The following is a 69,342-nucleotide window of genomic DNA, read 5'->3' as shown; positions in this document are numbered from 1 at the left end:
GGGGGCAGTGTGTGTGTCTGGGGGGGCAGTGTGTGTGTCTGGGGGGGCAGTGTGTGTGTCTGGGGGGAAGAGTGTGTGTCTGGGGGGGCAGTGTGTGTGTCTGGGGGGGCAGTGTGTGTGTCTGGGGGGGGCAGTGTGTGTGTCTGGGGGGTGTGTGTGTGTCTGGGGGGGCAGAGTGTGTGTCTGGGGGGGCAGTGTGTGTGTCTGGGGGGCAGTGTGTGCATCTGGGGGGGGCAGTGTGTGTGTCTGGGGGGCAGTGTGTGTGTTTGGGGGGCAGTGTGTGTGTCTGGGGGGCGGTGTGTGCGTCTCGGGCGGGGAAGGTGTGTGTCTGGGGCGGAAGAGTGTGTGTCTGGGGGGGGCAGTGTGTGTGTCTGGGGGGCAGTGTGTGTGTCGGGGGGGCAGTGTGTGTGACTGGGGGGGGCAGTGTGTGTGTCGGGGGGGCAGTGTGTGTGTCTGGGGGGGCAGTGTGTGTGTCTCGGGCGGGGAGTGTGTGTGTCTGGGGCAGGGAGCGTGTGTGTCTGGGGGTGAGTGTGTGTGTCTGGGGGGCAGTGTGTGTGTCTGGGGGGGCAGTGTGTGTGTCTGGGGTGCGGAGTGGGTGTGTCTGGGGGGCATTGTGTGTGTCTGGGGGGGAGTGTGTGTGTCGGGGGGCAGTGTGTGTGTCTGAGGGGGCAGTGTGTGTGTCTGGGGGGCAGTGTTTGTGTCTGGGGGGGCAGTGTGTGTGTCTGGGGGGGCAGTGTGTGTGTCTGGGGGGGCAGTGTGTGTGTCTGGCGGGGAGTGTGTGTGTCTGGGGGGAGTGTGTGTGTCTGGGGGGGGAGTGTGTGTGTCTGGGGGGGAGTGTGTGTGTCTGCGGGGGCAGTGTGTGTGTCTGGGGGGGCAGTGTGTGTGTCTGGGGGGCAGTGTGTGTGTCTGGGGGGGCAGTGTGTGTGTCTGGGGTGGGGAGTGTGTGTGTCTGGGGGGGGAGTGTGTGTGTCGGGGGGCAGTGTGTGTGACTGCGGGGGGGAGTGTATGTGTCTGGGGGAGAGTGTGTGTGTCTGGGGGGCAGTGTGTGTGTCTGGGGGGGCAGTGTGTGTGTCTGGGGGAGAGTGTGTGTGTCTGGGGGGGGAGTGTGTGTCTGGGGGGGGTGTCTGGGGGGGCAGTGTGTGTGTCTGGGGCGGGGAGTGTGTGTGTCGGGTGACAGTGTGTGTGTCTGGGGGGGAGTGTGTGTGTCGGGGGATCAGTGTGTGTGGCTGGCGGGCAGTGTGTGTGTCTGGGGGGCAGTGTGTGTGTCTGGGGGGGCAGTGTGTGTGTCTGGGTGGGCAGTGTGGGTGTCTGGGGGGGCAGTGTGTGTGTCTGGTGGGCGAAGTGTGTGTGTCTGGGGGGGCAAAGTGTGTGTGTATGGGGGGCAGTGTGTGTGTCTGGGGGGAAGTGTGTGTGTCTGGGGGGGCAGTGTGTGTGTCTGGGGGGGAGTGTGTGTGTCTGGGGGGGCAGTGTGTGTGACTGGGGGGGCAGTGTGTGTGTCTGGGGGGGAGTGTGTGTGTCTGGGGGGGCAGTGTGTGTGTCTGGGGGAGCAGTGTGTGTGTCTGGGGGGGCAGAGTGTGTGTATGGGGGGTGCAGTGTGTGTGTCTGGGGGGGAGTGTGTGTGTCTGGGGGGGGGCAGTGTGTGTGTCTGCGGGGCAGTGTGTGTTTCTGGGGGGGCAGTGTGTGTGTCTGGGGGGGCAGAGTGTGTGTCTGGGGGGCAGTGTGTGCATCTGGGGGGGGCAGTGTGTGTGTCTGGGGGGCAGTGTGTGTGTATGGGGGGCAGTGTGTGTGTCTGGGGGGCGGTGTGTGTGTCTCGGGCGTGGAGGGTGTGTGTCTGGGGGGAAGAGTGTGTGTCTGGGGGGGCAGTGTGTGTGTCTGGGGGGGGCAGTGTGTGTGTCTGAGGGGGCAGTGTGTGTGTCTGGGGGGTGGGGAGTGTGTGTCTGGGGGGGCAGTGTGTGTGTCTGGGGGGGGCAGTGTGTGTGTCTGAGGGGGCAGTGTGTGTGTCTGGGGGGGGCAGTGTGTGTGTCTGGTGGGGCAGTGTGTGTGTCTGGGGGGCGAAGTGTGTGTGTCTGGGGCGGGGTGCGTGTGTGTCGGGGGGGCAGTGTGTGCGTCTGGGGGGGCAGTGTGTGTGTCTGGGGGGGCAGTGTGTGTGTCTGGGGGGGCAGTGTGTGTGTCTTGGGGGGCAGTGTGTGTGTCTGGGTGGGAGTGTGTGTGTCTGGGGGGGCAGTGTGTGTGTCTGGGGGGCGGTGTGTGTGTCTCGGGCGTGGATTGTGTGAGTCTGGGGGGAAGAGTGTGTGTCTGGGGGGCAGTGTGTGTGTCGGGGGGGCAGTGTGTGTGTCTGGGGGGGCAGTGTGTGTGCCTGGGGGGCAGTGCGTGTGTCTGGGGGGGAGTGTGTGTGTCGGTGGGCAGTGTGTGTGTCTGGGGGGGCAGTGTGTGTGTCTGGGGGGCAGTGTATGTGTCTGGGGGGGAGTGTGTATGTCTGGGGGAGAGTGTGTTTGTCTGGGGGGCAGTGTGTGTGTCTGGAGGGGCAGTGTGTGTGTCAGGGGGAGAGTGTGTGTGTCTGGGGCGGGGAGTGTGTGTGTCTGGGGGGGCAGTGTGTGTGTCTGGGGGAGAGTGTGTGTGTCTGGGGCGGGGAGTGTGTGTGTCTGGGGCGGGGAGTGTGTGTGTCTGGGGGGGCAGTGTGTGTGTCTGGGGGGCAGTGTGTGTGTCTGGGGGGTGCAGTGTGTGTGTCTGGGGGGGACTGTGTGTGTCTGGGGTGGGGAGTGTGTGTGTCTGGGGGGGCAGTGTGTGTGTCTGGGGGGGCAGTGTGTGTGTCTGGGGGGCAGTGTGTGTGTCTGGGGGGAGTGCGTATGTCTGGGGGGCAGTGTGTGTGTCTGGGGGGGAGTGGGTGTGTCTGGGGTGGGGAGTGCGTGTGTCTGGGGGGCAGTGTGTGTGTCTGGGGGGGCAGTGTGTGTGTCTGGGGGGAAGTGTGTGTGTCTGGGGGGGCAGTGTGTGTGTCTGGGGGGCAGTGTGTGTGTCTGGGGGGGAGTGTGTGTGTCGGGGAGGCAGTGTGTGTGTCTGCGGGGGAGTGTGTGTGTCTGGGGGACAGTGTGTGTGTCTGGGGGGCATTGTGTGTGTCTGGGGGGGCAGTGTGTGTGTCTGGGGGGGCAGTGTGTGTGTCTGGGGGGCAGTGTGTGTGTCTGGGGGGGCAGTGTGTGTGTCTGGGGGGGCAGTGTGTGTGTCTGGGGGAGCAGTGTGTGTGTCTGGGGGGGCGAAGTGTGTGTGTCTGGGGGCGCAGTGTGTGTGTCTGGGGGGCAGTGTGTGTGTCTGGGGGGAGTGTGTGTGTCTGGGGGGGCAGTGTGTGTGTCTGGGGGGGGGGCAGTGTGTGTGTCTGGGGGGTGTGTGTGTGTCTGGGGGGGCAGAGTGTGTGTCTGGGGGGGAGTGTGTGTGTCTGGGGGGGGGGGCAGTGTGTGTGTCTGGGGGGTGTGTGTGTGTCTGGGGGGGCAGTGTGTGTGTCTGGGGGGGAGTGTGTGTGTCTGGGGGGGCAGTGTGTGTGTCTGGGGGGGGCAGTGTGTGTGTCTGGGGGGTGTGTGTGTGTTTGGGGGGGCAGAGTGTGTGTCTGGGGCGGGGAGTGTGTGTGTCTGGGGCGGGGAGTGTGTGTGTCTGGGGCGGGGAGTGTGTGTGTCTGGGGGGGAGTGTGTGTGTCTGGGGGGGAGTGTGTGTGTCTGGGGGGAGTGTGTGTGTCTGGGTGGGCGAAGTGTGTGTGTCTGTGGCGGGAAGTGTGTGTGTCTGGGGGGGGAGTGTGTGTGTCTGGGGGAGAGTGTGTGTGTCTGGGGCGGGGAGTGTGTGTGTCTGGGGGGGAGTGTGTGTGTCTGGGGGGGAGTGTGTGTGTCTGGGGGGGAGTGTGTGTGTCTGGGGGGGAGAGTGTGTCTGGGGGGGCGAAGTGTGTGTGTCTGGGGGGGCAGTGTGTGTGTCTGGGGGGGCAGTGTGTGTGTCGGGGGGGGAGTGTGTGTGTCTGGGGGGGAGTGTGTGTGTCTGGGGGGGCAGTGTGTGTGTCTGGGGCGCGGAGTGTGTGTGTCGGGGGGGGGAGTGTGTGTGTCTGGGGGGGAGTGTGTGTTTCTGGGGGGGCAGTGTGTGTGTCTGGGGGGGCAGTGTGTGTGTCTGGGGGGGCAGTGTGTGTGTCTGGGGGGAAGAGTGTGTGTCTGGGGGGGCAGTGTGTGTGTCTGGGGGGGCAGTGTGTGTGTCTGGGGGGGGGGCAGTGTGTGTGTCTGGGGGGTGTGTGTGTGTCTGGGGGGGCAGAGTGTGTGTCTGGGGGGGCAGTGTGTGTGTCTGGGGCGGGGAGTGTGTGTGTCGGGGGGGGGAGTGTGTGTGTCTGGGGGGGAGTGTGTGTGTCTGGGGGGGCAGTGTGTGTGTCTGGGGGGGCAGTGTGTGTGTCTGGGGGGGCAGTGTGTGTGTCTGGGGGGAAGAGTGTGTGTCTGGGGGGGCAGTGTGTGTGTCTGGGGGGGCAGTGTGTGTGTCTGGGGGGGGGCAGTGTGTGTGTCTGGGGGGTGTGTGTGTGTCTGGGGGGGCAGAGTGTGTGTCTGGGGGGGCAGTGTGTGTGTCTGGGGGGCAGTGTGTGCATCTGGGGGGGGCAGTGTGTGTGTCTGGGGGGCAGTGTGTGTGTTTGGGGGGCAGTGTGTGTGTCTGGGGGGCGGTGTGTGCGTCTCGGGCGGGGAAGGTGTGTGTCTGGGGGGGAAGAGTGTGTGTCTGGGGGGGCAGTGTGTGTGTCTGGGGGGCAGTGTGTGTGTCGGGGGGGCAGTGTGTGTGACTGGGGGGGGCAGTGTGTGTGTCGGGGGGGCAGTGTGTGTGTCTGGGGGGGCAGTGTGTGTGTCTCGGGCGGGGAGTGTGTGTGTCTGGGGCAGGGAGCGTGTGTGTCTGGGGGTGAGTGTGTGTGTCTGGGGGGCAGTGTGTGTGTCTGGGGGGGCAGTGTGTGTGTCTGGGGTGCGGAGTGGGTGTGTCTGGGGGGCATTGTGTGTGTCTGGGGGGGAGTGTGTGTGTCGGGGGGCAGTGTGTGTGTCTGAGGGGGCAGTGTGTGTGTCTGGGGGGCAGTGTTTGTGTCTGGGGGGGCAGTGTGTGTGTCTGGGGGGGCAGTGTGTGTGTCTGGGGGGGCAGTGTGTGTGTCTGGCGGGGAGTGTGTGTGTCTGGGGGGGAGTGTGTGTGTCTGGGGGGGGAGTGTGTGTGTCTGGGGGGGAGTGTGTGTGTCTGCGGGGGCAGTGTGTGTGTCTGGGGGGGCAGTGTGTGTGTCTGGGGGGCAGTGTGTGTGTCTGGGGGGGCAGTGTGTGTGTCTGGGGTGGGGAGTGTGTGTGTCTGGGGGGGGAGTGTGTGTGTCGGGGGGCAGTGTGTGTGACTGCGGGGGGGAGTGTATGTGTCTGGGGGAGAGTGTGTGTGTCTGGGGGGCAGTGTGTGTGTCTGGGGGGGCAGTGTGTGTGTCTGGGGGAGAGTGTGTGTGTCTGGGGGGGGAGTGTGTGTCTGGGGGGGGTGTCTGGGGGGGCAGTGTGTGTGTCTGGGGCGGGGAGTGTGTGTGTCGGGTGACAGTGTGTGTGTCTGGGGGGGAGTGTGTGTGTCGGGGGATCAGTGTGTGTGTCTGGCGGGCAGTGTGTGTGTCTGGGGGGCAGTGTGTGTGTCTGGGGGGGCAGTGTGTGTGTCTGGGTGGGCAGTGTGGGTGTCTGGGGGGGCAGTGTGTGTGTCTGGTGGGCGAAGTGTGTGTGTCTGGGGGGGCAAAGTGTGTGTGTATGGGGGGCAGTGTGTGTGTCTGGGGGGAAGTATGTGTGTCTGGGGGGGCAGTGTGTGTGTCTGGGGGGGAGTGTGTGTGTCTGGGGGGGCAGTGTGTGTGACTGGGGGGGCAGTGTGTGTGTCTGGGGGGGAGTGTGTGTGTCTGGGGGGGCAGTGTGTGTGTCTGGGGGAGCAGTGTGTGTGTCTGGGGGGGCAGAGTGTGTGTATGGGGGGTGCTGTGTGTGTGTCTGCGGGGGAGTGTGTGTGTCTGGGGGGGGCAGTGTGTGTGTCTGCGGGGCAGTGTGTGTTTCTGGGGGGGCAGTGTGTGTGTCTGGGGGGGCAGAGTGTGTGTCTGGGGGGCAGTGTGTGCATCTGGGGGGGGCAGTGTGTGTGTCTGGGGGCAGTGTGTGTGTATGGGGGGCAGTGTGTGTGTCTGGGGGGCGGTGTGTGTGTCTCGGGCGTGGAGGGTGTGTGTCTGGGGGGAAGAGTGTGTGTCTGGGGGGGCAGTGTGTGTGTCTGGGGGGGGCAGTGTGTGTGTCTGAGGGGGCAGTGTGTGTGTCTGGGGGGTGGGGAGTGTGTGTCTGGGGGGGCAGTGTGTGTGTCTGGGGGGGCAGTGTGTGTGTCTGAGGGGGCAGTGTGTGTGTCTGGGGGGGGCAGTGTGTGTGTCTGGTGGGGCAGTGTGTGTGTCTGGGGGGCGAAGTGTGTGTGTCTGGGGCGGGGTGCGTGTGTGTCGGGGGGGCAGTGTGTGTGTCTGGGGGCAGTGTGTGTGTCTGGGGGGGCAGTGTGTGTGTCTGGGGGGGCAGTGTGTGTGTCTGGGGGGGCAGTGTGTGTGTCTGGGTGGGAGTGTGTGTGTCTGGGGGGGCAGTGTGTGTGTCTGGGGGGCGGTGTGTGTGTCTCGGGCATGGATTGTGTGAGTCTGGGGGGAAGAGTGTGTGTCTGGGGGGCAGTGTGTGTGTCGGGGGGGCAGTGTGTGTGTCTGGGGGGGCAGTGTGTGTGCCTGGGGGGCAATGCGTGTGTCTGGGGGGGAGTGTGTGTGTCGGTGGGCAGTGTGTGTGTCTGGGGGGGCAGTGTGTGTGTCTGGGGGGCAGTGTATGTGTCTGGGGGGGAGTGTGTGTGTCTGGGGGAGAGTGTGTTTGTCTGGGGGGCAGTGTGTGTGACTGGGGGGGAGTGTGTGTGTCTGGGGGGCAGTGTATGTGTCTGGGGGGGAGTGTGTATGTCTGGGGGAGAGTGTGTTTGTCTGGGGGGCAGTGTGTGTGTCTGGGGGGGCAGTGTGTGTGTCAGGGGGAGAGTGTGTGTGTCTGGGGCGGGGAGTGTGTGTGTCTGGGGGGGCAGTGTGTGTGTCTGGGGGAGAGTGTGTGTGTCTGGGGCGGGGAGTGTGTGTGTCTGGGGCGGGGAGTGTGTGTGTCTGGGGGGGCAGTGTGTGTGTCTGGGGGGCAGTGTGTGTGTCTGGGGGGTGCAGTGTGTGTGTCTGGGGGGGACTGTGTGTGTCTGGGGTGGGGAGTGTGTGTGTCTGGGGGGGCAGTGTGTGTGTCTGGGGGGGCAGTGTGTGTGTCTGGGGGGCAGTGTGTGTGTCTGGGGGGAGTGCGTATGTCTGGGGGGCAGTGTGTGTGTCTGGGGGGGAGTGGGTGTGTCTGGGGTGGGGAGTGCGTGTGTCTGGGGGGCAGTGTGTGTGTCTGGGGGGGCAGTGTGTGTGTCTGGGGGGCAGTGTGTGTGTCTGGGGGGGCAGTGTGTGTGTCTGAGGGGGCAGTGTGTGTGTCTGGGGGGGCAGTGTGTGTGTCTGGGGGGGCAGTGTGTGTGTCTGGGGTGGGGAGTGTGTGTGTCTGGGGTGGGGAGTGTGTGTGTCTGGAGGGGGAGTGTGTGTCTCGGGGGGGCAGTGTGTGTGTCTGGGGGGGCAGTGTGTGTGTCTGGGGGGGCAGTGTGTGTGTCTGGGGGGAGTGCGTATGTCTGGGGGGCAGTGTGTGTGTCTGGGGGGGAGTGGGTGTGTCTGGGGTGGGGAGTGCGTGTGTCTGGGGGGCAGTGTGTGTGTCTGGGGGGGGCAGTGTGTGTGTCTGGGGAGAGAGTGTATGTCTGGGGGGTTGTCTGGGGGGGCAGTGTTTGTGTCTGGGGGGCAGTGTGTGTGTCTGGGGGGGGGAGTGTGTGTCTGGGGGGGGTGTCTGGGGGGGCAGTGTGTGTGTCTGGGGCGGGGAGTGTGTGTGTCGGGGGTGGCAGTGTGTGTGTCTGGTGGGCGAAGTGTGTGTGTCTGGGGGGGCAGTGTGTGTGTCTGGGGGGGCAGTGTGTGTCTGGGGGGGAGTGTGTGTGTCTGGGGGGGAATGTGTGTCTGGGGGGGCAGTGTGAGTGTCTGGGGGGGCAGTCTGTGTGTCTGAGGGGGCAGTGTGTGTGTCTGGGGGAGAGTGTGTGTGTCTGGGGGGCAGTGTGTGTGTCTGGGGGGGGCAGTGTGTGTGTCTGAGGGGGCAGTGTGTGTGTCTGGGGGGGCAGTGTGTGTGTCTGGGGGGGCAGTGTGTGTGTCTGGGGGGCAGTGTGTGTGTCTGGCGGGGCAGTGTGTGTGTCTGGGGGGAGTTTGCGTGTGTCTGGGGGGCCGTGTGTGTGTCTGGGGGGGAGTGTGTGTGTCTGGGGGGCAGTGGGTGTGTCTGGGGGAGAGTGTGTGTGTCTGGGGGGGAGTGTGCGTGTCTGGGGGGCAGTGGGTGTGTCTGGGGGGCAGTGTGTGTGTCTGGGGGGCAGTGGGTGTGTCTGGGGGAGAGTGTGTGTGTCTGGGGGGGAGTGTGTGTGTCTGGGGGGGCAGTGGGTGTGTCTGGGGGACAGTGTGTGTGTCTGGGGGGCAGTGTGTGTGTCTGGGGGAGAGTGTGTCTGGGGGGGAGTGTGTGTGTCTGGGGGGCATTATGTGTGTCTGGGGGGGCAGTGTGTGTGTCTGGGGGGCAGTGTGTGTGTCTGGGGGGGCAGTGTGTGTGTCTGAGGGGGCAGTGTGTGTGTCTGGGGGGGGCAGTGTGTGTGTCTGGGGGGGCAGTGTGTGTGTCTGGGGGGCAGTGTGTGTGTCTGGGGGGGCAGTGTGTGTGTCTGGGGGGCAGTGGGTGTGTCTGGGGGAGAGTGTGTGTGTCTGGGGCGGAGTGTGTGTGTCTGGGGGGGCAGTGGGTGTGTCTGGGGGGCAGTGTGTGTGTCTGGGGGGCAGTGTGTGTGTCTGGAGGAGAGTGTGTGTGTCTGGGGGGGAGTGTGTGTGTCTGGGGGGGGAGTGTGTGTCTGGGGGGGCAGTGTGTGTGTCAGGGGGGCAGTGGGTGTGTCTGGGGGAGAGTGTGTGTGTCTGGGGGGCAGTGTGTGTGTCTGGGGGGGCAGTGTGTGTGTCTGGCGGGGCAGTGTGTGTGTCTGGGGGAGAGTGTGTGTGTCTGGGGGGGAGTGTGTGTGTCTGGGGGGCAGTGTGTATGTCTGGGCGGGGGAGTGTGTGCCTGGGGGGGGCTCTGGGGGGGCAGTGTGTGTGTCTGGGGCGGGGAGTGTGTGTGTCGGGAGACAGTGTGTGTGTCTGGGGGGTTCTGGGGGGCAGTGTGTGTGTCTGGGGGGGAGTGTGTGTGTCGGGGGATCAGTGTGTGTGTCTGGCGGGCAGTGTGTGTGTCTGGGGGGCAGTGTGTGTGTCAGGGGGGGCAGTGTGTGTGTCTGGGGCGGCAGTGTGTGTGTCTGGGGGGCAGTGTGTGTGTATGGGGGGGCAGTGTGTGTGTCTGGGGGTCAGTATGTGTCTGGGGGGGAATGTGTGTGTCTGGGGGGGAGTTTGTGTGTGTCTGGGGGGGCAGTGTGTGTGTCTGGGGGAGAGTGTGTGTGTCGGGGGGTCAGTGTGAGTGTCTGGGGGGATGTCTGGGGGGCAGTTAGTGTGTCTGGGGGGGGAGTATTTGTCTGGGGTGCAGTGTGTGTGTCTGGGGGGGGGAAGTGTGTGTCTGGGGGGGCAGTGTGTGTGTCTGGGGCGGGGAGTGTGTGGGTCGGGGGGCAGTGTGAGTGTCTAGGGGGGGTCTGGGGGGCAGTGTGTTTGTCGGGGGGGAGTGTGTGTGTCAGCGGGTGTCTGGGGGGGCAGTGTGTGTGACGGGCGGGGGGGAGTGTTTGTCTGGGGGGGCAGTGTGTGTATCTGGGGGGCAGTGTGTGTGTCTGGAGGGCAGTGTGTGTGTCTGGGGGGCAGTGTGTGTGTCTGGGGGGCAGTGTGTGTGTCTGGAGGGCAGTGTGTGTGTCTGGAGGGGCAGTGTGTGTGTCAGGGGGGGGGGGTGTCTGGGGAGGCGAAGTGTGTGTGTCTGGGGGGGGCAGTGTGTGTGTCTGGGGGGGCGAAGTGTGTGAGTCTGGGGCGGGGAGTGTGTGTGTCGGGGGGGCAGTGTGTGTCTGGGGGGGGTCAGGGGGGCAGTGTGTGTGTCTGGGGGAGAGTGTGTGTGTCTGGGGGGCAGTGTGTGTGTCTGGGGCGGGGAGTGTGTGTGTGTCTGGGGGGGGGAAGTGTGTGTCTGGGGGGGCAGTGTGTGTGTCTGGGGCGGGGAATGTGTGGGTCGGGGGGCAGTGTGAGTGTCTAGGGGGAGTGTGTGTGTCGGGGGGTCTGTGTGTGTGTCTGGGGGGGCGAAGTGTGTGTGTCTGGGGGGGCAGTGTGTGTGTCTGGGGGGCGAAGTGTGTGTGTCGGGGGGGGGCAGTGTGTGTGTCTGGGGGGGCAGTGTGTGTGTCTGGGGGGGAAGTGTGTGTGTCTGGGGGAGAGTGTGTGTGTCTGGGGGGGCTGTGTGTGTGTCTGGGGGGGGAAGAGTGTGTGTCTGGGGGGGGGGCAGTGTGTGTGTCTGGGGGGGAGTGTGCGTGTCTGGGGGGCAGTGTGTGTGTCTGGGGGGCAGTGTGTGTGTCTGGGGGGCAGAGTTTGTGTCTGGGGGGCGAAGTGTGTGTGTCTGGGGGGGCTGTGTGTGTGTCTGGGGGGGCGAAGTGTGTGTGTCTGGGGGGGCGAAGTGTGTTTGTCTGGGGGGTGAAGTGTGTGTGTCTGGGGGGGCTGTGTGTGTGTCTGGGGGGGCAGTATGTGTGTCTGGGGGTGAAGTGTGTGTGTCTGGGGGGGCTGTGTGTGTGTCTGGGGGGCAGTGTGTGTGCCTCGGGCGGGAAGTGTGTGTGTCTGGGGGGGGCAGTGTGTGTGTCTGGGGGAGAGTGTGTGCGTGGAGGGTGTAGTGCGTGGGTGGGTTGTGTGTGTATGTGTGGAGGTAGTGTGTGTGTCTTGGGCGGTACTGTGTGTGTGGGGGGGCGTTGTAGTGTGTGTGGGGGGGCAAGTATGTTTGTGTGGGAGGGAGTGTGTGGGGTGGAGTGTGTGTGGGGGGAGTAATGTGTTTGTGGGGGGGTAGTGTGGGTGTGGGTGAAGTGTTTGTGTGGGGGGGTGGGGGTGGAGGGGTAGTGTGTGTGTGTTGGGGGGAGTGAGTGTGTGTGTGTTGGGGGAGTGTGTGTGGGGGGAGTGTGTGTGTGTGGGGGGGGAGTGTGTGTGTGGAGGGACTGTGTGTGTGGGGGGAGTGTGTGTGTGGGAGAGAGTGTGTTTGTGTGTGTGGAGGGACTGTGTGTGTGGGGTGTGTGTGTGTGTGTGTGTGGAGGGACTGTGTTTGTGGGGGGGGAGTGTGTGTGTGTGGGGGGAGAATGTGTGTGTGGGGGAGAGTCTGTGTCTGGGACAGGTTGATGTGTGAGGGGGGTAGTGTGTTTGCGTGTGGGATGGGTAGTGTGTGTGGGAGGGGAGTCTGTTTGTGTGTGGGGGGCTACTGTATGTGTGGGAGGGTAGTCTGCGTGTGTGAGTGGGGGGTATAGTGTGTGTGGGGGGGAGTGTGAGTGTCTGGGGCGGGTAGTGTGTGTGTCGGGTTGTGTGTCTGGGGGGGCAGTGTGTGTGTCTGGGGCGGGGAGTGTGTGTGTCTGGGGCGGGGAGTGTGTGTGTCTGGTGGTGGGGACTGTGTGTGTCGGGGGGTCTGGGGGGGCAGTGTGTGTGTCTGCGGCGGGGAGTGTGTGTGTGAGGGGGGGCAGTGTGTGTGTCTGGGGGGCGAAGTGTGTGTGTCTGGGGGGGAGTGTGTGTGTCTGGGGGGGCAGTGTGTGTGTCTGGGGGGCGAAGTGTGTGTGTCTGGGGGGGAGTGTGTGTGTCGGGGGGGGGCAGTGTGTGTGTCTGGGGGGGCAGAGTGTGTGTCTGGGGGGCAGTGTGTGCATCTGGGGGGCGCAGTGTGTGTGTCTGGGGGGCAGTGTGTGTGTTTGGGGGGCAGTGTGTGTGTCTGGGGGGCAGTGTGTGTGTCTGGGGGGCGGTGCGTGTGTCTGGGGGGCAGTGTGTGTGTTTGGGGGGCAGTGTGTGTGTCTGGGGGGCAGTGTGTGTGTTTGGGGGGCAGTGTGTGTGTCTGGGGGGCGGTGCGTGTGTCTGGGGGGGCGAAGTGTGTGTGTCTGCGGCGGGGAGTGTGTGTGTCTGGGGGGCAGTGTGTGCATCTGGGGGAGCAGTGTGTGTGTCTGGGGGGCGAAGTGTGTGTGTCTGCGGCGGGGAGTGTGTGTGTGGGGGGGCAGTGTGTGTGTCTGGGGGGGCAGTGTGTGTGTCTGGGGGGGCGGTGTGTGTGTCTGGGGGGGCAGTGTGTGTGTCTGGGGGGGCAGTGTGTGTGTCTGGGGGGCGAAGTGTGTGTGTCTGGGGGGCAGTGTGTGTGTCTGGGGGGGCAGTGTGTGTGTCTGGGGTGCGGAGTGGGTGTGTCTGGGGGGCATTGTGTGTGTCTGGGGGGGAGTGTGTGTGTCGGGGGGCAGTGTGTGTGTCTGGGGGGGCAGTGTGTGTGTCTCGGGGGCAGTGTGTGTGTCTGGGGGAGAGTGTGTGTGTCTGGGGGGCAGTGTGTGTGTCTGGGGGGGCAATGTGTGTGTCTGGGGGAGAGTGTGTGTGTCTGGGGGGGCAGTGTGTGTGTCTGGGGGGGAGTGTGTGTGTCTGGGGTGGGGAGTGTGTGTGTCTGGGGGGGCAGTGTGTGTGTCTGGCGGGGAGTGTGTGTGTCTGGGGGGGCAGTGTGTGTGTCTGGGGGGGCAGTGAGTGTGTCTGGGGTGGGGAGTGTGTGTGTCTGGGGGGCAGTGTGTGTGTCTGGGGGGGAGTGTGTGTGTCTGGGGGGGAGTGTGTGTGTCTGGGGGGGCAGTGTGTGTGTCTGGGGGGAGTGTGTGTGTCTGGGGGGGCAGTGTGTGTGTCTGGGGGGGAGTGTGTGTGTCTGGGGTGGGGAGTGTGTGTGTCTGGGGGGGCAGTGTGTGTGTCTGGCGGGGAGTGTGTGTGTCTGGGGGGGAGTGTGTGTGTCTGGGGGGGGAGTGTGTGTGTCTGGGGGGGAGTGTGTGTGTCTGCGGGGGCAGTGTGTGTGTCTGGGGGTAGTGCGTGTGTCTGGGGGGCAGTGTGTGTGTCTGGGGGGGCAGTGTGTGTGTCTGGGGGGGAGTGTGTGTGTCTGGGGGGGCAGTGTGTGTGTCTGGGGGGGGAGTGTGTGTGTCTGGGGGGTGAGTGTGTGTCTGGGGGGGCAGTGTGTGTGTTTGGGGGGGGAGTGTGTGTGTCTGGGGTGGGGAGTGTGTGTGTCTGGGGGGGGAGTGTGTGTGTCGGGGGGGCAGTGTGTGTGACTGGGGGGACAGTGTGTGTGTCTGGGGGGGGGAGTGTGTGTGTCTGGGGTGGGGAGTGTGTGTGTCTGGGGGGGGAGTGTGTGTGTCGGGGGGGCAGTGTGTGTGACTGGGGGGGGAGTGTGTGTGTCTGGGGGAGAGTGTGTGTGTCTGGGGGGGGGAGTGTGTGTCTGGGGGGGTGTCTGGGGGGGCAGTGTGTGTGTCTGGGGCAGCGAGTGTGTGTGTCGGGGGACAGTGTGTGTGTCTGGGAGGGTCTGGGGGCAGTGTGTGTGTCTGGGGGGGAGTGTGTGTGTCGGGGGATCAGTGTGTGTGTCTGGCGGGCAGTGTGTGTGTCTGGGGGGGAGTGTTTGTCTGGGGGGTGGAGTGTTTGTCTGGGGGGCAGTGTGTGTGTCTGGGGGGCAGTGTGTGTGTCTGGGGGGGCTGTGTGTGTGTCTGGGGGGGCAGTGTGTGTGTCTGGGGGGCAGTGTGTGTGTCTGGGGGGGGCAGTGTGTGTGTCTGGGGGGCAGTGTGTGTGTCTGGTGGGCGAAGTGTGTGTGTCTGGGGGGGCGAAGTGGGTGTGTATGGGGGGCAGTGTGTGTGTCTGGGGGGGCAGTGTGTGTCTGGGGGTGAGTGTGTGTGTCTGGGGGGGTGAGTGTGTGCCTGAGGGGGGAATGTGTGTCTGGGGGGCAGTCTGTGTGTCTGGGGGGCAGTGTGTGTGTCTGGGGGAGAGTGTGTGTGTCTGGGGGGCAGTGTGTGTGTCTGGGGGGGGCAGTGTGTGTGTCTGGGGCGGGGAGTGTGTGTGTCGGGGGGGCAGTGTGTGTGTCTGGGGGGGCAGTGTGTGTGTCTGGGGGGGAGTGTGTGTGTCTGGGGGGGCAGTGTGTGTGTCTGGGGGAGCAGTGTGTGTGTCTGGGGGGGCAGAGTGTGTGTCTGGGGGGCAGTGTGTGTGTATGGGGGGCAGTGTGTGTGTCTGGGGGGTGGTGTGTGTGTATGGGGGGCAGTGTGTGTGTCTGGGGGGAAGAGTGTGTGTCTGGGGGGGCAGTGTGTGTGTCTGGGGGGCGAAGTGTGTGTGTCTGGTGGGGCAGTGTGTGTGTCTGGGGGGCAGTGTGTGTGTCTGGGGGGGCAGTGTGTGTGTCTGGGGGGGCAGTGTGTGTGTCTGGGGGGCAGTGTGTGTGTCTGGGGCGGGGGGCAGTGTGTGTGTCTGAGGGGGCAGTGTGTGTGTCTGGGGGGGGCAGTGTGTGTGTCTGGAGGGGCAGTGTGTGTGTCTGGTGGGGCAGTGTGTGTGTCTGGGGGGGCAGTGTGTGTGTCTGGGGCGGGGAGTGTGTGTGTCGGGGGGGCAGTGTGTCTGTCTGGGGGGGCAGTGTGTGTGTCTGGGGGGGAGTGTGTGTGTCTGGGGGGGCAGTGTGTGTGTCTGGGGGAGCAGTGTGTGTGTCTGGGGGGGCAGAGTGTGTGTCTGGGGGGCAGTGTGTGCATCTGGGGGGGGCAGTGTGTGTGTCTGGGGGGCAGTGTGTGTGTCTCGGGCGGGGAGTGTGTGTGTCGGGGGGGCAGTGTGTGTGTCTGGGGGGGCAGTGTGTGTGTCTCGGGCGGGGAGTGTGTGTGGCTGGGAGTGTGTGTGTCTGGGGGGCAGTGTGTGTGTCTGGGCGGCAGTGGGTGTGTCTGGGGGAGAGTGTGTGTGTCTGGGGGGCAGTGTGTGTGTCTGGGGCGGGGAGTGTGTGTGTGTCTGGGGGGGGGAAGTGTGTGTCTGGGGGGGCAGTGTGTGTTTCTGGGGCGGGGAGTGTGTGTGTGGGGGGGAGTGTGTGTTTGTGTGGTTGGAGTGTGTGTGTGTGGGGGGAGTGTATGTGTGGGGGGGGGAGTGTGTGTGTGGGGGGGAGTGTGTGTGTGGGGGCAGTGTGTGTGTGGGGGGAGTGTGTGTGTGTGGGGGGAGTGTGTGTGTGGGGGGAGTGTATGTGTGTGGGGGGAGTGTGTGTGTGTGGGGAGAGTGTGTGTGGGGGAGTGTGTGTGTGTGGGGGGAATATATATGTGTGGGGGGGGAGTGTGTGTGTGTGGGGGGAGTATGTTTGTGTGGGGGGGAGTGTGTGTGTGCGGGGGGGAGTGTGTGTGGGGGGGAGTGTGTGTGGGGGGAGTGTTTGTGTGGGGGGGGAGTGTTTGTGTGGGGGGTGAGTGTTTGTGTGGGGGGTGAGTGTTTGTGTGGGGGGAGTGTGTGTGGGGGGAGTGTGTGTGCGGGGGATAGTGTGTGTGGGGGGGAGTGTGTGTGTGTGTGAGGGGAGTGTGTGTGCGTGTGGGAGGAGCGTGTGTGTGGGGGGAGTGTGTGTGTGTGGGGGGGGGAGTGTGTGTGGGGGGAGTGTGTGTGCGGGGGATAGTGTGTGTGGGGCGGAGTGTGTGTGTGTGAGGTGTGTGTGTGTGTGGGGGGAGTGTGTGCGTGGGGGGAGTGTGTGTGTGTTTGGGGGGTAGTGTGTGTGGGGGGAGTGTGTGTGGGGGGTAGTGTGTGTGTGGGGGGTAGTGTGTGTGTGGGGGGTAGTGTTTGTGGGGGGAGTGTGTGTGGGGGGAGTGTGTGTGTGTGTGTGGGGGGGTAGTGTGTGTGGGGGGAGTGTGTGTGTGTGGGGGGGTTGTGTGTGTGTGGGGGGGTTGTGTGTGTGGGGGGGGTAGTGTGTGTGTGGGGGGGTAGTGTGTGTGTGGGGGGAGTGGGGGGGGGGGAGTGTGTGTGTGTGTGGGGGGAGTGTGTGTGGGGGGGTAGTGTGTGTGTGGGGGTTATTGTGTGTGGTCGGAGTGTGTGTGGGGGGAGTGTGTGTGTGTGTGGGGGGAGTGTGTGTGGGGTTAGTGTGTGTGGGGGAGTGTGTGTGGGGGGAGTGTGTGTGTGTGTGGGAGGGGGAGTGTGTGTGTGTGGGGGAGTGTGTGTGTGGGGGGGTAGTGTGTGTGGGGGGGAGTAGTGTGTGTGGGGGGAGTGTGTGGGGGGGGAGTGTGTGTGGGGGGAGTGTGTGTGGGGGGAGTGTGTGTGTGGCGGGGAGTGTGTGTGTGTGGGGGGAGTGTGTGGGGGGAGTGTGTGGGGGGGAGTGTGTGTGGGGGGAGTGTGTGTGTGTGGGGGGGGTAGTGTGTGGGTGGGGGGGAGTGTGTGTGGGGGTGGAGTGTGTGTGGGGGGGAGTGTTTGTGGGGGGGAGTGTTTGTGGGGGTGGGAGTGTGGGGGGGCAGAGTATGTGTGGGGGGAGTGTGTGTGGGGGGAGTGTGTGTGGGGGGGAGTGTGTGTGGGGGGAGTGTGTGTGGGGAGGAGTGTGTGTGGGGGGGAGTGTGTGTGGGGGGAGTGTGTGTGGGGGGAGTGTGTGTGGGGGGGAGTGTGTGTGGGGGGGAGTGTTTGTGGGGGGGGGAGTGTTTGTGGGGGGGAGTGTGGGGGAGCAGAGTGTGTGTGGGGGGAGTGTGTGTGGGGGGAGTGTGTGTGGGGGGAGTGTGTGTGGGGGGGAGTGTGTGTGGGGGGGAGTGTGTGTGGGGGGAAGTGTGTGTGGGGGGAGTGTGTGTGGGGGGGAGTGTGTGTGGGGGGGAGTGTGTGTGTGGGGAGTGTGTGTGGGGGGGGAGTGTTTGTGGGGGGGGAGTGTGGGGGAGCAGAGTGTGTGTGGGGGGAGTGTGTGTGGGGGGAGTGTGTGTGGGGGGGAGTGTGTGTGGGGGGGAGTGTGTGTGGGGGGAAGTGTGTGTGGGGGGAGTGTGTGTGGGGGGGAGTGTGTGTGTGGGGAGTGTGTGTGGGGGGGAGTGTGTGTGGGGGGGAGTGTGTGTGGGGGAAGTGTGTGTGGGGGGAGTGTGTGTGGGGGGGAGTGTGTGTGTGGGGAGTGTGTGTGGGGGGGAGTGTTTGTGTGGGGGGAGTGTTTGTGGGGGGGGAGTGTTTGTGGGGGGGGAGTGTTTGTGGGGGGGGAGTGTGGGGGGGCAGAGTGTGTGTGGGGGGGAGTGTGTGTGGGGGGGAGTGTGTGTGTGGGGAGTGTGTGTGGGGGGGAGTGTTTGTGGGGGGGGAGTGTTTGTGGGGGGGGAGTGTTTGTGGGGGGGGAGTGTGGGGGGGCAGAGTGTGTGTGGGGGGGAGTGTGTGTGGGGGTGAGTGTGTGTGTGGGGAGTGTGTGTGGGGGGGAGTAGTGTGTGTGGGGGGGAGTGTTTGTGTGTGTGTGTGGGGGGGGAGTGTGTGTGGGGGCGTAGTGTGTGGGTGTGGGGGGAGTGTGTGTGTGGGGGTCTGTGTGTGTGGGGAGTGTGTGTGTGGGGGGAGTGTGGGTGGGGGGGGAGTGTGTGTGGGGAGTGTGTGTGGGGGGTAGTGTGTGGGTGGGGGGGGAGTGTGTGTGGGGAGTGTGTGTGGGGGGGGAGTGTTTGTGGGGGGGGAGTGTGTGTGTGGGGGGAGTGTGGGTGGGGGGGGATTGTGTGTGTGGGGGGAGTGTGGGTGGGGGGGGGAGTGTGGGTGGGGGGGGAGTGTGGGTGGGGGGGGGAGTGTGGGTGGGGGGGGAGTGTGTGTGTGTGGGGGGTGTGTGTGGGGGGGAGTGTTTGTGGGGGGGGAGTGTGTGTGTGGGGGGAGTGTGGGTGGGGGGGGAGTGTGTGTGGGGGGTGGGGTAGTTTGTGGGCAGGATCCTCCGAGCCCCGCGCCCGGCCGGAGATTCGCCGCAACCGCGCCACGCCGCCCCGACGCCGGCACGCGATTCTCCGAGTAGCGGAGAATCTACGCCATTTTCGCCGGCTGCGGGCCACTGTCTGCGGCCAGGCCGTAGATTCCCCGGCCACGATGGGCCCACCTGCCGCGCGGAAACGGCAGAGTGCCGCCGCCGTCCACACCTGTTCGCAGCCGGCGGGAACTCTGCGTGCAGGATCGGGGGGTGGCCTTTGGGGGGGGGGGCGGAATGGGGCTCCTTCACCGGGCCGGGGCGGGGGGGGGGCCTCCGATGGGTTGTGGCCCACAATCGGGGGCCACCGATCGGCGGGCCGGCCTCTCCAGCCCTGGCCCTATTTTGTTACGCGGCCGGCCCCTGAACCCCCGCGCCATGTTGAGTCGAGGATGCCCACCGCACATGCGCGGGTTGGTGCGGCGCCACTGCGCATGCGCGGGTTGGCGCCGGGAAGGGAGGCTGGAGCGGCGCGAACCGCTCCAACGCCATGCTGGGCCCCAGAATCGGTAGTGCCCGCGCCCGTTTCACACTATCATGAAACGCGACGGAGTCGATGTCGTGGACACTCAGCCTCCATCTCGTAGAATTCCACCCGGGGTGTCTGGGGGTTAGTGTGTGTGTGTGGGGGGGGGGGGGCGAGTGCCTGTGTGTGGGGGTGGTAGTGTGTGGGTGTGGGGGGGGGTTGTTTGTGTGTAGGGGGGGTAAGTGTGTGTGTGGGGGGTGTTGTGTGTGTGTGTGTGTGTGTGTGGGAGGGTAGTTTGTGTGGGGTGGGCGGTTGTGTCTATGTGTGGGGGTTTTGTGTGTGTGTGGGTGTGGGTGTGGTGTATTTGAAGAGGTGGTGTGTTTACGGGTGGTTACTTTGTGTGGGAGGGGAGGCCACACTTGGAGTATAGTGTTCAATTCTGGTCGCCACACTACCAGAAGGATGTGGAGGCTTTGGCGAGAGTACAGAAGAGGTTTACCAGCAAGTTGCCTGGTATGGAGGGCATTAGCTCTGAGGAGAAGTTGGATGAACTCGGTTTGTTCTCACTGGAACATCGGAGGTTGATAGAGGTCTACAAAATTATGAGGAGCATAGACAGAGTGGATAGTCATAACCTTTATCTCAGTATGGAAGACTCAATTCCCAAGAGCATAGGTTTAAGGTCAAGGGACAAAGTTTGGAGGAGATGTGCGAGGGAAGCTTTTACTTACAGAGGGTAGTGGGTGCCAGAGGAAGTGGTGGAAGCTGGGACGATAGTGACGTTTAAGGGGCATCTTGGCAAATAGATGAATAGGATGGGAATAGAGGGATACGGACCCAGGAAGTGTAGAAGATTTTAGTTTAGACGGGCAGCATGGTCGGTGCAGGCTCGAAGGGCCTGTTCCTGTGCTGTACTTTTCTTTGATCTTTGGGTGGCAGTGTGTGTGTGGAAGGTGGGTACTGTGGTAATATGGAAAAGGTTTTGTTGGAGGGGGCGGGTGGGTGGTTGAGGGTGCAGTCCGGGGATTGATTGGGACTGAATTAAATAAGTTTTAAACTGCCTCGTGCCAAAATCTGAAGATCAAGATAACAAAGTTGCAAATTCTTTGAAATGTGAAATGTGTCGACAAACAGGTTTATCTGGAGGGAAGTGGATTGTGAAAGACACAGCGGGGAAACTGAAATCTGCAGCATAACGTCCTGAGGCGAATATATCAGCAGGCAGCAATCCCTCGCAAACCACCAAACTTCCCCATTCTACACAAGTTCTGTCTGGAGATGAGAATCACTGATTCGGAGACTGAGCCGAACATGCTCAAGCCAGGAATCTAGCTAGCTAAACTTGAATTAAAGATCACTACTGCTGTGTGCTTGCTGAGGAGAATAGGAGGACAGTGCAAAGGGAGCTAAGATGTGCGGGGAAGGGGAACAGGACAGGCTGGGAAAGCAGCAACTATCTCTCCAGCAGCATAATCAAAGTGAGTCACCAAGAGACGGGAAATGTTGCAAAACCCCAAGCCACTCTTCCTGCAACCCCTTTCAAATGTTACCATTTAATTAATTCTTTTCTCCACATTCTTTACACATTCCCATTATTTTTCAGTGCCAAAAGCACATGGCGCATTAAGTGTCGCTGCTCTTCCAAAGTTCGTACCTACTCATTATTTATTAGAAAGTACTCAAACAGTAGTTCAATTGTTAAGAGTAAATGTTTGATCAGGGCAAGGACTACTCACTGTGTAACTGTACAGAGATACTGTTTATTCAGGGTCATGGTCACTCACTGTGTAACTGTACAGAGTCACTGTTTATTCAGGGTGAGGATCACTCTGTATAACTGTACAGGGTCACTGTTTATTCAGGGTGCTGGTCACTCACTGTGTAACTGTACAGAGTCACTGTTTATTCAGGGTGAGGATCACTCACTGTAACTGTACAGGGTCACAGTTTATTCAGGGTGAGGATCACTCACTGTGTAACTGTACAGAGTCCCTGTTTATTCAGGGCAAGGGTCACTCACTGTGTAACTGTACAGAGTCACTGTTTATTCAGGGTAAGGATCACTCACTGTGTAACTGTACAGAGTCGCTGTTTATTCAGGGTGAGGGTCACTCACTGTGTAACTGTACAGAGTCGCTGTTTATTTAGGGTGAGGATCACTCACTGTGTAACTGTACAGAGTCGCTGTTTATTCAGGGTGAGGATCACTCACTGTGTAACTGTACAGAGTCACTGTTTATTCAGGGTAAGAGTCACTCACTGTGTAACTGCACGGAGTCACTGTTTATTCAGGGTAAGGGTCACTCACTGTGTAACTGTACAGAGTCACTGTTTATTCAGGGTGAGGATCACTCACTGTGTAACTGTACAGAGTCACTGTTTATTCAGGGTAAGGGTCACTCACTGTGTAACTGCACAGAGTCACTGTTTATTCAGGGTAAGGGTCACTCACTGTGTAACTGTACAGAGTCAATGTTTATTCAGGGTGAGGATCACTCACTGTGTAACTGTACAGAGTCACTGTTTATTCAGGGTGAGGATCACTCACTGTGTAACTGTACAGGGTCACTGTTTATTCAGGGTGATGGTCACTCACTGTGTAACTGGACAGAGTCACTGTTTATTCAGGGTAAGGATCACTCAGTGTAACTGTCCAGAGTCACTGTTTATTCAGGGTGAGGATCACTCACTGTGTAACTGTACAGAGTCACTGTTTATTCAGGGTAAGGGTCACTATGTAACTGTACAGAGTCACTGTTTATTCAGGGTAACCGTCACTCACTGTGTAACTGTACAGAGTCATTGTTTATTCAGGGTGAGGGTCACTCAATGTGTAACTGTACAGAGTCACTGTTTATTCAGGGTAAAGATCACTCACTGTGTAAGTGTACAGCGTCACTGTTTATTCAGGGTAAGGGTCACTGTGTAACTGTACAGAGTCACTGTTTATTCAGGGGAAGGATCACTCACTGTGTAAGTGTACAGCGTCACTGTTTATTCAGGGTAAGGGTCACTGTGTAACTGTACAGAGTCACTGTTTATTCAGGTTAAGGGTCACTCACTGTGTAACTGTACAGAGTCACTGTTTATTTTGGGTGAGGATCACTCACTGTGTAACTGCACAGAGTCGCTGTTTATTCAGGGTGAGGATCACTCACTGTGTAACTGTACAGAGTCACTGTTCATTCAGGGTGAGGATCACTCACTGTGTAACTGTACAGAGTCACTGTTTACTCAGGGTAAGGATCACTCACTGTGTAACTGTACAGAGTCACTGCTTATTCAGGGTAAGGGTCACTCACTGTGTAACTGCACAGAGTCACTGTTTATTCAGGGTGAGGATCACTCACTGTGTAACTGTAGAGTCACTGTTTATTCAGGGTAAGGGTCACTCACTGTGTAACTGTACAGAGTCGCTGTTTATTCAGGGTGAGGATCACTCACTGTGTAACTGTACAGAGTCGCTGTTTATTCAGGGTGAGGATCACTCACTGTGTAACTGTACAGAGTCACTGTTTATTCAGGGTAAGGGTCACTCACTGTGTAACTGCACAGAGTCACTGTTTATTCAGGGTAAGGGTCACTCACTGTGTAACTGTACAGAGTCACTGTTTATTCAGGGTGAGGATCACTCATTGTGTAACTGTAGAGAGTCACTGTTTATTCAGGGTAAGGGTCACTCACTGTGTAACTCCACAGAGTCACTGTTTATTCAGGGTAAGGGTCACTCACTGTGTAACTGTATAGAGTCAATGTTTATTCAGGGTGAGGATCACTCACTGTGTAACTGTACAGAGTCACTGTTTATTCAGGGTGAGGATCACTCACTGTGTAACTGTACAGGGTCACTGTTTATTCAGGGTGATGGTCACTCACTGTGTAACTGGACAGAGTCACTGTTTATTCAGGGTAAGGATCACTCAGTGTAACTGTCCAGAGTCACTGTTTATTCAGGGTGAGGATCACTCACTGTGTAACTGTACAGAGTCACTGTTTATTCAGGGTAACCGTCACTCACTGTGTAACTGTACAGAGTCATTGTTTATTCAGGGTGAGGGTCACTCAATGTGTAACTGTACAGCGTCATTGTTTATTCAGGGTAACCGTCACTCACTGTGTAACTGTACAGAGTCATTGTTTATTCAGGGTGAGGGTCACTCAATGTGTAACTGTACAGAGTCACTGTTTATTCAGGGGAAGGATCACTCACTGTGTAACTGTACAGCGTCACTGTTTATTCAGGGTAAGGGTCACTGTGTAACTGTACAGAGTCACTGTTTATTCAGGGTAAGGGTCACTCACTGTGTAACTGTACAGAGTCACTGTTTATTTTGGGTGAGGATCACTCACTGTGTAACTGTACAGAGTCACTGTTTATTCAGGGTAAGGGTCACTCACTGTGTAACTGTACAGAGTCACTGTTTATTTTGGGTGAGGATCACTCACTGTGTAACTGTACAGAGTCACTGTTTATTCAGGGTGAGGATCACTCACTGTGTAACTGTACAGAGTCACTGTTCATTCAGGGTGAGGATCACTCACTGTGTAACTGTACAGAGTCACTGTTTATTCAGGGTAAGGGTCACTCACTGTGTAACTGTACAGAGTCACTGTTTATTCAGGGTGAGGATCACTCACTGTGTAACTGTACAGAGTCACTGTGTATTCAGGGTAAGGGTCACTCACTGTGTAACTGTACAGAGTCACTGTTTATTCAGGGTAACCGTCACTCACTGTGTAACTGTACAGAGTCACTGTTTATTCAGGGTGAGGATCACTCAGTGTGTAACTGTACAGAGTCACTGTTTATTCAGGGTGAGGATCACTCACTGTGTAACTGTACAGAGTCACTGTGTATTCAGGGTAAGGGTCACTGTGTAACTGTACAGAGTCACTGTTTATTCAGAAGAGGGTCACTCACTGTGTAACTGTACAGAGTCACTGTTTATTCAGGGTGAGGATCACTCACTGTGTAACTGTACAGAGTCACTGTTTATTCAGGGTAAGGGTCACTCACTGTGTAACTGTACAGAGTCACTGTTTATTCAGGGTGAGGATCACTCACTGTGTAACTGTACAGAGTCACTGTTTATTCAGGGTAAGGGTCACTCACTGTGTAACTGTACAGAGTCACTTTTTATTCAGGGTAAGGGTCACTCACTGTGTAACTGTACAGAGTCACTGTATATTCAGGGTAAGGGTCACTCACTGTGTAACTGTACAGAGTCACTCTTTATTCAGGGTAAGGATCACTCACTGTGTAACTGTACAGAGTCACTGTTTATTCAGGGTAAGGATCACTCACTGTAATTGCACAGAGTCACTGTTTATTCAGGGTGAGGATCAATCACTGTGTACCTGTACAGAGTCACTGTTTATTCAGGGTAAGGGTCACTCACTGTGTATCTGTACAGAGTCACTGTTTATTCAGGGTAAGGGTCACTGTGTAACTGTACAGAGTCACTGTTGATTCAGGGTAAGGGCCACTGTGTAACTGTACAGAGTCACTGTTTATTCAGGGTAAGGGTCACTGTGTAACTGTACAGAGTCACTGTTTATTCAGGGTTAGGATCACTCACTGTAACTGTACAGAGTCCCTGTTTATTCAGAGTGATGGTCACTCACTGTGTAACTGTACGGAGTCACTGTTTATTCAGAGTGAGGATCACTCACTGTGTAACTGTACAGAGTCACTGTTTATTCAGGGTAAGGGTCACTCACTGTGTAACTGTACAGAGTCACTGTTTATTCAGGGTAAGGGTCACTGTGTAACTGTACAGAGTCACTGTTTATTCAGAGTGATGGTCACTCACTGTGTAACTGTACGGAGTCACTGTTTATTCAGAGTGAGGATCACTCACTGTGTAACTGTACAGAGTCACTGTTTATTCAGGGTAAGGGTCACTCACTGTGTAACTGTACAGAGTCACTGTTTATTCAGGGTAAGGATCACTCACTGTGTAACTGTACAGAGTCACTGTTTATTCAGGGTGAGGATCACTCACTGTGTAACTGTACAGTGTCATTGTTTATTCAGATTGAGGATCACTCACTGTGTAACTGTACAGAGTCACTGTTTATTCAGAGTGAGGATCACTCACTGTAACTGTACAGAGTCACTGTTTATTCAGGGTAAGGATCACTCACTGTGTAACTGTACAGAGTCACTGTTTATTCAGATTGAGGATCACTCACTGTGTAACTGTACAGAGTCACTGTTTATTCAGATTGAGGATCACTCACTGTGTAACTGTACAGAGTCACTGTTTATTCAGGGTAAGGATCACTCACTGTGTAACTGTACAGAGTCACTGTTTATTCAGATTGAGGATCACTCACTGTGTAACTGTGCAGAGTCACTGTTTATTCAGGGTAACCGTCACTCACTGTGTAACTGTACAGAGTCACTGTTTATTCAGGGTAACCGTCACTCACTGTGTAACTGTACAGTTATTCAGGGTGAGGATCACTCACTGTGTAACTGTACAGAGCCACTGTTTATTCAGGGTGAGGATCACTCACTGTGTAACAGTACAGTCACTGTTTATTCAGGGTGAGGATCACTCGCTGTGTACCTGTACAGAGTCACTGTTTATTCAGGGTAAGGGTCACTGTGTAACTGTACAGAGTCACTGTTTATTCAGAAGAGGGTCACTCACTGTGTAACTGTACAGAGTCACTGTTTATTCAGGGTGAGGATCACTCACTGTGTAACTGTACAGAGTCACTGTTTATTCAGGGTAAGGGTCACTCACTGTGTAACTGTACAGAGTCACTTTTTATTCAGGGTAAGGGTCACTCACTGTGTAACTGTACAGAGTCACTGTATATTCAGGGTAAGGGTCACTCACTGTGTAACTGTACAGAGTCACTCTTTATTCAGGGTAAGGATCACTCACTGTGTAACTGTACAGAGTCACTGTTTATTCAGGGTAAGGATCACTCACTGTAATTGCACAGAGTCACTGTTTATTCAGGGTGAGGATCACTCACTGTGTACCTGTACAGAGTCACTGTTTATTCAGGGTAAGGGTCACTCACTGTGTATCTGTACAGAGTCACTGTTTATTCAGGGTAAGGGTCACTGTGTAACTGTACAGAGTCACTGTTGATTCAGGGTAAGGGCCACTGTGTAACTGTACAGAGTCACTGTTTATTCAGGGTAAGGGTCACTGTGTAACTGTACAGAGTCACTGTTTATTCAGGGTTAGGATCACTCACTGTAACTGTACAGAGTCCCTGTTTATTCAGGGTAAGGGTCACTGTGTAACTGTACAGAGTCACTGTTTATTCAGAGTGATGGTCACTCACTGTGTAACTGTACAGAGTCACTGTTTATTCAGGGTAAGGGTCACTCACTGTGTAACTGTACAGAGTCACTGTTTATTCAGGGTAAGGATCACTCACTGTGTAACTGTACAGAGTCACTGTTTATTCAGGGTGAGGATCACTCACTGTGTAACTGTACAGTGTCATTGTTTATTCAGATTGAGGATCACTCACTGTGTAACTGTACAGAGTCACTGTTTATTCAGAGTGAGGATCACTCACTGTAACTGTACAGAGTCACTGTTTATTCAGGGTAAGGATCACTCACTGTGTAACTGTACAGAGTCACTGTTTATTCAGATTGAGGATCACTCACTGTGTAACTGTACAGAGTCACTGTTTATTCAGATTGAGGATCACTCACTGTGTAACTGTACAGAGTCACTGTTTATTCAGGGTAAGGATCACTCACTGTGTAACTGTACAGAGTCACTGTTTATTCAGATTGAGGATCACTCACTGTGTAACTGTGCAGAGTCACTGTTTATTCAGGGTAACCGTCACTCACTGTGTAACTGTACAGAGTCACTGTTTATTCAGGGTAACCGTCACTCACTGTGTAACTGTACAGTTATTCAGGGTGAGGATCACTCACTGTGTAACTGTACAGAGCCACTGTTTATTCAGGGTGAGGATCACTCACTGTGTAACAGTACAGTCACTGTTTATTCAGGGTGAGGATCACTCGCTGTGTACCTGTACAGAGTCACTGTTTATTCAGGGTAAGGGTCACTGTGTAACTGTACAGAGTCACTGTTTATTCAGAAGAGGGTCACTCACTGTGTAACTGTACAGAGTCACTGTTTATTCAGGGTGAGGATCACTCACTGTGTAACTGTACAGAGTCACTGTTTATTCAGGGTAAGGGTCACTCACTGTGTAACTGTACAGAGTCACTTTTTATTCAGGGTAAGGGTCACTCACTGTGTAACTGTACAGAGTCACTGTATATTCAGGGTAAGGGTCACTCACTGTGTAACTGTACAGAGTCACTCTTTATTCAGGGTAAGGATCACTCACTGTGTAACTGTACAGAGTCACTGTTTATTCAGGGTAAGGATCACTCACTGTAATTGCACAGAGTCACTGTTTATTCAGGGTGAGGATCACTCACTGTGTACCTGTACAGAGTCACTGTTTATTCAGGGTAAGGGTCACTCACTGTGTATCTGTACAGAGTCACTGTTTATTCAGGGTAAGGGTCACTGTGTAACTGTACAGAGTCACTGTTGATTCAGGGTAAGGGCCACTGTGTAACTGTACAGAGTCACTGTTTATTCAGGGTAAGGGTCACTGTGTAACTGTACAGAGTCACTGTTTATTCAGGGTTAGGATCACTCACTGTAACTGTACAGAGTCCCTGTTTATTCAGGGTAAGGGTCACTGTGTAACTGTACAGAGTCACTGTTTATTCAGAGTGATGGTCACTCACTGTGTAACTGTACGGAGTCACTGTTTATTCAGAGTGAGGATCACTCACTGTGTAACTGTACAGAGTCACTGTTTATTCAGGGTAAGGGTCACTCACTGTGTAACTGTACAGAGTCACTGTTTATTCAGGGTAAGGATCACTCACTGTGTAACTGTACAGAGTCACTGTTTATTCAGGGTGAGGATCACTCACTGTGTAACTGTACAGTGTCATTGTTTATTCAGATTGAGGATCACTCACTGTGTAACTGTACAGAGTCACTGTTTATTCAGAGTGAGGATCACTCACTGTAACTGTACAGAGTCACTGTTTATTCAGGGTAAGGATCACTCACTGTGTAACTGTACAGAGTCACTGTTTATTCAGATTGAGGATCACTCACTGTGTAACTGTACAGAGTCACTGTTTATTCAGATTGAGGATCACTCACTGTGTAACTGTACAGAGTCACTGTTTATTCAGGGTAAGGATCACTCACTGTGTAACTGTACAGAGTCACTGTTTATTCAGATTGAGGATCACTCACTGTGTAACTGTACAGAGTCACTGTTTATTCCGGGTAAGGATCATTCACTGTATCTGTACAGAGTCACGGTTTATTCAGGGTGAGGATCACTCACTGTGTAACTGTACAGAGTCACTGTTTATTCAGGGTGAGGATCACTCACTGTGTAACTGTACAGTCACTGTTTATTCAGGGTGAGGATCACTCGCTGTGTACCTGTACAGAGTTACTGTTTATTCAGGGTAAGGGTCACTGTGTAACTGTACAGAGTCACTGTTTATTCAGAAGAGGGTCACTCACTGTGTAACTGTACAGAGTCACTGTTTATTCAGGGTGAGGATCACTCTCTGTGTAACTGTACAGAGTCACTGTTTATTCAGGGTAAGGGTCACTCACTGTGTAACTGTACAGAGTCACTGTTTATTCAGGGTAAGGGTCACTCACTGTGTAACTGTGCAGAGTCACTGTTTATTCAGGGTAAGGGTCACTCACTGTGTAACTGTACAGAGTCACTGTTTATTCAGGGTAAGGATCACTCACTGTGTAACTGTACAGAGTCACTGTTTATTCAGATTGAGGATCACTCAATGTGTAACTGTACAGAGTCACTGTTTATTCAGAGTGAGGATCACTCACTGTAACTGTACAGAGTCACTGTTTATTCAGGGTGAGGAGCACTCACTGTGTAACTGTACAGAGTCATTGTTTATTCAGATTGAGGATCACTCACTGTGTAACTGTACAGAGTCACTGTTTATTCAGAGTGAGGATCACTCACTGTAACTGTACAGAGTCACTGTTTATTCAGGGTAAGGATCACTCACTGTGTAACTGGACAGAGTCACTGTTTATTCAGATTGAGGATCACTCACTGTGTAACTGTACAGAGTCACTGTTTATTCAGATTGAGTATCACTCACTGTGTAACTGTACAGAGTCACTGTTTATTCAGAGTAAGGATCACTCACTGTGTAACTGTACAGAGTCACTGTTTATTCAGGGTAAGGATCACTCACTGTGTAACTGTACAGAGTCACTGTTTATTCAGGGTAAGGATCACTCACTATAATTGCACAGAGTCACTGTTTATTCAGGGTGAGGATCACTCACTGAGTACCTGTACAGAATCACTGTTTATTCAGGGTGAGGGTCACTCACTGTGTAACTGTACAGAGTCACTGTTTATTCAGGGTAAGGGTCACTCACTGTGTAACTGTACAGAGTCACTGTTTATTCAGGGTAAGTGTCACTCACTGTGTAACTGTACAGAGTCACTGTTTATTCAGGGTAAGGATCACTCACTGTGTAACTGTACAGAGTCACTGTTTATTCAGGGTAAGGGTCACTCACTGTGTAACTTTACAGAGTCACTGATTATTCAGGGTGAGGATCACTCACTGTGTAACTGTACAGAGTCACCGTTTATTCAGGGTAAGGGTCACTCACTGTGTAACTGTACAGAGTCACTGTTTAATTCAGGGTGAGGGTCACTCACTGTGTAACTGTACAGAGTCACTGTTTATTCAGGGTGAGGATCACTCACCGTGTAACTGTACAGAGACACTGTTTATTCAGGGTAAGGATCACTCACTGTCTAACTTTACAGAGTCACAGTTTATTCAGGGTGAGGATCACTCACTGTGTAACTGTACAGAGTCACTGTTTATTCAGGGTGAGGGTCACTCACTGTGTAACTGTACAGAGTCACTGTTTATTCAGGGTGAGGGTCACTCACTGTGTAACTGTTCAGAGTCACCGTTTATTCAGGGTAAGGGTCACTCGCTGTGTAACTGTACAGAGTCACTGTTTAATTCAGGGTGAGGGTCACTCACTGTGTAACTGTACAGAGTCACTGTTTATTCAGGGTAAGGATCAGTCACTGTGTAACTGTACAGAGTCACTGTTTATTCAGGGTAAGGATCACTCACTGTGTAACTGTACAGAGACACTGTTTATTCAGGGTCATGGTCACTCACAGTGTAACTGTACAGAGTCACTGTTTAATCAGGGTGAGGATCACTCACTGTGTAACTGTACAGAGTCACTGTTTATTCAGAGTGAGGTTCACTCACTGTGTAACTGTACAGAGTCACTGTTTATTCAGGGTGAGGATCACTCACTGTGTAACTGTACAGAGTCACTATTTATTCAGGGTGAGGATCACGCACTGTGTAACTGTACAGAGTCACTGTTTATTCAGGGTGAGGGTCACTCACTGTGTAACTGTGCAGAGTCACTGTTTATTCAGGGTAAGGGTCACTCACTGTGTAACTGTACAGAGTCACTGTTTATTCAGGGTAAGGGTCACTCACTGTGTAACTGTACAGAGTCACTGTTTATTCAGAGTAAGGATCACTCAATGTCTAACTTTACAGAGTCACTGTTTATTCAGGGTGAGGATCACTCACTGTGTAACTGTACAGAGTCACCTTTTATTCAGGGTAAGGGTCACTCACTGTGTAACTGTACAGAGTCACTGTTTAATTCAGGGTGAGGGTCACTCACTGTGTAACTGTACAGAGTCACTGTTTATTCAGGGTGAGGATCACTCACCGTGTAACTGTACAGAGACACTGTTTATTCAGGGTAAGGATCACTCACTGTCTAACTTTACAGAGTCACTGTTTATTCAGGGTGAGGATCACTCACTGTGTAACTGTACAGAGTCACCGTTTATTCAGGGTAAGGGTCACTCACTGTGTAACTGTACAGAGTCACTGTTTAATTCAGGGTGAGGGTCACTCACTGTGTAACTGTACAGAGTCACTGTTTATTCAGGGTAAGGATCAGTCACTGTGTAACTGTACAGAGTCACTGTTTATTCAGGGTAAGGATCACTCACTGTGTAACTGTACAGAGACACTGCTTATTCAGGGTCATGGTCACTCACAGTGTAACTGTACAGAGTCACTGTTTAATCAGGGTGAGGATCACTCACTGTGTAACTGTACAGAGTCACTGTTTATTCAGGGTGAGGTTCACTCACTGTAACTGTACAGAGTCACTGTTTATTCAGGGTGAGGATCACTCACTGTGTAACTGTACAGAGTCACTGTTTATTCAGATTGAGGATCACTCACTGTGTAACTGTACAGAGTCACTGTTTATTCAGGGTGAGGGTCACTCACTGTGTAACTGTACAGAGTCACTGTTTATTCAGGGTAAGGGTCACTCACTGTGTAACTGTACAGAGTCACTATTTATTCAGGGTGAGGATCACGCACTGTGTAACTGTACAGAGTCACTGTTTATTCAGGGTGAGGGTCACTCACTGTGTAACTGTGCAGAGTCACTGTTTATTCAGGGTAAGGGTCACTCACTGTGTAACTGTACAGAGTCACTGTTTATTCAGGGTAAGGGTCACTCACTGTGTAACTGTACAGAGTCACTGTTTATTCAAGGTGAGGATCACTCACTGTGTAACTGTACAGAGACACTGTTTATTCAGGGTGAGGATCACTCACTGTGTAACTGTACAGAGTCACTGTTTATTCAGCAGGGTTAAACGTATTTCACATTTGTGCACATACAGTCATTATCTATTTCATTGTAGGTTTCCAAATGAGTCCTGTCGATTGAAATGCCATGTGTGCCCCAGTGTGTACTCTCTATGTGTGCTCCCAGTGTGTACTCGCTGCGTGTGCCCCACTGTGTACTCACTGCGTGTTGCCCCAGTGTGTACAACCACGTGTGCTCCCTGAGTGTACCTGCTGTGTGTGCTCCAGGTGTGCACTCGCTGTGTGTGCCCCAGTGTGTCCTCTCTGTGTATTCCCACTGTGTGCTCTCTGCGCGTCCCCCAGTGTGTAGTCGCTGAGTGTGCCCCAGTGTGTACTCGCTGCCGGTGCCCCAGTGTGTACTCGCTGCGCGTGCCCCAGTGTGTACTCGCTGCCGGTGCCCCAGTGTGTACTCGCTGCATGTGCGGCAGTGCGTACTCGCTGCGTGTACACCAGTGTGTACTCGCTGCGTGTGCCCCAGTGTGTACTCACTGCGTACTGCCCCAGTGTGTGCTCGCTGCGTACTGCCCCAGTGTGTACTCGCTCCGTACTGCCCCATGTGTGTACTCGCTGCGTGTGCCCCAGTGTGTACTCGCTGCGTGTGCCCCAGTGTGTACTCGCTGCGTGTGCTCCAGTGTGTACTCGCTGCGTGTGCTCCAGTGTGTACTCGCAGCGTGTACCCCAGTGTGTACGCGCTGCGTGTGCCCCAGTGTGTACTCGCTGCGTACTGCCCCAGTGTGTACTCGCTGCGTGTGCTGCAGTGTGTACTCGCTGCGTGTGCCCCAGTGTGTACACGCTGCGTGTTGCCCCAGTGTGTACTCGCTGCGTGTGCTCCAGTGTGTACTCGCAGCGTGTACCCCAGTGTGTACTCGCTGCGTGTGCCCCAGTGTGTACTCGCTGCGTGTGCTCCAGTGTGTACTCGCTGCGTGTGCTCCAGTGTGTACTCGCTGCGTGTGCTCCAGTGTGTACTCGCTGCGTGTGCCCCAGTGTGTACTCGCTGCGTGTGCCGCAGTGTGTACTCGCTGCGTGTGCCCCAGTGTGTTCTCGCTGCGTGTTGCCCCAGTGTGTACTTGCAGCGTGTGCCCCAGTGTGTACTCGCTGCGTGTGTCCCAGTGTGTACTCGCTGCGTGTGTCCCAGTGTGTACTCGCTGCGTGTTGCCCCAGTGTGTACTCGCTGCATGTGCTCCAGTGTGTACTCGCTGCGTGTTGCCCCAGTGTGTACTCGCTGCATGTTCCCCCAGCGTGTACTCGCTGTGTGTACCCCAGTGTGTACTCGCAGCATGTACCCCAGTGTGTACTCGCTGCTTGTGTCCCAGTGTGTACTCGCTGCTTGTGTCCCAGTGTGTACTCGCTGCTTGTGTCCCAGTGTGTACTCGCTGCGTTTGTCCCAGTGTGTCCTCGCTGCGTGTTGCCCCAGTGTGTACTCGCTGCATGTGCCCCAGTGTATACTCGCTGCGTGTTACCCCAGTGTGTACTCGCTGCATGTGCTCCAGTGTGTACTCGCTGCGTGTTGCCCCAGTGTGTACTCGCTGCTTGTGTCCCAGTGTGTACTCGCTGCGTGTTACCCCAGTGTGTACTCGCTGCATGTGCTCCAGTGTGTACTCGCTGCGTATTGCCCCAGTGTGTACTCGCAGCGTGTGCCCCAGTGTGTACTCACTGCTTGTGTCCCAGTGTGTACTCGCTGCATGTGCTCCAGTGTGTACTCGCTGCGTGTTGCCCCAGTGTGTACTCGCTGCATGTGCTCCAGTGTGTACTCGCTGCGTGTGTCCCAGTGTGTACTCGCTGCGTGTTGCCCCAGTGTGTACTCGCTGCTTGTGCTCCAGTATGTACTCGCTGCGTGTTGCCCCAGTGTGTACTCGCAGCGTGTGCCCCAGTGTGTACTCACTGCGTGTTGCCCCAGTGTGCACTCGCAGCGTCTGCCCCAGTGTGTACTCTCTGCGTGTTGCCCCAGTGTGTACTCGCTGCATGTGCCCATGTGTGTACTCGCTGCGTGTTGCCCCAGTGTGTACTCGCTGCCTGTGTCCCAGTGTGTACTCGCTGCGTGTTGCCCCAGTGTGTACTCGCTGCGTGTTACCCCAGTGTGTACTCGCTGCTTGCGCCCCAGTGTGTACTCGCTGCGTGTTACCCCAGTGTGTACTCGCTGCATATTACCCCAGTGTGTACTCACTGCATGTGCTCCAGTGTGTACTCGCTGCGTGTTGCCCCAGTGTGTACTCGCTGCCTGTGCTCCAGTGTGTCTTCGCTGCGTACTGCCCCATGTGTGTACTCGCTGCGTGTGCCCCAGTGTGTACTCGCTGCGTGTGCCCCAGTGTGTACTCGCGTGTGCTCCAGTGTGTACTCGCTGCGTGTGCTCCAGTGTGTACTCGCAGCGTGTACCCCAGTGTGTACGCGCTGCGTGTGCCCCAGTGTGTACTCGCTGCGTGTGCTCCAGTGTGTACTCGCAGCGTGTACCCCAGTGTCTACTCGCTGCTTGTGCCCCAGTGTGTACTCGCTGCGTGTGCTCCAGTGTGTACTCGCTGCATGTGCTCCAGTGTGTACTCGCTGCGTGTGCTCCAGTGTGTACTCGCTGCGTGTGCCCCAGTGTGTACTCGCTGCGTGTGCCGCAGTGTGTACTCGCTGCGTGTGCCCCAGTGTGTACTCGCTGCGTGTTGCCCCAGTGTGTACTTGCAGCGTGTGCCCCAGTGTGTACTCGCTGCGTGTGTCCCAGTGTGTACTCGCTGCGTGTGTCCCAGTGTGTACTCGCTGCGTGTTGCCCCAGTGTGTACTCGCTGCATGTGCCCCAGTGTGTACTCGCTGCGTGTTGCCCCAGTGTGTACTCGCTGCATGTTCCCCCAGAGTGTACTCGCTGTGTGTACCCCAGTGTGTACTCGCAGCATGTGCCCCAGTGTGTACTCGCTGCATGTGTCCCAGTGTGTACTCGCTGCTTGTGTCCCAGTGTGTACTCGCTGCTTGTGTCCCAGTGTGTACTCGCTGCGTTTGTCCCAGTGTGTCCTCGCTGCGTGTTGCCCCAGTGTGTACTCGCTGCATGTGCCTGCCCCAGTGTATACTCGCTGCGTGTTACCCCAGTGTGTTCTCGCTGCATGTGCTCCAGTGTGTACTCGCTGCGTGTTGCCCCAGTGTGTACTCGCTGCTTGTGTCCCAGTGTGTACTCGCTGCGTGTTACCCCAGTGTGTACTCGCTGCATGTGCTCCAGTGTGTACTCGCTGCGTATTGCCCCAGTGTGTACTCGCTGCGCGTGCCCCAGTGTGTACTCGCTGCGTGTGCCCCAGTGTGTACTCGCTGCGTGTTGCCCCAGTGTGTACTTGCAGCGTGTGCCCCAGTGTGTACTCGTTGCGTGTTCCCCAGTGTGTACTCGCTGCATGTGCCCCAGCGTGTACTCGCAGCGTGTGCCCCAGTGTGTACTCACTGCTTGTGTCCCAGTGTGTACTCGCTGCATGTGCTCCAGTGTGTACTCGCTGCGTGTTGCCCCAGTGTGTACTCGCTGCATGTGCTCCAGTGTGTACTCGCTGCGTGGGTCCCAGTGTGTACTCGCTGCGTGTTGCCCCAGTGTGTACTCGCTGCATGTGCCCCAGTGTGTACACGCTGCGTGTTGCCCCAGTGTGTACTCGCAGCGTGTGCCCCAGTGTGTACTCTCTGCGTGTTACCCCAGTGTGTACTCGCTGCTTGTGCTCCAGTGTGTACTCGCTGCGTGTTGCCCCAGTGTGTACTCGCAGCATGTGCCCCAGTGTGTACTCACTGCGTGTTGCCCCAGTGTGCACTCGCAGCGTCTGCCCCAGTGTGTACTCTCTGCGTGTTGCCCCAGTGTGTACTCGCTGCATGTGCCCATGTGTGTACTCGCTGCGTGTTGCCCCAGTGTGTACTCGCTGCCTGTGTCCCAGTGTGTACTCGCTGCGTGTTGCCCCAGTGTGTACTCGCTGCGTGTTACCCCAGTGTGTACTCGCTGCTTGCGCCCCAGTGTGTACTCGCTGCGTGTTACCCCAGTGTGTACTCGCTGCATATTACCCCAGTGTGTACTCACTGCATGTGCTCCAGTGTGTACTCGCTGCGTGTTGCCCCAGTGTGTACTCGCTGCCTGTGCTCCAGTGTGTCTTCGCTGCGTACTGCCCCATGTGTGTACTCGCTGCGTGTGCCCCAGTGTGTACTCTCTGCGTGTTACCCCAGTGTGTACTCGCTGCTTGTGCTCCAGTATGTACTCGCTGCGTGTTGCCCCAGTGTGTACTCGCAGCGTGTGCCCCAGTGTGTACTCACTGCGTGTTGCCCCAGTGTGCACTCGCAGCGTTCGCCCCAGTGTGTACTCTCTGCGTGTTGCCCCAGTGTGTACTCGCTGCATGTGCCCATGTGTGTACTCGCTGCGTGTTGCCCCAGTGTGTACTCGCTGCCTGTGTCCCAGTGTGTACTCGCTGCGTGTTGCCCCAGTGTGTACTCGCTGCGTGTTACCCCAGTGTGTACTCGCTGCTTGCGCCCCAGTGTGTACTCGCTGCGTGTTACCCCAGTGTGTACTCGCTGCGTGTTGCCCCAGTGTGTACTCGCTGCCTGTGCTCCAGTGTGTCTTCGCTGCGTACTGCCCCATGTGTGTACTCGCTGCGTGTGCCCCAGTGTGTACTCGCTGCGTGTGCCCCAGTGTGTACTCGCTGCGTGTGCTCCAGTGTGTACTCGCTGCGTGTGCTCCAGTGTGTACTCGCAGCGTGTACCCCAGTGTGTACGCGCTGCGTGTGCCCCAGTGTGTACTCGCTGCGTGTGCTCCAGTGTGTACTCGCAGCGTGTACCCCAGTGTCTACTCGCTGCTTGTGCCCCAGTGTGTACTCGCTGCGTGTGCTCCAGTGTGTACTCGCTGCGTGTGCTCCAGTGTGTACTCGCTGCGTGTGCTCCAGTGTGTACTCGCTGCGTGTGCCCCAGTGTGTACTCGCTGCGTGTGCCGCAGTGTGTACTCGCTGCGTGTGCCCCAGTGTGTACTCGCTGCGTGTTGCCCCAGTGTGTACTTGCAGCGTGTGCCCCAGTGTGTACTCGCTGCGTGTGTCCCAGTGTGTACTCGCTGCGTGTGTCCCAGTGTGTACTCGCTGCGTGTTGCCCCAGTGTGTACTCGCTGCATGTGCCCCAGTGTGTACTCGCTGCGTGTTGCCCCAGTGTGTACTCGCTGCATGTTCCCCCAGAGTGTACTCGCTGTGTGTACCCCAGTGTGTACTCGCAGCACGTGCCCCAGTGTGTACTCGCTGCTTGTGTCCCAGTGTGTACTCGCTGCTTGTGTCCCAGTGTGTACTCGCTGCTTGTGTCCCAGTGTGTACTCGCTGCGTTTGTCCCAGTGTGTCCTCGCTGCGTGTTGCCCCAGTGTGTACTCGCTGCATGTGCCTGCCCCAGTGTATACTCGCTGCGTGTTACCCCAGTGTGTTCTCGCTGCATGTGCTCCAGTGTGTACTCGCTGCGTGTTGCCCCAGTGTGTACTCGCTGCTTGTGTCCCAGTGTGTACTCGCTGCGTGTTACCCCAGTGTGTACTCGCTGCATGTGCTCCAGTGTGTACTCGCTGCGTATTGCCCCAGTGTGTACTCGCTGCGCGTGCCCCAGTGTGTACTCGCTGCGTGTGCCCCAGTGTGTACTCGCTGCGTGTTGCCCCAGTGTGTACTTGCAGCGTGTGCCCCAGTGTGTACTCGTTGCGTGTTCCCCAGTGTGTACTCGCTGCATGTGCCCCAGCGTGTACTCGCAGCGTGTGCCCCAGTGTGTACTCACTGCTTGTGTCCCAGTGTGTACTCGCTGCATGTGCTCCAGTGTGTACTCGCTGCGTGTTGCCCCAGTGTGTACTCGCTGCATGTGCTCCAGTGTGTACTCGCTGCGTGTGTCCCAGTGTGTACTCGCTGCGTGTTGCCCCAGTGTGTACTCGCTGCATGTGCTCCAGTGTGTACACGCTGCGTGTTGCCCCAGTGTGTACTCGCAGCGTGTGCCCCAGTGTGTACTCTCTGCGTGTTACCCCAGTGTGTACTCGCTGCTTGTGCTCCAGTGTGTACTCGCTGCGTGTTGCCCCAGTGTGTACTCGCAGCGTGTGCCCCAGTGTGTACTCACTGCGTGTTGCCCCAGTGTGCACTCGCAGCGTCTGCCCCAGTGTGTACTCTCTGCGTGTTGCCCCAGTGTGTACTCGCTGCATGTGCCCATGTGTGTACTCGCTGCGTGTTGCCCCAGTGTGTACTCGCTGCCTGTGTCCCAGTGTGTACTCGCTGCGTGTTGCCCCAGTGTGTACTCGCTGCGTGTTACCCCAGTGTGTACTCGCTGCTTGCGCCCCAGTGTGTACTCGCTGCGTGTTACCCCAGTGTGTACTCGCTGCATATTACCCCAGTGTGTACTCACTGCATGTGCTCCAGTGTGTACTCGCTGCGTGTTGCCCCAGTGTGTACTCGCTGCCTGTGCTCCAGTGTGTCTTCGCTGCGGACTGCCCCATGTGTGTACTCGCTGCGTGTGCCCCAGTGTGTACTCGCTGCGTGTGCCCCAGTGTGTACTCGCTGCGCGTGCCCCAGTGTGTACTCGCTGCGCGTGCCCCAGTGTGTACTCGCTGCGCGTGCCCCAGTGTGTACTCGCTGCGTGTGCCCCAGTGTGTATTCGCTGCGTGTGCCCCAGTGTGTACTCGCTGCGTGTGCCCCAGTGTGTACTCGCTGCGTGTGCCCCATTGTGTACTCGCTGCGTGTGCCCCAGTGTGTACTCGCCGCGTGTGCTCCAGTGTGTACTCGCTGTGTGTGCCCCAGTGTGTACTCGCTGCATGTGCCCCAGTGTATACTCGCTGCGTGTTACCCCAGTGTGTTCTCGCTGCATGTGCTCCAGTGTGTACTCGCTGCGTGTTGCCCCAGTGTGTACTCGCTGCTTGTGTCCCAGTGTGTACTTGCTGCGTGTTACCCCAGTGTGTACTCGCTGCATGTGCTCCAGTGTGTACTCGCTGCATATTGCCCCAGTGTGTACTCGCTGCGCGTGCCCCAGTGTGTACTCGCTGCGTGTGCCCCAGTGTGTACTCGCTGCGTGTTGCCCCAGTGTGTACTTGCAGCGTGTGCCCCAGTGTGTACTCGTTGCGTGTTCCCCAGTGTGTACTCGCTGCATGTGCCCCAGCGTGTACTCGCAGCGTGTGCCCCAGTGTGTACTCACTGCTTGTGTCCCAGTGTGTACTCGCTGCATGTGCTCCAGTGTGTACTCGCTGCGTGTGTCCCAGTGTGTACTCGCTGCATGTGCTCCAGTGTGTACTCGCTGCGTGTGTCCCAGTGTGTACTCGCTGCGTGTTGCCCCAGTGTGTACTCGCTGCATGTGCCCCAGTGTGTACACGCTGCGTGTTGCCCCAGTGTGTACTCGCAGCGTGTGCCCCAGTGTGTACTCTCTGCGTGTTACCCCAGTGTGTACTCGCTGCTTGTGCTCCAGTGTGTACTCGCTGCGTGTTGCCCCAGTGTGTACTCGCAACGTGTGCCCCAGTGTGTACTCACTGCGTATTGCCCCAGTGTGCACTCGCAGCGTCTGCCCCAGTGTGTACTCTCTGCGTGTTGCCCCAGTGTGTACTCGCTGCATGTGCCCATGTGTGTACTCGCTGCGTGTTGCCCCAATGTGTACTCGCTGCCTGTGTCCCAGTGTGTACTCGCTGCGTGTTGCCCCAGTGTGTACTCGCTGCGTGTTACCCCAGTGTGTACTCGCTGCTTGCGCCCCAGTGTGTACTCGCTGCGTGTTACCCCAGTGTGTACTCGCTGCATATTACCCCAGTGTGTACTCACTGCATGTGCTCCAGTGTGTACTCGCTGCGTGTTGCCCCAGTGTGTACTCGCTGCCTGTGCTCCAGTGTGTCTTAGCTGCGTACTGCCCCATGTGTGTACTCGCTGCGTGTGCCCCAGTGTGTACTCGCTGCGTGTGCCCCAGTGTGTACTCGCTGCGTGTGCCCCAGTGTGTACTCGCAGCGTGTACCCGTGTGTACTCGCTGCGCGTGCCCCAGTGTGTACTCGCTGCGCGTGCCCCAGTGTGTACTCGCTGCGCGTGCCCCAGTGTGTACTCGCTGCGCGTGCCCCAGTGTGTACTCGCTGCGTGTGCCCCAGTGTGTACTTACAGCGTGTGCCGCAGTGTGTACTTGCAGCGTGTGCCCCATTGTGTACTCGCTGCGTGTGCCCCAGTGTGTACTCGCCGCGTGTGCTCCAGTGTGTACTCGCTGCGTGTGCTGCAGTGTGTACTCGCTGCGTGTGCCCCAGTGTGTACTCGCTGCGTGTTGCCCCAGTGTGTGCTTGCTGCGTGTGTCCCATTGTGTACTCGCTGTGTGTGCCCCAGTGTGTACTCGCTGCGCGTGCCCCAGTGTGTACTCGCTGCGTTTTGCCCCAGTGTGTACTCGCTGCGTGTTGCCCCAGTGTGTACTCGCTGCGTGTGTCCCATTGTGTACTCGCTTCATGTGCTGCAGCGTGTACTCGCTGCGCGTGCCCCAGTGTGTACTCGCTGCGTGTTGCCCCAGTGTGTACTCGCTGCGTGTTGCCCCAGTGTGTACTCGCTGCGTGTGTCCCATTGTGTACTCGCTGCATGTTGCCCCAGTGTGTACTCGCTGCGCGTGCCCCAGTGTGTACTCGCTGCATGTTGCCCCAGTGTGTACTCACTGCGGGTGCCCCAGTGTGTACTCGCTGCATGTGCCCCAGAGTGTACTCGCTGCGGGTGCCCCAGTGTGTACTCGCTGCATGTGCCCCAGTGTGTACTCGCTGCGTGTACCCCAGTGTGTACTCGCTGCGTGTGTCCCACTGTTTACTCGATGCATGTGCTGCAGTGTGTACTCGCTGCGCGTGCCCCAGTGTGCACTCGCTGCGTGTTGCCCCAGTGTGTACTCGCTGCGTGTGTCCCATTGTGTACTTGCTGCATGTTGCCCCAGTGTGTACTCGCTGCGCGTGCCCCAGTGTGTACTCGCTGCGTGTGCCCCAGTGTGTCCTCGCTGCATGTTGCCCCAGTGTGTCCTCGCTGCATGTTGCCCCAGTGTGTACTCGCTGCGTGTGCCCCAGTGTGTACTCGCTGCGTGTGCCCCAGCGTGTACTCGCTGCGTGTGCTCCAGCGTGTACTCGCTGTGTGTACTCCAGTGTGTACTCGCTGCGTGTGCCCCATTGTGTACTCGCTGCGTGTTGCCCCAGTGTGTACTCGCTGCGTGTGCCCCATTGTGTACTCGCTGCGTGTTGCCCCAGTGTGTTCTCGCTGCGTGTGCCCCATTGTGTACTCGCTGCGTGTTGCCCCAGTGTGTACTCGCTGCGTGTGCCCCATTGTGTACTCGCTGCGTGTTGCCCCAGTGTGTACTCGCTGCGCGTGCCCCAGTGTGTACTCGCTGCGTGTGTCCCATTGTGTACTCGCTGCGTGTTGCCCCAGTGTGTACTCGCTGCGTGTTGCCCCAGTGTGTACTCGCTGCGTGTGCCCCAGTGTGTACTCGCTGCGCGTGCCCCAGTGTGTACTCGCTGCGTGTTGCCCCAGTGTGTACTCGCTGCATGTGTCCCATTGTGTACTCGATGCATGTGCTGCAGTGTGAACTCGCTGCGCGTGCCAGTGTGTACTCGCTGCGTGTGCCCCATTGTGTACTCGCTGCGTGTTGCCCCAGTGTGTACTCGCTGCGTGTGCCCCATTGTGTACTCGCTGCGTGTTGCCCCACTGTGTACTCGCTGCGCGTGCCAGTGTGTACTCGCTGCGTGTGCCCCATTGTGTACTCGCTGCGTGTTGCCCCACTGTGTACTCGCTGCGTGTGCCCCATTGTGTACTCGCTGCGTGTTGCCCCAGTGTGTACTCGCTGCGCGTGCCCCAGTGTGTACTCGCTGCGTGTGTCCCATTGTGTACTCGCTGCGTGTTGCCCCAGTGTGTACTCGCTGCGTGTTGCCCCAGTGTGTACTCGCTGCGTGTTGCCCCAGTGTGTACTCGCTGCGTGTTGCCCCAGTGTGTACTCGCTGCGTGTGCCCCAGTGTGTACTCTCTGCGTGTTGCCCCAGTGTGTACTCGCTGCGTGTGCCCCAGTGTGTACTCGCTGCGCGTGCCCCAGTGTGTCCTCGCTGCGTGTTGCCCCAGTGTGTACTCGCTGCATGTGTCCCATTGTGTACTCGATGCATGTGCTGCAGTGTGAACTCGCTGCGCGTGCCAGTGTGTACTCGCTGCGTGTGCCCCATTGTGTACTCGCTGCGTGTTGCCCCAGTGTGTACTCGCTGCGTGTGCCCCATTGTGTACTCGCTGCGTGTTGCCCCACTGTGTACTCGCTGCGCGTGCCAGTGTGTACTCGCTGCGTGTGCCCCATTGTGTACTCGCTGCGTGTTGCCCCAGTGTGTACTCGCTGCGTGTGCCCATTGTGTACTCGCTGCGTGTTGCCCCAGTGTGTACTCGCTGCGTGTGCCCCATTGTGTACTCGCTGCGTGTTGCCCCAGTGTGTACTCGCTGCGCGTGCCCCAGTGTGTACTCGCTGCGTGTTGCCCCAGTGTGTACTCGCTGCGTGTGTCCCATTGTGTACTCGCTGCGTGTTGCCCCAGTGTGTACTCGCTGCGTGTTGCCCCAGTGTGTACTCGCTGCGTGTTGCCCCAGTGTGTACTCGCTGCGTGTTGCCCCAGTGTGTACTCGCTGCGTGTTGCCCCAGTGTGTACTCGCTGCGTGTTGCCCCAGTGTGTACTCGCTGCGTGTTGCCCCAGTGTGTACTCGCTGCGTGTTGCCCCAGTGTGTACTCGCTGCGTACTGCCCCAGTGTGTACTCGCTGCGCGTGGCCCAGTGTGTACTCGCTGCGTGTTGCCCCAGTGTGTACTCGCTGCATGTGTCCCATTGTGTACTCGATGCATGTGCTGCAGTGTTTACTCGCTGCGTGTTGCACCAGTGTGTACTTGCTGCGTGTTGCCCCAGTGTGTACTCGCTGCGTGTGTCCCATTGTGTACTCGCTGCATGTTGCCCCAGTGTGTACTCGCTGCATGTTGCCCCAGTGTGTAATCGCTGCGCGTGCCCCAGTGTGTACTCGCTGCATGTTGCCCCAGTGTGTACTCGCTGCGTGTGCCCCATTGTGTACTCGCTGCGTGTGCCCCATTGTGTACTCGCTGCGTGTGCCCCATTGTGTACTCGCTGCGTGTGCCCCATTGTGTACTCGCTGCGTGTGCCCCATTGTGTACTCGCTGCGTGTGCCCCATTGTGTACTCGCTGCGTGTGCCCCAGTGTGTACTCGCTGCGTGTGCCCCAGTGTGTACTCGCTGCGTGTGCCCCAGTGTGTACTCGCTGCGTGTTCCCCATTGTGTACTCGCTGCGTGTGCCCCATTGTGTACTCGCTGCGTGTGTCCCATTGTGTACTCGCTGCGTGTGCCCCAGTGTGTACTCGCTGCGTGTGCCCCAGTGTGTGCTCGCTGCGTGTGCCCCATTGTGCTCGCTGCGTGTGCCCCAGTGTGTACTCGCTGCGTGTGCCCCATTGTGTACTCGCTGCGTGTGCTCGAGTGTGTACTCGCTGCGTGTGCTCGAGTATGTACTCACTGCGTGTTGCCCCAGTGTGTACCCCCATGTGTGCCCCAGTGTGTACTCGCTGCATGTACCCCAGTGTGTACCCCCACATGTGCCCCAGTGTGTACTCGCTGCGTGTACCCCCACGTGTGCCCCAGTGTGTACCCCCACGTGTGCCCCAGTGTGCACCCCCACGTGTGCCCCAGTGTGTACTCGCTGCGTATACCGCAGTGTGTAGCCCCTCGTGTGCCCCAGTGTGCACCCCTCCCATGTGCCCCACTGTGTACTCGCTGCGTGTGCTCCAGTGTGTACCCCCACGTGTGCCCGTGTGTACTCGCTGCGTATGCCCCAGTGTGTACCCCCACGTGTGCCCCAATGTGTACTCGCTGCGTATGCCCCAGTGTGTACCTCCACGTGTGCCCGTGTGTACTCGCTGCGTATGTCCCAGTGTGTACCCCCACGTGTGCCCCAGTGTGTACGCGCTGCATGTGCTCCAGTGTGTACCCCCACGTGTGCCCGTGTGTACTCGCTGCGTATGCCCCAGTGTGTACCCCCACGTGTGCCCCAGTGTGTACTCGCTGCGTGTGCCCCATTGTATACTCGCTGCGTGTGCCCCAGTGGGTACTCGCTGCATGTTGCCCCATTGTGTACTCACTGCGTGCCCCAGTGTGTACTCGCTGTGTTGCCCCAGTGTGTACTCGCTGCGTGTTGCACCAGCGTGTACTCGCTGCGTGTTGCCCCAGTGTGTACTCGCTGCGCGTGCCCCAGTGTGTACTCGCTGCGTGTTGACCCATTGTGTATTCACTGCGCGTGCCCCAGTGTGTACTCGCTGCGCGTGCCCCAGTGTGTACTCGCTGCGTGTTGCCCCAGTGTGTACTCGCTGGTGTTGCCCCATTGTGTACTCGCTGCGTGTGCCCCATTGTGTCCTCGCTGCGTGTTGCCCCATTGTGTACTCGCTGCGCGTGCCCCAGTGTGTACTCGCTGCGTGTTGCCCCATTGTGTACTCGCTGCGTGTACCCCATTGTGTACTCGCTGCGTGTGCCCCATTGTGTACTCGCTGCGTGTGCCCCATTGTGTACTCGCTGCATGTGCCCCATTGTGTACTCGCTGCGTGTGCCCCAGTGTGTACTCGCTGCATGTGCCCCATTGTGTACTCGCTGCGTGTGCCCCATTGTGTACTCGCTGCATGTGCCCCATTGTGTACTCGCTGCGTGTGCCCCATTGTGTACTCGCTGCGTGTGCCCCATTGTGTACTCACTGCGTGTGCCCCATTGTGTACTCACTGCGTGTGCCCCATTGTGTACTCGCTGCGTGTGCCCCATTGTGTACTCGCTGCGTGTGCCCCAGTGTGTACCCCCACGTGTGCCAGTGTGTACTCGCTGCGTGTGCCCCATTGTATACTCGCTGCGTGTGCCCCATTGTGTACTCGCTGCATGTGCCCCAGTGTGTACCCCCACGTGTGCACTCGCTACGTGTGCTCCAGTGTGTTCCCGTGTGTACCCCCACGTGTGCCCAAGTGTGCACCCCCACGTGTGCCCAGTGTGCACCCCCTGCGTGTGCCCCAGTGTGTACTCGCTGCATGTGCCCGTGTGTACTCGCTGCGTGTGCCCCATTGTGTACTCGCTGCGTGTGCCCCATTGTGTACTCGCTGCGTGTGCCCCATTGTGTACTCGCTGCCTGTGCCCCATTGTGTACTCGCTGCGTGTGCCCCATTGTGTACTCGCTGCGTGTGCCCCATTGTGTACTCGCTGCGTGTGCCCCATTGTGTACTCGCTGCGTGTGCCCCATTGTGTACTCGCTGCGTGTGCCCCAGTGTGTACTCGCTGCGTGTGCCCCAGTGTGTACTCGCTGCGTGTGCCCCAGTGTGTACTCGCTGCGTGTGCCCCAGTGTGTACTCGCTGCGTGTGCCCCAGTGTGTACTCGCTGCGTGTGCCCCAGTGTGTACTCGCTGCGTGTGCCCCAGTGTGTACTCGCTGCGTGTGCCACAGTGTGTACTCACTGCGTGTGCTCGAGTGTGTACTCGCTGCGTGTGCTCGAGTGTGTACTCGCTGCGTGTGCTCGAGTATGTAGTCACTGCGTGTTGCCCCTGTGTGTACCCCCACGTGTGCTCCAGTGTGTACTCGCTGCGTGTGCCCCAGTGTGTACTCGCTGCATGTGCCCCAGTGTGTACCCCCACGTGTGCCCCATTGTGTACTCGCTGCGTGCACCCCCACGTGCCCCAGTGTGCACCCCCACGTGTGCCCAGTGTGCACCCCCCCGTGTGCCCCATTGTGTACCCCCACGTGTGCCCCAGTGTGCACCCCCCGTGTGCCCGTGTGTACTCGCTGCGTATGCCCCTGTGTGTACCCCCACGTGTGCCCGCGTGTACTCGCTGCGTATGCCCCAGTGTGTATCCCCACGTGTGCCCCAGTGTGTACCCCCACGTGTGCCCCAGTGTGTACTCGCTGCATGTGCTCCAGTGTGTACCCCCACGTGTTCCCCAGTGTGTACTCGCTGCGTATGCCCCAGTGTATACTCGCTGCGTGTGCTCCAGTGTGTACCCCCACGTGTGCCCCAGTGTGTACTCACTGCGTGTGCTCCAGTGTGTACCCCCACGTGTGCCCCAGTGTGTACTCCCTGCGTATGCCCCAGTGTGTACCCCCACGTGTGCCCCAGTGTGCACCCCACCTCTGTGCCCCAGTGTGTACTCGCTGCGTGTGCTCCAGTGTGTACCCCCACGCGTGCCCCAGTGTGTACTTGCTGCGTATGCCCCAGTGTGTACCCCCACGTGTGCCCCAGTGTGTTCTCGCTGCGTATGCCCCAGTTCGTACCCCCACGTGTGCCCCAGTGTGTACTCGCTGCGTATGCCCCAGTGTGTACCCCCACGTGTGCCCCAATGTGTACTCGCTGCATGTGCTCCAGTGTGTAACCCCACGTGTGCCCCAGTGTGTACTCGCTGCGTATGCCCCAGTGTGTACTCGCTGCATGTGCTCCAGTGTGTACCCCCACGTGTGCCCCAGTGTGTACTCGCTGCGTATGCCCCAGTGTGTACTCGCTGCGTGTGCTCCAGTGTGTACCCCCACGTGTGCCCCAGTGTGTACTCACTGCGTGTGCTCCAGTGTGTACTCGCTGCGTATGCCCCAGTGTGTACTCGCTGCGTGTGCTCCAGTGTGTACCCCCATGTGTGCCCCAATGTGTACTCGCTGCGTGTGCTCCAGTGTGTACCCCCACGTGTGCCCCAGTGTGTACTCGCTGCGTATGCCCCAGTGTGTACTCGCTGCGTGTGCTCCAGTGTGTACCCCCATGTGTGCCCCAGTGTGTACTCACTGCGTGTGCTCCAGTGTGTACTCGCTGCGTATGCCCCAGTGTGTACTCGCTGCGTGTGCCCCAGTGTGTACCCCCACGTGTGCCCCAGTGTGTACTCGCTGCGTATGCCCCAGTGTGTACTCGCTGCGTGTGCTCCAGTGTGTACCCCCATGTGTGCCCCAATGTGTACTCGCTGCGTGTGCTCCAGTGTGTACCCCCACGTGTGCCCCAGTGTGTACTCGCTGCGTATGCCCCAGTGTGTACTCGCTGCGTGTGCTCCAGTGTGTACCCCCATGTGTGCCCCAGTGTGTACTCACTGCGTGTGCTCCAGTGTGTACTCGCTGCGTATGCCCCAGTGTGTACTCGCTGCGTGTGCCCCAGTGTGTACCCCCAGGTGTGCCCCAGTGTGTACTCGCTGCGTGTGCTCCAGTGTGTACCCCCACGTGTGCCCCAGTGTGTACTCCTGGTTTCTCCTAACCTCACCGGCCAATGACTGTTTGAAATACTGACCAGTTCTTCCAAACCCACAATTCTGCGACTCTCAGCTCCTCGAACCAGATTTTTCTGCTTTTAGTGACAGAACCTTGCTGACAAATTCTTCCTAATCTTTTGACAATTCCTGAAATCCCTTTATCCCCATGGTGGAATTCGCTGTGACCCAAAGCCTCCCCTTTATCATAGAATTTACAGTGCAGAAGGAGGCCATTCGGCTCATCGAGTCTGCACCGGCTCTTGGAAAGAGCACCCGACCCAAGGTCAACACCTCCACCCTATCCCCATTACCCAGTAACCCCACCCAACACTAAGGGCAGGTTAGGCATTTATCCCAGGTTGTGGAATTAGCCGTTCTCATGATGTTAAATTTCAGACACAAAACTAAGTGAGGAACTAGAGGGTTGGCCAGCAATACGCTTCTCAGCCGATTTCACACTCTCACCCCAAGGCGAGATGCACCTCCGGGACTGTATCCTCAACAAAACACCAAAACCTGGGGCCCTATGAATTCGGTATCGTGGGAGCAAATTCCTGACATGAAGTTCATCAAGTTGATGGTGGTTGTTCAGTCCTGGTGGTCTGGTTGGATCCCAGGGAGCTTGTTGGATTCCCAGTGATCTTGTTGGGTTCCTAGTGATCTGGTTGGATTCCCAGTGATCTGATTGGATTCCTGCGTTCCTGGTTGGATTCCCGGTGATCTGGTTGGATTCCCAGTGATCTGGTTGGATTCCTGGGTTCCTGGTTGGATTCCTGGGATCCTGGTTGGATTCCTGGGATCCTGGTTGGATTCCCAGTGATCTGGTTAGATTCCTGGGTTCCTGGTTGGATTCCGAGGAGTCTGGTTAGATTCCTGGGTTCTGGTTAGATTCCTGGGTTCCTGGTTGGATTCCCAGATGCAAGTTTGGATTCCTAGGGTTCTGTTTGGATTTCTAGGGCTGTACATGTCACTTGTTCAGATTGTAAGCGATTAAACATTTTCATGGCTTGGTATTAAGAGGAAATGCAATAAATGATCTGCAGTCAATCAGATGTTTTACAAATAGATGGGGCGCTACAATATTTTCTTTACTTGTCAGGTATGATATAAACATCATCCTCTAGGTTAGGCTTGGATCCTGCGTAGTTACAGTAAATGGGCTGCTCGTTTAAGTAAATATCACTGGCTGGATCGCTTTCCAGATAGTAGGTATCGTCAGTGGTCTTCTGATTCCTGGAAAGAAAGAAGGAGCAACAGAAATACTATTAAAAAGAGAACAGGTAATGCAGCAAAATCTGTGTCTTTTGTTTATTCCACTCATCCCCTGAAAGGTTTTTGTTAGAATCCAAATTATTTCTGCCTGAGATGCCATGGAAGGTGAAGATTGCTGTCTCTATATCATAAGGCCATAAGTCGCCGGAGCAGAAGTAGCCCACTTGGCCCATCGAGTCTGCTCTGCCATGCAATGAGATCATGACTGATATGAAATGATAATCCTCAACATTTCCTGCCTTTTCCCTACAACCCTTGATTCCCTGACTAATTAAAAATCTGTCTCTCTCAGCCTTGAACGTAAAGAATTCCACAGATGCACTACCCTCTGAGAGAGGAAGTTCCTCCTCATCTCTGTATTCAATGGGCCACCCATTACCCTGAGATGATGCCCTCTGGTCCTACACTCTCCCACAAAGAGAAACAATCTGTCAGCGTCTACCCGCAAATACCCCTGGCAAAAGTTAAAGCGTGGTTTTGGGCATGTTTGGCGGGGTTTTTCACGACGGGTGCAATGCTGAGATCGAGAACACCATTTGCGGGCACTTCCCCAATTTTTGGGGCCTTAGGGAGCTTCTCCCAAGTTGAGGTTTCAACTTTAAAATTTTCCTGACACTGGGGAGCGGAGCTCGCCATCCGCACCGGCTCCTCGCAGGGACGCCATTTTGAAAGGTTGCCCCGATCACTATACACCCCCACCCCTTTCAGGACCCTCCCAACCTTTCTGCAGCCCCCTCATACCCCCCTTCATGGGCATGGCCCTCCCCAGGCCCAGATTCTGGGTAGTGACAACCTAGCACCAAGACATCTTGGCACTGCGAGCCTGCCACCCTGGCAGTGCCCCATGCACCCTTACAGTGCCAACCAGGCACCCTGACTGCGCCAGATTGGCATTGCCAGGGTGCCCGATGTCACTGCCAAGGGGAATGCCAGAGTACTACCCTGCCCTGTCCCCGGTCACCCGAGGGCTCTAATGGCCTCAGAGACCCCTGCCCCCCACCCAGGGTGCCAGCATGCCTGGTGCACGATTGTTGAAACCAGTGCTAATTGGCACCCGGTTAAGGCCTCATAGGGGCAGCCATTGACTCCCGGCCGCCAGGTGAATGCGCTGTCAGGATATTTAATATATGGATCACGCCCAGCGAGTGACTGGTCTTCGGCCAAGCGCAAAACGCGATTTGGGACTCTGAGCCGGAGCACCCCAGTGCCTGAATCACACCCGATATATTTCAATGAGGTCACTACTCATTCTTCTAATCTCCAGTGACTACAGGCCCAACCTACACAACCTCTCCTCATAAGAAAATCCCGCCATCCCCGGGATCATGAAACATGGTATAGGGTTTATATAAATGGATACAAACAGATTTTTGAACACTGCAAAACGGAGTAGAGAAGACACAAGGGACCCAGGAATGCAAAGATTTAAATCTGCAAAAAAAAAAGCTGCTGAAAAGGACAAAGGAAAATAGAAAAGGGCTGCAAGTGAGAAAGCTCAGACATGCATACAAAAAAGTACAAATCTGCAACAAAAAAAATAGTTGCCGGAAAAGGCAAAAAGAAAGCAAGCACATGCTGAAAATAAAATTAAAGGCTAAAGAGAAAAGGAACAAAGGCTGCAAGTGAATTGCTTAATGAGTAAAAGTGACCCCATTAACCTTCCAATTCCATACATTCCAATCCCATCTCCAGTTGAAACGAATGGTGATACATGGCTAAACTGGCAGTTTTTCCACTTACAATGGCAAGACCACGAGATTTCAACAGACTTAGTTAACAAGCTTGAACCAATGAGAGTAGTGATACCCCTATCGCTCCTGGCTGGGTCCGCTACAAATTGTATATCACCCTCAATCTAACAGGTTTGCAAAGAAAAATGACACAAGATTTTAAAAGCCTTGTACGCACATATCAATGCACATATTGCAGATGTACGTTATATATTCAACAATAGACTTCAGAGTGAAAATGAATGATACGTCACAGCAGTAACACAGCTAGCAGAATCATGTGAAATTGGGACAGCTAAAAGGTGAAGGCTACTCTCCTTATAGATGAAAAAGGGGAAAGGAAAATTGCTTCTCTCTTGAGACATGCATGAAATCCCTTTTTGAGTTTCTTACAAAAATGTTCACATTCAGTGGCCTCGGTATTCTGTTGATATGCTTTACTTGTGCATAGTTACTGTAGTAAATGTATTTACACATTCACAGCTACTGATGTTTTAATGCATTTACATCGGCGCAGCTACCAATGTTGTGATGAATGTAGGCATTTCAGATTTATTGTGTTATTTTATTTGATGCAGTAAGGGTCAAAAGCGTGGGTTGATGTATGTATGACTACGCCAGTAGTGTTTTCTAAAATCCTGGTTTGCAAGACAGTTCGGCTTTTTGGGAGCCAGGGGTGCAATTAAAGCATCGTAAAAGTTTAGGCTAATGGATTTTTGTTTGGATTAGGAGGATTCCCTGGGGAATGGTTAGTTGGAGACGTGTTTCAGCTTGGTTAGATTAAAACTAATGCAAGGAGCTAGAGTAGTAGACATTTTAGTAGAGAAGCAGAGATCGTTCAGTTAGTTCCTGGAAGTCGAACCATGTAAACAGTTTCTGAAAACGTCAGCTAGAGAATTGACCTGACAGGATTCAGGTCTATCTCTTCAATCAGTCTGATTTTGATTTGATTTATTGTCATATGTACCGAAGTACAGTGAAAAGTCTCAAACAACATCTCTTCAACAAATATATCTGCTAACTGTATTTAAAAGTGGATGTTGACTTGATGGGTTTGCTTAAGTGGGAGTAAAGATAGCAGTTAAGGGTTATTGGTCACCGTAATGATTAACATTGTTTAAGGTTATTATAAGTTATGGGCGATGTTAAAGATATTATAAGTTATTGGGCGGGATTCTCCCTTCTGACGGCAGAGCGTTGACGCCGTCGTAAAAACCGAAGAGTTTAACAACGGCGTCATTGGACCGCTAAGTGTAGCGATCCTCTGCTCTACACGAGGCCAGCACGGCACTGGAGCGACTCACGCCGCTCCAGCTGCTGATCCCGGCGTCAAACGTGTGGCGTGGGTCTGCGCATGCGCGCTGCGACCGTCACGCATGCGAACTGCGACCAGCGCAAACTCGTGCATGCGCCGTAGCTTCCTTCTCCGCGCTGGCCCCGACGCAACATGGCGTAGAGCCACAGGGGCCGGCGAATAGCAAAAGAGGCCTCCACCAGGAGAGGCCGGCCCGCCGATCGGTAGGCCCCAATCGCGGGCCAGGGCACGGTGGAGGCCCTCCCCCCAGGGTCGGACCCACCCCTCCCCACCAGGCCGCCCCCGACACAGGATGGACGCCGAGGCCCCGCCGGGTAAGACCACATGTGAACGGCGCCAGCAGGACTTGGGCTTTCTTGGCAGCCACTCAGCCCATCCCCGGCGGAGAATCGCCAGGAGAATTGCCGGCACCAATTCTCCAGTGACCGGAGAATCAGCAGACTGGCATCGCGCGAATCGCGCGCGGCCTGGCGATTCTCCGAACCGGCACGGGCTGAGAGAATCCCGCCCATTGTCTTGTGTGATGTTAAAGATATTTTGATACTGTGATCGTAATAAAGTTTGTTTTAATATACCACATCCCTGTTTTGTATGAAATCACTCCTGGAGTGAGGTATCCTTTCCTCAGTCTTAAAAAATGAAAACAAAATATTCAGGCTTCTGTCCAGTATCCTAGTCACTGTTGGGGTCTGTCTGGGTATGTAATAATGTGCTAATGTACATACATAGTCTCATTTACCAATATGTTAATGTATTCGCACACTCAGTTACCAATGTGTTAATGCATTTACACACTCGCAGCCACTGACGTGTGCAAAACACACTCGCAGTTAATGTGAAAATGTATTTACACACGCAGTTAGCGATGTGTGAATGTATTTACACATTTGCCATTATTTATGTGTTGATGTATTTACACACTTACATTACTGGTGTGTTTACACACAGTCGCTGATGTGTTTGATGTATTTACACATTCACAGTTATCAATGTGGAAATGTATCTATGCGCTCACCATTATTGATGTATAAATGTATTTACACACTTGCCATTATTGATGTGGGGATGTATTTACACACTTGCAGGCATTAATGTGGACATATATTTACACCCTCAGTTATCAGTATGTTAATGTATTTACACACTCAGTCATCGATCTGGAAATGTATTTACACACTTGCAGTTGTTGGTGACATGGTGGCACAGTGGTTAGCACCGTTGCCTCACAGCTCCAAGGTCCTGGGTTCAATTCCGGCCTTGGGTGACTGTGTGGAGTTTGCACGTTGTGTTAATGTATTTACACACTCAGTTATCGATGTGTTAATGTATTTACACACTCAGTTATCGATGTGTTAATGTATTTACACACTCAGTTACCGATGTGTTCATGTATTTACACACTCAGTTATCGATGTGTTCATGTATTTACACACTCAGTTATCGATGTGTTAATGTATTTACACACTCAGTTATCGATGTGTTAATGTATTTACACACTCAGTTATCGATGTGTTGATGTATTTACACTCAGTTATCGATGTGTTAATGTATTTACACACTCGGTTATCGATGTGTTGATGTATTTACACACTCAGTTATCGATGTGTTCATGTATTTACACACTCAGTTATCGATGTGTTGATGTATTTACACACAGTTATCGATGTGTTGATGTATTTACACACTCGGTTAGCGATGTGTTGATGTATTTACATGCAGTTATCGATGTGTTAATGTATTTTCACACTCAGTTATCGATGTGTTGATGTATTTACTCTCAGTTATCGATGTGTTAATGTATTTACACACTCGGTTATCGATGTGTTGATGTATTTACACACTCAGTTATCGATGTGGAAATGTGTTGAGACACTTACAATCACTAATATGTGTCATTTTCCTTCTCCTGTTGTGTACAATTACAGTTCCCAACTCAACTGCTTTGACACAGTTACTTGTGCAGATAGAAGTGCACACTTAAACGTGTGTTGGTGCATTTACACTCTTCTGACCCCCACTTTACCTGTCATGTCTTCCCGGTGCTCCCTGGGATTCCCCCACCAGCATGTTCTCATAATCCTGGTGGACGGGCTGCTGTCCGCTTGCCCCAGGACATGGAGAGGTGCCGCTCACCGCCGCCGCTGAACCTTTCCAGTTTGTGGCGCTCACGTACCTCTGCTGCCCGGCATCCGAGGTGGACAGCGACTTGTTGGGGGAGAGAGCGCCGGCGCTGCGCTGGGAGCGCCGCCTGATCAGCAGGAACACCGCGGCGCCGGCGATGGCAGCAGCGAGCAGCGGGAGGAGGATGTAGACGGGCAGCAGGTGGTCGGACCCCGGGCATTCGGCATCGTAGAAACTGCTGGCGTTGAAAAGCTGGGAACCGCCGGGGGAGCTACAGCTCAGATTGTCCTGGGAGCAGTTCGCCGCCTCGCTGCAACTTTGCTGCAAGCCCCGCAGGAGACCACAGGAGCAATCGAAGCTGACTTGTATGCGCAGAACGACGCTGAGAGGGATGGATGTGAGGGGGTTGCCAGTCACATTGAGCACATTTAAGCTGGTGAGGTTTCGCAGGAGATCCTCTGGAAGTTGCTGGAGGTTGTTATTGGCCAGAATGAGTTCCTGCAGGACAGAGTTGGGGGCCAGGTTAACAATGCGGGAGATTTTGCAATTCGGCAAAGACAGGACAGTCTGATCCTTGAGCTGCAATGCACCCCAATCCAGACAGCTGATGGAGCAGTTATCCCATTCCAGGTTGATGGGTGGACCTTCACATTGGGAACCCACTGTAGACTCAGCATGAAGCAGGATGATAACCACACCGAGGATCTTCATCCTGTGGAGATGGAGAGGAGAAGCTTTCGATTAGCAATAATCACCCGCTCGCCCAATCGTTGCAGGGTTTGAGAACAAGACGCTTTGTGTGTACAGAAGGATAATGCAATTGCACACTCGCGTTTCCCCTTCAGCCAATGAATTGCTGAGATCCAATTTGGAAACGCGCATTCAAATATCGCCCTTACAGAAAGGAGCCTCACTTTAACATTTCATCTGAAAGACAGCACCTCAGACACTCCCTCAGCACCTACCCTCTCACAGTGCAGTACTCCCTCAGTACTGACCCTCTGACAGTGTAGCACTCCCTCAGTACTGACCCTCTCACAGTGCAGCACTCCCTCAGTACTGACCCTCTGACAGTGCAGCATTCCTTCAGTACTGACCCTCTGACAGTGCAGCACTCCCTCAGTACTGATCCTCTGACAGAGCAGCACTCCCTCAGTACTGACCCTCTGACAGCAGCACTCCCTCAGTACTGACCCTCTCACAGTGTAGCACTCCCTCAGTACTGACCCTCTGACAGTGTAGCACTCCCTCAGTACTGACCCTCTGACAGCAGCACTCCCTCAGTACTGACCTTCTGACAGTGCAGCACTCCCTCAGTACTGACCATCTGGCAGTGCAGCACTCCCTCAGTACTGACCCTCTGACAGTGCAGCACTCCCTCAGTACTGACCCTCTGACAGTGCAGCACTCCCTCAGTACTGACCCTCTGATAGTGCAGCACTCCCTCAATACTAACCCTCTGACAATGCAGCACTCACTCAGTACTGATCCTCTGACAGTGCAGCATTCCTCAGTACTGACCCTCTGACAGTGCAGCACTCACTCAGTACTGACCCTCTCTCAGTGCAGCACTCCCTCAGGACTGACCCTCTGACAGAGCAGCACTCCCTCAGTACTGACCCTCTAACAGTGCAGCACTCCCTCAGTACTGACCCTCTGACAGTGAAGCAATCCCTCAATACTGACCCTCTGACAGAGCAGCACACCCTCAGTACTGACCCTCTCACAGTGCAGCACTCCCTCAGTACTGACTCTCTGACAGTGCAGCACTCCCTCAATACTAACCCTCTGACAATGCAGCACTCCCTCAGTACTGACCCTCTCACAGTGCAGCACTCCCTCAGTACTGACACTCTGACAGGGCAGCACTCACTCAGTACAGACCCTCTGACAGTGCAGCACTCCCTCAATACTGACCCTCTGACAATGCAGCACTCCCTCAGTACTGATCGCTTACAGAGCAGCATTCCCTCAGTACTGTCTTCTGACAGTGCAGCACTTCCTCAATACTGTCCCTCTGACAGTGCAGCACTCACTCAGTACTGACCCTCTGACAGTGCAGCACTCCCTCAGTACTGACCTTCTCACACTGCAGCACTCACCCAGTACTGACCCTCTGACAGTGCAGCACTCCCTCAGTACTGACCCTCTGACAGTGCAGCACTCACTCAGTACTGACCCTCTGACAGTGCAGCACTCACTCAGTACTGACCCTCTGACAGTGCAGCACTCACCCAGTACTGACCCTCTGGCAGTGCAGCACACCCTCAGCACTGACCCTCTGACAGTGCAGCAACCCCTCTGACAGTGCAGGATACCCTCAGCACTGACTCTCTGACAGTGCAGCACTCCCTCAGTACTGACCCTCTGACAGTGCAGCACTCCCTCAGTACTGTCCCTCTGACAGTGCAGCATTCCCTCAGCACTGACTCTCTGACAGTGCAGCATTCCCTCAGTACTGACCCTCTCACATTGCAGCACTCCCTCAGGACTGACCCTCTGACGGTGCAGCACTCCCTCAGTACTGTCCCTCTGACAGTGCAGCACTCCCTCAGTACTGACCCTCTGACAGTGCAGCACTCCCTCAGGACTGACCCTCTGACAGTGCAGCACTCCCTCAGTACTGACCCTCTGACGGTGCAGCACTCCCTCAGTACTGACCCTCTGACAGTGCAGCACTCCCTCAGGACTGACCCTCTCAGAGTGCAGCACTCCCTCAGGACTGACCCTCTGACAGTGCAGCACTCCCTCAGTACTGATCCTCTGACAGTGCAGCATTCCCTCAGTACTGACACTCTGACAGTGCAGCACTCCCTCAGTACTGACCCTCTGACAGTGCAGCATTCCCTCAGTACTGACCCTCTCACAGTGCAGCACTCCCTCAGTACTGACTCTCTGACAGTGCAGCACTCCCTCAATACTAACCCTCTGACAATGCAGCACTCCCTCAGTACTGACCCTCTCACAGTGCAGCACTCCCTCAGTACTGACACTCTGATAGTGCAGGACTCCCTCAATACTGACCCTCTGACAATGCAGCACTCCGTCTGTACTGACCCTCTCACAGTGCAGCACTCCCTCAGTACTGACACTCTGACAGTGCAGCACTCACTCAGTACTGACCCTCTGACAGTGCAGCATTCCCTCAGTACTGACCCTCTGACAGTGCAGCATTCCCTCAGTAATGACCCTCTGACAGTGCAACGCTCCCTCAGTACTGACCCTCTCACAGTACAGCACTCCCTCAGAACTGACCCTCTGACAGAGCAGCACTCCCTCAGTACTAACCCTCTAACTGTTCAGCACTCCCTCAGTACTGACCCTCTTACAGTGAAGCAATCCCCCAATACTGACCCTCTGACAGAGCAGCACTCGCTCAGTACTGACCCTCTGGCAGTGCAGCACACCCTCAGCACTGACCCTCTGACAGTGCAGCAACCCCTCTGACAGTGCAGGATACCCTCAGCACTGACTCTCTGACAGTGCAGCACTCCCTCAGTACTGACCCTCTGACAGTGCAGCACTCCCTCAGTACTGATCCTCTGACAGTGCAGCACTCCCTCTGACAGTGCAGCATTCCCTCAGCACTGACTCTCTGACAGTGCAGCACTCCCTCAGTACTGACCCTCTAACAGTGCAGCATTCCCTCAGTACTGACCCTCTCACAGTGCAGCACTCCCTCAGGACTGACCCTCTGACGGTGCAGCACTCCCCCAGTACTGTCCCTCTGACAGTGCAGCATTCCCTCAGTACTGACCCTCTGACAGTGCAGCACTCCCTCAGGACTGACCCATGACAGTGCAGCACTCCCTCAGTACTGACCCTCTGACGGTGCAGCACTCCCTCAGTACTGACCCTCTGACAGTGCAGCACTCCCTCAGGACTGACCCTCTCAGAGTGCAGCACTCCCTCAGGACTGACCCTCTGACAGTGCAGCACTCCCTCAGTACTGATCCTCTGACAGTGCAGCATTCCCTCAGTACTGACACTCTGACAGTGCAGCACTCCCTCAGTACTGACCCTCTGACAGTGCAGCATTCCCTCAGTACTGACCCTCTCACAGTGCAGCACTCCCTCAGTACTGACTCTCTGACAGTGCAGCACTCCCTCAATACTAACCCTCTGACAATGCAGCACTCCCTCAGTACTGACCTTCTCACAGTGCAGCACTCCCTCAGTACTGACACTCTGATAGTGCAGGACTCCCTCAATACTGACCCTCTGACAATGCAGCACTCCGTCAGTACTGACCCTCTCACAGTGCAGCACTCCCTCAGTACTGACACTCTGACAGTGCAGCACTCACTCAGTACTGACCCTCTGACAGTGCAGCACTCACTCAGTACTGACCCTCTCACAGTACAGCACTCCCTCAGGACTGACCCTCTGACAGAGCAGCACTCCCTCAGTACTAACCCTCTAACAGTGCAGCACTCCCTCAGTACTGACCCTCTTACAGTGAAGCAATCCCTCAATACTGACCCTCTGACAGAGCAGCACTCCCTCAGTACTGACCCTCTCACAGTGCAGCACTCCCTCAGTACTGACTCTCTGACAGTGCAGCACTCGCTCAATACTGATCCTCTGACAATGCAGCACTCCCTCAGTACTGACCTTCTGGAAGTGCAGCACTCCCTCTGCACTTACCCTCTGACAGCGCTGTATTCCCTCAGGACTGACCCTCTGACAGTGCAGCACTCCCTCAGTAGTGACCCTCTGACAGTGCAGCACTCCCTCAGTACTGACCCTCTGACAGTGCAGCACTCACTCAGTACTGACCCTCTGACAGAGCAGCACTCACTCAGTACTGACCCTCTGACAGTGCAGCACTCACCCAGTACTGGCTCTCTGACAGTGCAGCACTCCCTCTGTACTGACCTTTTGGAAGTGCAGCACACCCTCAGCACTGACCCTCTGGCAGTGCAGCACTCCCTCAGCATTGACCCTCTGACAGTGCAGCAACCCATCTGACAGTGCAGGATACCCTCAGCACTGACTCTCTGACAGTGCAGCACTCCCTCAGTACTGACCCTCTGACAGTGCAGCACTCCCTCAGTACTGATCCTCTGACAGTGCAGCACTCACTCAGTACTGACCCTCTGACAGTGCAGCATTCCCTCAGCACTGACTCTCTGACAGTGCAGCACTCCCTCAGTACTGACCCTCTGACAGTGCAGCATTCCCTCAGTACTGACCCTCTGACAGTACAGCATTCCCTCAGTAATGACCCTCTGACAGTGCAACGCTCCCTCAGTACTGGCCCTCTGACAGTGCAGCACTCCCTCAGTACTGACCCTCTGATAGTGCAGCACTCCTTCAATACTAACCCTTTGACAATGCAGTACTCCCTAAGTACTGATCCTCTGACAGTGCAGCACTCCCTCAGTACTGACCCTCTGACAGTGCAGCATTCCCTCAGTACTGACCCTCTGACAGTGCAGCACTCCCTCAGGACTGACCCTCTGACAGTGCAGCACCCCCTTTGACAGTGCAGCACTCCCTCAGCACTGACCCTCTGACAGTGCAGCATTCCCTAAGCACTGACTCTCTGACAGTGCAGCACTCCCTCAGTACTGACCCTCTGACAGGGCAGCACTCCCTCAATACTAACCCACTGACAATGCAGCACTCCCTCAGTACTGATCCTCTGACAGTGCAGCATTCCCTCAGTACTGACCCTCTGACAGTGCAGCACTCCCTCAGTACTGACCCTCTGACAGTGCAGCACTCACTCAGTGCTGACCCTCTGACAGTGCAGCCTTCCCTCAGTACTGACCCTCTGACAGTGCGGCACTGCCTCAGTACTGACGCTCGGACAGTGCAGCACTCCCGCAGTACTGACCCTCTGACAGTGCAGCACTCACTCAGTGCTGACCCTCTGACAGTGCTGTATTCCCTCAGGACTGACCCTCTGACAGTGCAGCACTCCCTCAGTACTGACCCTCTGACAGTGCAGCACTCACTCAGTGCTGACCCTCTGACAGTGCAGCCTTCCCTCAGTACTGACCCTCTGACAGTGCGGCACTGCCTCAGTACTGACGCTCGGACAGTGCAGCACTCCCGCAGTACTGACCCTCTGACAGTGCAGCACTCACTCAGTACTGACCCTCTGACAGTGCAGCACTCACTCAGTACTGACCCTCTGACAGTGCAGCATTCCCTCAGTACTGACCCTCTGACAGTGCTGTATTCCCTCAGGACTGACCCTCTGACAGTGCAGCACCCCCTTTGACAGTGCAGCACTCCCTCAGCACTGACCCTCTGACAGTGCAGCATTCCCTAAGCACTGACCCTCTGACAGTGCAGCGCTCCCTCAGTACTGACTCTCTGACAGGGCAGCACTCCCTCAATACTAACCCACTGACAATGCAGCACTCCCTCAGTACTGACCCTCTGACAGTGCAGCACTCCCTCAGTACTGACCCTCTGACAGTGCTGTATTCCCTCAGGACTGACCCTCTGACAGTGCAGCACTCCCTCAGTACTGACCCTCTGACAGTGCAGCACTCACTCAGTGCTGACCCTCTGACAGTGCAGCCTTCCCTCAGTACTGACCCTCTGACAGTGCAGTATTCCTTCAGTACTGACCCTCTGACAGTGCAGCACTCACTCAGTACTGACCCTCTGACAGTGCAGCACTCACTCAGTACTGACCCTCTGACAGTGCAGCATTCCCTCAGTACTGACCGTCTGACAGTGCAGCACTCCCTCAGTACTGACCCTCTGACAGTGCAGCACTCCCTCAGTACTGACCGTCTGACAGAGCATCACTCCCTCAGTACTGATCCTCTGACAGTGCAGCATTCCCTCAGTACTGACCCTCTGTCAGTGCAGCATTCCCTCAGTACTGACACTCTGACAGTGCAGCATTCCCTCAGTACTGACCCTCTGACAGTGCGGCACTCCCTCAGTACTGACCTTCTGACCGTGCAGCATTCCCTCAGCACTGACTCACTGACAGTGCAGCACTCCCTCAGTACTGACCCTCTGACAGTGCAACATTCCCTCAGTACTGACCCTCTAACAGTGCAACATTCACTCAGCACTGACCCTCTCCCAGTGCAGCACTCACCCAGTGCTGATCCTCTGACAGTGCAGCACTCCCTCTGTCCTGACCTTTTGGAAGTGCAACACTCCCTCAGCACTGTCCCTCTGGCAGTGCAGCACTCTCTCTGTACTGACCCTCTGACAATGCAGCACTCCCTCAGTACTGATCCTCTGACAGTGCAGCACTCCCTCAGCACTGTCCCCCTGGACAGTGCAGCACTCACTCAGCACTGACCCTCTGACAGTGCTGTATTCCCTCAGGACTGACCCTCTGACAGTGCAGCACTCCCTCAGCACTGTCCCCCTGGACAGTGCAGCACTCCCTCAGCACTGACCCTCTGACAGTGCAGCATTCCCTCAGCACTGACCCTCTGACAGTGCAGCACTCCCTCAGTACTGACCCTCTGACAGGGCAGCACTCACTCAATACTAACCCTCTGACAATGCAGCACTCCCTCAGTACTGATCCTCTGACAGTGCAGCATTCCCTCAGTACTGACCCTCTGACAGTGCAGCATTCCCTCAGTACTGACCCTCTGACAGTGCTGTATTCCCTCAGGACTGACCCTCTGACAGTGCAGCACTCCCTCAGTACTGACCCTCTGACAGTGCAGCACTCACTCATTGCTGGCCCTCTGACAGTGCAGCATTCCCTCAGTACTGACCCTCTGACAGTGCAGTATTCCTTCAGTACTGACCCTCTGACAGTGCAGCACTCACTCAGTACTGACCCTCTGACAGTGCAGCACTCACTCAGTACTGACCCTCTGACAGTGCAGCATTCCCTCAGTACTGACCATCTGACAGTGCAGCACTCCCTCAGTACTGACCGTCTGACAGAGCATCACTCCCTCAGTACTGATCCTCTGACAGTGCAGCATTCCCTCAGCACTGACTCACTGACAGTGCAGCACTCCCTCAGTACTGACCCTCTGACAGTGCAACATTCCCTCAGTACTGACCCTCTGACAGTGCAACATTCACTCAGCACTGACCCTCTCCCAGTGCAGCACTCACCCAGTGCTGATCCTCTGACAGTGCAGCACTCCCTCTGTCCTGACCTTTTGGAAGTGCAGCACTCCCTCAGCACTGTCCCTCTGGCAGTGCAGCACTCTCTCTGTACTGACCCTCTGACAGTGCGGCACTCCCTCAGCACTGTCCCTCTGGCAGTGCAGCACTCTCTCAGTACTGACCCTCTGACAATGCAGCACTCCCTCAGTTCTGATCCTCTGACAGTGCAGCACTCCCTCAGCACTGACCCTCTGGACAGTGCAGCACACTCTCAGTACTGACCCTCTGACAGTGCAGCACTCCCTCAGTACTGATCCTCTGACAGTGCTGCACTCCCTCAGCACTGACCCTCAGACAGTGCAGCACTCACTCAGTACTGACCCTCTGACAGTGCAGCACTCCGTCAGTACTGACCCTCTGACAGTGCAGCACTCCCTCAGCACTGTCCCTCTGACAGTGCAGCACTCCCTCAGTACTGATCCTCTGACAGTGCAGCACTCCCTCAGCATTGACCCTCTGACAGTGCAGCACTCCCTCTGACAGTGCAGCATTCCCTCAGTAATGACCCTCTGACTGTGCTGCATTCCCTCAGTAGTGGCACTCTGACAGTGCAGCATTCCCTCAGCACTGACTCACTGACAGTGCAGCACTCCCTCAGTACTGACCCTCTGACAGTGCAACATTCCGTCAGTACTGACCCTCTGACAGTGCAACATTCACTCAGCACTGACCCTCTCCCAGTGCAGCACTCACCCAGTGCTGATCCTCTGACAGTGCAGCACTCCCTCAGCACTGACCCTCTGACAGTGCAGCACTCCCTCTGGTCTGACCTTTTGGAAGTCAGCACTCCCTCAGCACTGTCCCTCTGGCAGTGCAGCACTCTCTCTGTACTGACCCTCTGACAGTGCGGCACTCCCTCAGCACTGTCCCTCTGGCAGTGCAGCACTCTCTCAGTACTGACCCTCTGACAATGCAGCACTCCCTCAGTACTGATCCTCTGACAGTGCAGCACTCCCTCAGCACTGACCCTCTGGACAGTGCAGCACTCACTCAGTACTGACCCTCTGACAGTGCAGCACTCCGACAGCACTGACCCTCTGACAGTGCAGCATTCCCTCAGTAATGTCCCTCTGACAGTGCAGCACTGCCTCAGTACTGACCCTCTGACAGTGCAGCACTCCCTCAGTACTGACCTTCTGACAGTGCAGCATTCCCTCAGTAATGACCCTCTGACAGTGTAACACTCCCTCAGTACTGACACTCTGAAAATGCAGCACTCCCTCAGTACTGACCCTCTGACAGTGCAGCACTCCCTCAGCACTGACCCTCTGACAGTGCAGCACTCCCTCTGACAGTGCAGCATTCCCTCAGCGCTGACTCTCTGACAGTGCAGCACTCCCTCAGTACTGACGCTCTGACAGCGCAGTACTCCATCAGTACTGACCCTCAGAGAGTGCAGCTCTCCCTCAGTACTGACACTCTGGAAGTGCAGCACTCCCTCAGTACTGACCCTCTGACAGTGCAGCACTCCCTCAGTACTGACCCTCTGACAGTGCAGCACTCCGACAGCACTGACCCTCTGACAGTGCAGCGCTCCCTCAGTACTGACCCTCTGACAGTGCAGCACTGCCTCAGTACTGACCCTCTGACAGTGCAGCACTCCCTCAGTACTGACGCTCTGACAGTGCAGCACCCCCTCAGCACTGACACAGGGAGCACTAACCTGGTCATGGGCCTTAATCACTGAAGGGGTCTTGTGTCTCAGAGGTAAGACCGTACATGCTGGGCCGGGGCACAGTAAGAGTCAGGGTCTTGTGATAATTTAACAGCGTTCAAGCCACCAGTTGTGTTCCGGGAGCTTTACAGAGGATTGACATTAGGATCGCACTCAGTGGCTGTCAGAGGCTGTGAAAGACACAGCAATAAAGAAAAGCACCCTAACACAGGCTGAAAATCTTGAAGAAGCAAAGGGAAATGGCAAATACATAAATCATAAACTAATTGCAGTGAATAGTTACACGCACTCCCCCTCATTGAAAGGAAATGTAGAATATTCCCTGTACCTGGTCGTAGATGATGTTGACACAGCCTCCAGTCTCTTTCCCAAAAGGAATCAAACTGAGCTTTTGACTAAATTCAATTTTGTTGATGAAGAAAAAGGAAATTGACAAAAGGGAAATATTTCACTCAGGAAGCTGCGGCTGATTTAGCAAATTCTAAAGTCCTCTGTCATCAATTTCAGGAACTGGAGGTTTTTTAAAAATAAATTTATCGTTGAACTTTTCTGGGAAAGGAACTGAAACTTACAAAAATACTAGTTCCCCCTATCATGATGGAATCGGGTGAGAAGGAAAAAGTACAGCTGCATGTCTGTTTATCACAGGCATCAGCTCCATTCTTCATAGTTTTTAACATATTGGAAAATGTTCAGTCATAGTCTCTTTCATGCTGGAATCAACATGGTCGTTTCCCACTAACAAAATGATCGAGAACCGAGCAGACTGTAATATTACAAGGCTCTGTGACATTACAGACAGTGAGAGACACTCTGACCACGACACAACATCTGTTTTGATCGCTGAATGCAGGAGGAAGAGGATCAAGGGTTGCGAAATACAGGCAATAAAGGTTATTATAATACGAGCAACGCAGGTTAATAAGGTTGTTGAAGCAAAACAATTTCTAGAGGAAGAGAATTGAAAAGCAGGGAAGTTACGGTAAGCTTGTATTGAACCTTGGTTAGACCACATGTTGCGGAGCGTTTATGAACAATCACTCGATACAAGGTTCTCGAACAATCAGAGAGTGTTTTATTTTGTTACACCGAGGGGGAGACAATATCTAGAACATAAGAACGAGGAGCAGGAAAATGTAATTCAGCCCCTCGAGCTTGCTTCGCCATTCAATACGATCATGGCGTATCTCATCTCAACCTCAACTCCATTTTCCTGTCCGTTCTCTATAACCCTTCAACTCATTAAATATCTGTCTACCTCCTCCTTAAATTTACTCAATGTGCCAGCATCCACCGCACTCTGGGGCAACGGATTCCACAGATTCACCATGCTTTGAACAAAGTAATTTCTCCTCATCTCTGTTTTAAATCTGCTATGACCTCTCGTTCCAGAATGCCCCAGAAGAGGAAACATCTGCTCTACGTCTATTTTGTCAATACCTTTTACCATCTTATGTACCTTAATCAGATTTCCTCTCATTCTTCTGAACTTGAGACAGTATCGGCCTCAACTGCTCAATCTCTCTTCATACGACAAACCCCTCGTCCCTAGAATCAATCCAGTGAACCTCCTCTGAACTGCCTCGAATGCATCTGCATCCCTCCTCAAGTAAGGGAACCAAAACTGTGCACAGTGCTCCAGGTGCAGTCTCACCAATACCTTATACAGTTGCAGCAGCTCTTCCCTACATTTGTATCTTATTCTTTTAGCTATAAAGGCCAAAATTCCATTTGCCTTCCTTATTACCTGCTGTACCTGGATGTTAGTTTTCTGTGATTCATGCACGAGGATACCCAGATCCCTCTGCACCGAAGCACTCTGAAGTTTCTCTCCATTTAGATAATAAGTGGCCATTCCATTTTTCCGACCAAAATGGATAACCTCACACTTACCCACGTTAAACTCCATCTACCAAATGTTGGCCAACTCACCTAACCTATCCATATCCATTTGTAAATTTCATACTTCCTCGTTGCAATTTACTACCCCACCTATTTTAGTGTAATCTGCAAATTTGGCTCCAGTACCTTCTACCTCTGCATCCAAGTCATTAATATAGATTGTAAATAGTTGGGGCCTGAGGACAGAATCCTGTAGCACCCTATTAGTTACATCTTACTGGCCAGAAAAATACCTATTTATCCTGACTCTCTGCCTTCTTTTGGTTAGCCAGTCCTCTATCCAAGCTAATAAATTACCACTAATCCCAAGTGATTTTACCTTGTGTAGTAACCATTTGTGTGGCACCTTATCAAATGCCTTCTGGAAGTCCAGATATATTACATCTACAGGATCCCCATTATCAAGTTGGCTTGTTACATCTTCGAAGAACTCTAGCAAATTATTTAAGCATGATTTATGCTTCATAAAACCATGCTGAATCTGATGGAATGAGTTTTGATTTTCCAAATGTCCTGTTATTACTTGCTTGATAATGGATTCCAACAACTTCCCAATGACAGATGTTAAACTAACTGGTCTATAGTTTCCTACTTTCTGCCTTCCTCCCTTTTTGAACATGGGCGTTGCATTGCATTTTTCCAATCCACTGGAACCTTTCCAACATCCAGGGAATTTTGGAATATTAGAACCAATAGATCCACTATCTCCGCTGCCACTTCCCATGGACATGTCTGCCTTCAATCCCAATAGTTAGTTTAGCAATTTCCCCCTATTGATGATGATTGTTCTAAGTTCCTCCCTTTCTATTACCCTTTCTAGTACCTCTGCATTTAGGACGGCACGGTGGCACAGTGGTTGGCACTGCCGCCTCACAGCGCCAGGGACCCAAGTTCAATTTGGGTCACTGTCTGTGTGGAGTTTGCACATTTCCCCGTTCCTGCGTGGGTTTCCTCCGGGTACTGCAGTTACCTCCCACAGTCCAAACTGTACATATTAAGCGAATTGGCATGATAAATTGCCCCTTAGTGTCCAGGGATGTACAGGTTAGGTTATGGAGTTACGGGGATAGGGCGGGGTGAATAGATGAGCGGATATGCGTAGAGCGCTCATTCGAAGGATTGGTGCAGACTTGATGGGCCGGCTGGCCACCTTCTGTACTGCAGGGATTCTATGATTGCCTGTTACTCGTGTCCTACACCATGAAAACTGAGGCAGAATATCGATTTAGCGACTCCGCCATTTCTCTGTTCCTCACTATTAACTTCCTGGTCTCATCCTCCAAGGAATCAACGTTCACTTTAGCTACCCTTTCATATACTTATAGAAGCTTTTGCTATCCTTTTTTCGATTTTGCACTAGTTTTCTTTCATAATTTACTTTTGCTCTTTTTGTTACTTTTTTAGTAATTCTTTGTTGATCTTTCAAAGTTTCCCAATCTTCCAAAATGGTATGCCTTAGTTTATGTTATCTTTAACTTCCTTGTTTATCGATGGATGTTTTTTCCCCCTCTTGCAATCTTTCTTCCTCTCTGGAATATATTGGAATTGAATATCTCCTTAAACAACTGCTCATCAACTGTCCTATCTATAGTCTCCCTGCCCAATCCACTAGGGCCAATCTGTCATCATGCCAACGTAATTACCTTTGTTTAACCTCAGAACGCGAGTGTGGGGCTCCAGTTTCTCACCCTCAATTTCCTCAATTTGTATTTCAAATTCTATCATGCTGTGATCACTCTTCCCCAGAGGATCCTTGACTATGAGGTCATTAATTAATCCCTCCTCACTACACAATATCAAATCCAGAATAGCCTGCTCTCCCGTTGGTACCACAACATATTGCTCCGAGAAACAATCTCTAAAAGGCCAGCCTTGGCAATTTGATTAATCCAGTCTACATGCATATTAAAATCACCCATGATTATTGTTGTAACTTTCGTACAAGCCTCCAATATTTCCTGGTTTATACTATGCCCCACTGGGGAACTACTGTTTGGGGACCTATAGATTACTCCCACCAGGGACTTCTTTCCTTTGCCGTTTCTTATTTCTACCCAGACTGATTCCACGTCTTGATCCCCAGTGCCTATATAATTTTTCACAATAGCACTAATCCCTTCCTTTAGTAGCAAAGCTATGCCATCTCCTTTTCCTTTCTGTCTATCCGTCCAAAATACTGAGTACTCTTCGATATACAACTCCCAGACCTGGTCTCCTTGCAACCATGCCTCAGTAATCACCACCAAATTATAGCCCTTTGTCTCAATTTGCGCTGTTAACTCATTAATTTTGCTCAGAATACTTTGTGCATTCAGACACAATGCCTTTAAGTTTGTTCTATTATCAAATTCCTCTGCTTTTGTCTGATTCCTTGGTGCAATATGACGTTCACACCTTCTGTCCCTTCCTTTTATTTATTTTTCTAGTTCATTGGTTATATGGTTATACAGGAGACTTGTCTGACAGTTTACAGAGATAAACAGGCTTATATACAATTGTCAAAATACACATAAGCTATCCACAGGGAGTACAAACATTGGACGGAATCTTAGCAAAAAATGGTAAAGTGTCAGTCCGGCGAGAAAAATGACTCAGTCAGCAGGATTTGTCATGGAATTTTACACATCTTAAAGAAACGTTTTTCTCCCCACAACATTAACAACATACTCTTGGCATGCTCCCGCTCATTTGCTCACCCTGGGAAAACTTAATCATTGCAAAGATTGGCGAGCTCCATCTAAATGCTTCCCCAGCACTGTTTCCAGGTGCATGAGAGGGATAGCAGCCAGTGTTTCACAGAGGAAGTCCTGGATGGTGCGCAGCAGTGGCGGGAAGTCCTGGTGGGAGGGTTTCCACCCCCGTCTGGGAGGCAATAGCTGCCTTGGTGAGTGCCAGCTCTCTCCAGAAGAGGACAGGGCAGTTCTCTTTAGCTTTGCATATCCCATTGTCACTGTTGAGTTTACAATGAAGGGGGAAATTGCATTCCAATCACATTTTCTTCCTATTTACAACAACAAATATTATCAATAACAACAAATACAATGGCAATCCCCAAGCCAACAATCCCCTCATCCCACCCACCCACCCTCAAACAGCTCCCAACATTTTGAATACAAAAGACCAATGACAAAGAATCATCATCAATTTATACATTCCAAACCCCACCCCCACCCAATGTTCACTGTCATCCAATTCATGAAAATGTATGATGAACAAGGCCCAAGAGTTGTAGAACCCTTCCATCCTCCCCCTCAACTCAAACTTTCCTTTCTCGAGCGTTAAGGACTCCAGCAGGCCCCCTCACCACGCCAAGGCACAGGGCAGAGAAGCCAACCTCCACCCCAACAGAATCCGCCTTTGGGCAATCAGTAAAGCGAAGGCTAAGACATCTGCCTCCACGCTCGTTTCCAATCCCGGCCAATCCGACCCCCCCCGAATATGGCTTTTAGGGGACCTGATTCAAGTCTCACGTGCACACATTCCAATCAATTTAATGCCTCTGGTGACAGAATATACTCAGCTGATCAGAGTAAAGCCTGCAAGGAACATGACAAGCACAAATCTAAAAGGCACCCTCATTCTCCCTTTGTCACAACCCTTGCACACTTATTCCTGAGATAAACATCCTTGACAAGTGGTTTTCAGTAGAATTCAACCCCTTGTTACTCAGAGTCGTGCCTGGATGTGGGGTTCTACGCACGTTCCAGTTGTGCTTTCCCAAGTGAGAGGGTCTTCATTATTCATGAGGCAGAGATGCAAATCATTCTTGTGGTACCCACTCTGCCCTTGCAGCATAGCTTCTCATTAGACTGTCACCAGTTACATCACAGACATCCCCAGTTCTGACCTTCAGTATTTGCCTCCTGCCACCCACTTACCAGCTCCCAGTAAGGACAGGCACTCCCTCCGCGGTGATTTGGCAGTGGAAGCGATGCCTGCATGACAACCTCCAGACCCCCTTAAATCAAGGGCTGCCCAAAGGCCTGCTGGTGACCCCTCCCCTGAGGTTGAGTGACTGAACCCCAGCCCCTGCCCCTAGTTGAACGTATCTGTGTCCCTCAGGTCCTTTCCGGTGCATCCTGGCCAGTGAGGAGCTTGGAGCACCTGAGGACTCACCTCCAATAGCCCCCTTGGAGGAGGGGCTGCCCAATGCACGATTTTGTAGACCTGTTGTAAATGACGCTGGCATGATGTCATGCCGGTGCCCAGTGAACATTCCGTGAGGGGGGACACCTGGAGAGAGTGCTTGCTAATGACATGCTAAAGGGCGGCACGGTTGCACAGTGGTTAGCACTGTTGCTTCACAGCGGTTTGCACTGTTAGCTCCAGGTTCGATTCCCGGCTTGGGTTCGGAGTCTGCATGTTCTCCCTGTGTCTCTGTGGGTTTCCTCCGGGTTCCTCCCACATATCCCAAAAGATGTGCCGTTAGGTGAATTGGACATTCTGAATTCTCCCTCCGTGTACCCGAACAGGCGCCGGAATGTGGTGACTAGGGGATTTTCACAGTAACTTCATTGCAGTGTTAATGTAAGCCTACTTGTGACAATAAAGATTATTATATTATTAATATTATAATGTATTAAAATGAGGTTCCGGGGTTCCTGCAGTGCAATTTGCTCGACTCCACTGGAGAGAGGGGCGGGGCAGGAATGGATTCCAAAACCCAATACACCCAATCCCGCCAGTGAGAATCATGGGTGGGATGCTCCGCCCCGCCACATTTCTGCCTCACCACACTGGCGGGATTCACCGTTACGCCAGCTGGTCAATGGGGTTTCCCACTGTGGGGCAGCCCCGCGCCGTCGGGAAACCCCCGGGCGCTGGCAAAACGGAGAATCCCGCCCCAAGTCTTTCGAATCTCTCCATATTTTCAGCCTCTCACAGGTGGAGGGTACGGGCTCAGAAATCGCCCCCATCATCTCATTCACTGATATTGTTAATGGTCAGC

General features: G+C 55.1%; 1 protein-coding gene across 1 annotated transcript; it reads right to left on the bottom strand.

Moving 5' to 3' along the window:
- Window positions 1–44,812: 44,812 nt before the first annotated feature.
- LOC140394785 (leucine-rich repeat-containing protein 25-like) lies at window positions 44,813–62,898 on the bottom strand. Its single transcript, XM_072481983.1, has 3 exons — window positions 62,821–62,898; window positions 52,602–53,411; window positions 44,813–47,494 (listed from the first exon to the last, which is right to left on the bottom strand). The coding sequence occupies exons 2-3, from the start codon at window positions 53,408–53,410 to the stop codon at window positions 47,350–47,352; spliced, it is 954 nt and encodes a 317-aa protein (XP_072338084.1). The 5' UTR covers window position 53,411; window positions 62,821–62,898; the 3' UTR covers window positions 44,813–47,349.
- Window positions 62,899–69,342: the final 6,444 nt, after the last annotated feature.

The sequence above is a fragment of the Scyliorhinus torazame genome, chromosome 18, assembly GCF_047496885.1.
Source record: "Scyliorhinus torazame isolate Kashiwa2021f chromosome 18, sScyTor2.1, whole genome shotgun sequence".
Classification (NCBI taxonomy): Eukaryota; Metazoa; Chordata; class Chondrichthyes; order Carcharhiniformes; family Scyliorhinidae; genus Scyliorhinus; species Scyliorhinus torazame.
The sequence above is the reverse complement of the archived record's forward strand: the minus strand, read 5'-3'. Positions and strand labels throughout refer to the sequence as shown.

What these genes read in the sequence shown, in the direction of transcription:
- LOC140394785 (XM_072481983.1), bottom strand. Translation starts at nt 53,410, where the DNA reads ATGAAGATCCTCGGTGTGGTTATCATCCTGCTTCATGCTGAGTCTACA. An exon ending in GCACCGGGAAGACATGACAG is followed by an intron (nt 47,495 to 52,601) that starts GTAAAGTGGGGG and finishes CTTTCTTTCCAG; the next exon opens with GAATCAGAAGACCACTGACG.